General features: G+C 36.3%; 1 protein-coding gene across 2 annotated transcripts; it reads left to right on the forward strand.

Annotated features, from left to right (window-relative positions):
* Positions 1-569: 569 nt before the first annotated feature.
* On the forward strand, positions 570-57,497 carry GABRA1 (gamma-aminobutyric acid type A receptor subunit alpha1). 2 transcript variants are annotated; one of them, XM_020901352.2, is made up of 10 exons: positions 570-1,035; positions 3,357-3,445; positions 6,767-6,879; positions 19,555-19,622; positions 27,599-27,819; positions 29,908-29,990; positions 34,673-34,816; positions 45,538-45,690; positions 50,530-50,732; positions 54,603-57,497. In XM_020901352.2, exons 2-10 carry the CDS (start codon positions 3,372-3,374, stop codon positions 54,912-54,914), a joined length of 1,371 nt encoding a protein of 456 aa, XP_020757011.1. In that variant the 5' UTR covers positions 570-1,035; positions 3,357-3,371; the 3' UTR covers positions 54,915-57,497. The 2 variants fall into 2 exon arrangements, with proteins under 2 accessions (XP_020757011.1, XP_020757018.1); XM_020901359.2 differs by lacking the exon at positions 570-1,035 and adding an exon at positions 1,070-1,158.
* The last annotated feature ends 14,592 nt before the right edge of the window (positions 57,498-72,089 follow it).

Below are 72,089 nucleotides of genomic sequence, written 5' to 3' on the forward strand. Positions count from 1 at the left end.
CTAGGAAGCCAGCATAATTCATATTTAAAGGAGGTTATCTTTTCTCGATCATGACAGAAACAGTTTCCTCCAAAGATTGAAAAACCCTGTTCCAGAGCGCGTTCTTGCTATCCTCTAAACTGCGGACTGAGGAGAAGTGGAAAGCGCTGATAACCTGGGAAAGTGCAAAGACTCTCTCACGCCGGTGGCCAAGTCCCCACCGGCCAGAGCTCTTCCCTCCTAGCCCTCACCATTCGTGACTCTGCAAGACACAAGGACTCAGACGTGTGTGAGTGCGTGTGAGCGAGACAGGCGAGAGGAGAGTGCGCTTTCCACATGTGGAACCCTGCGCCTGCCTGTCTCATAGCTTGCATCCATTCATATGCATGCAGTGGTTAAATATTTGATCAAAGGTGGAATAGCTATACTGATCGGTTGTATTTTTTAATAGGCACACCTTAAAACAGAGGGTTCGTACATTGCAAGTGTGAAGAGATTCTGAGGATAGTCCCTGCGCCTCTAACCCTTTCTACTCTTCCCTCCCCCGTCTCTACTCCCCCCCAAAAAGGGAAAGCTTGCAGCAGATTGTAGAAGGATTTGAGTCTGCAGCTCAGAGAAGGGGATTAGGGCCAGAGCGGTGCAAGTTAAATTGTGCTGCAAATAAAAAATGGGCGGATTGGTCTCTAGATTCAGAGGCTGGTACCACCTTCCTTTCTAAAATAAAATCTCTCTGGCATGAAGTCACCGCCTATTTCACATCCGGTTTGCCCTGGGACGTATTACTACTGTCTTGGTAAAGAAAAATCTTTTGTTGTATAGCTGCAGATTGGAATATTGGGAAGCAAATTCGGGTGTGAAATCTTCAGCAGAGGAGCACGCAGAGTCCATGATGGCTCAGCCCGCTCAGACCGAGTGAGCGAGCGGCGGAGCGAGGACGCCCCTCCGCTGCCCGCGCGCCCGGACTCGCGGACTCGCGCCGGCTCCCAGCTCTCCACGATTTTCTCTCGCAGACTTTTCCCGGGTCTGGAGCGATCCTGTGCCCAGAGGGGGCCCGAGGTAAGTGCGGCTTCGGACCGCAGCACGCAGAGCTTTGAACGTGCCTTTTCCTTGCTGGAGAGACCAGAATGCAATAGGGAAAAGAGAAGGAGGGAACAGGACAAGAACCTGATCCCACAGCAGGTAGACACAACGAATGTTTTTCTATCAGGGTTAAAACCGCAGCGGTCTAGGAGCATTATCGTCATTATTATTATTTTCCCCGTCTTTCTTTTCTTTCCTTCCTTTGGCAGGCAGATTTGAATGTATTCCGCGGGGTGGGTGGTGACATGTTGTTTTGGTCTCTTTTTTTTTTGGCAAAAGGGAGCTGAGGTGAAGTGGGGAGGGGCGTTGGGTGGGGGGGCATCCTCTAAAGTTAAGACGCTGGTATAGAAAACATGTCTCAACGTTGCATATCTTAGGGAAGGCACTCTCCTTCTGGGTGCAAAAAAAAAAAAAAAAAAAAAAAAGCCTCTTTTCTTCTTTCCGGTGGACGCTGCTGAAATGCCCTCTGGTGTAGGGGTCTCTCCCATTCTGAACACGAAGAAAAAAAAAACTCAAGTTCTCATTTGATGTGGGTGGCATGGGATATGGGTGTTTGGAGTGTGTGTTTGATGAGGTGAGGTTGAAGGTGGGAAAGGGTTAGGAGACAGCTTAGCGTTTCTCTTAAACTATTATGTTTGTATTTGCAAGAAACTTTCTTACTCAACAACTCAAGTGCCATGATAGGTTTGTTTTCCTCTTTTTAAAATGTCAGAGGGGGACAGAAAGCAATGGTATCTTGCTTTGGGGTTTTGTTTTGTTTCATTTATTCCTTCGGGAATTACCCTTTTTTTATAAAGATCAACAAATATTAAGAGGGTAGGGGAAGTTGTTTTTCCTTCATAACAGATGTTGAAGATTAATAAAAGATTAATATAATTATGCAATTTAGATGCAATATTTTAACATGAGGATATTTATCCAATATTCCTCATTCTATTCAACTCTTCTGTGTTAAAAGCAGTCACTAATTTAGGGAAAAACTGTGAATCTCACAGTTCTTATCTCTAGATCTAGACTGTCCACTGTAAGCACCTTAATTATGTTTCATTGCTTACATTGCCATTTGGAATGATTTTTACTGATATAAATGATCCCAGAGAGTGCGGAAAGCATTTGTGTAGATGTATTTAAAGGCATACCACATTAAACTATAGAGTGTCTCATGAAAAATACGCTTTAAAAGACTTGCAGTCCATTAATCACTGACCTCCTGAAGGATTCAGGGAAGTGCTAACAAATTTTACCTTGAACATTTTCATAACTGGAATCAATTATAGCACATTCAAGTAAAGTGTTACCATATCTTCTCCTTCTCCAGGTAGTGTACTTATTTTTAAAAACTGCACAAATAGATAATTTTAAAAATTCTCTAAGCTTTCCAGACTCCTTCATCCCTCCAGCATCCCACTACCTAAGTCTAAATTCAACAATCAGATGGTGATTGATTGCACTTTACCTAAGAGGGAAAAAAGATCCCCTTATTCATGCAAAGCAAAGCACTCCAGTTTCCATCTGTTTGAGATGAAACATTTTCTAGCAGCAACCCGGCAGAATCCAAGAGGGCTTAAAAGATATGTGTAGGCATGTTTGTGTGCATTTCTGCGAGTGTGGTTTGTGTGTGAGAGACCAGCACATGGACTGACTATAAAGTGTGTCCTTTAGCCCCACAGAAGCATTAGTGAGCATATTTAACAAGGCAATCACAGGCAGAGAATTACAAGCACGACTTCAGGATTCAACAGCACATCTCATGATTTTTTTTTTTTAAGATAAATAGCAGTTGCTTCTGAAATCAAGGTGTATCCAGAACCCCAAGATGAATTCAGTTATCAAAGCATAATAACCTACCCCATCACAGCCCCCGAACAGGCTCTCTCCATTGTAGACACCAGCTGAAGATATTTAATGCACAGTGCAGTTGTGGGAACTCAAATCAGAAAGGTCAAATTTATCAGATGATAAACAAGAGGAGAGTAATTCAAACTATACTGGAAATATAAAGCCTAGAGAAAAAAACAACTCACAATTGTATGTTGAGCAATCTTATCACCTGAGAGCATTCAACTTGTATTCTTTTATGGGAGAAATTAAGACACTGATATTTCTGAATGGAGAAATGGAAGGGAAAGTGGAGAATGGATGGTCCAGGTTTCCATTGCTTCCAATGAGGTGTCATATCCCAGTGAGGTCATTTCCTGACTTCAAAGCATTTATCTGAACTGCCTCAGTCAGCCCTAGTGGTTATAACCTGATGTTTCTTGCAAGAGACATTGATCTCTACTTGTTCTACTTTTCAGCTGCACAAGCCCGCAATGAAGAAAAGTCCGGGTCTCTCTGACTACCTTTGGGCCTGGACCCTCTTTCTGACCACACTGACTGGAAGAAGGTGGGGACGCTTTATTTTAAATCTGCATGAGAATTTCTGTAACTTTTCATTTATTCTTTCTGAGTGAAGAAAATTAACCTTGGATAAATTCATGACTAAGGGGATTAAAAAAACTTAACTGCAATAAAATTCCCGCTAATAAAGTAGAACAGTATAAAAAAATAATCATCTTATTTGCATGTTAGTTAGACTACACTTAACACTCTTTTGTTAAGGAATGTGTTAATTCACCATTTAATTCTTAAATTGAACTTTTCACTGCTCAGTTGTAACCAAACAAAACATGCAGTTTCCTAATTCATAAAAAAGTTACCCCAATTAATATCTGCATACTATGTAAGTTGATTTTCCAACAAGAAAATTTCTCTAGTTGCAAAGATCATAGAGTAACTTCTGACTATGTGCAAGTAGAAACTTTAGAATAATATTTTTAATTTGAATGTTATAAGTTTTTATAAATGCATGTGCATTTTGTTTTGAAACTATTTATATAACTAATAGAAGTAGAGTATACGAGACACATTTAAGAACAGTAGATAAAACTGAACTTCTCTATTTAAGTTTACTCTGGAGACAAGTTATGAGAAAAGTGTAATAATGTGATTAACTATATTCAAAATATTAGTTAATGATCCCATCAAGCTTATAGATACATTATAATAGCAGAGATATAAATGACCAAGTATTTCAGATTCTCCTTTATCTGCTTTTATATTTCTAGTATAATCTATTCCTGTGGCCAAAGTCTTAGCCATACTATAAAAATCTAAGATTCTCCATAATGTAACGAAAAGTGAACCCTTACAAGTTAAGGCAAAGAGATGGAATAGTCTGGAAATATAAGGATTTAGGAGGATTTTTTTCAATTGAGAAGTTGTCCATTTTTAATGTTTGTTATTGTGCATAGTGAATAATGACTGCCAGATGAACAGGAAATGCATTATTGTCAGATACTCTTAATCTGAGGAGTAAAAGGTTCCTCACTGCTTTTGAAAAATTATATGAAGTGTTACTATTGTGATGACCTGTAGATGGAGTTAGTGCACAGTGTTTTATTATATAGTGGCTCATACGGAATCAAAATCAAGTACTGTAACTGACATTTCTCTACAACTTATAAATTATATATTCAGTTTAGGAGACATTACATTGGCATGAGTGTTTAATAGCAAATAAATAATCTTGATCTTTATCTTAGGCTTATTCTTTTACAATTAAATAGTAAATGAGAATTAAAGATGAAGCATAACCTGATTAAGAAAATCACATAAAAGAATGATTATCATTCCAGTTGGCAGAGCAGAAATGGTTTGCTGGGAGGGAGGGAAAAGACTCTTTTGGCATTTGTATTCCAGTGCAAACAACTGGTAAGAACAACATTTCTAAAATCAAACCAGGGGGAGAAAAGCCTTTCCTGAATTTGACATATGCTATAAAAACAAAGGAAATGCAGGTAAAGGTAATAGACCACTCCATTTTGGGGGAACCATATTCGCAATCTAATATGCTCTGTCATGTCACTTCATCTCATCATTTCCTCCTTCTTATTTTAGTGCTTCTTCCTCAGAATACTTGATCAGGCCCTATTTACAACTCAAAGTGTGCTAGCATTTCTTTTCCACCTTTATCAAGATGACCTTCTAGTATCCTTGAAAGATGCATGCATGGCAGTAGGTTTTGTGACAATGAGTTTTTAAAAATAATTGCCTTCAGAATACTATTTTTGCTTTACTGCTGTCATCTGCTAGTGAGACATCCTGGAAGACACAGAGCTTGTTGAAAATTTGATTTCAGAAACCAGGAAGATCTTTAATTCTGCCAAAAGAGAGTAAACCCTCAATCTGCATGGTATTAATATTGAATTTATGATACTGTAAAACTGTTTCAAAGAGGTACAATTAATATATTTCATATTCATGAATAGATTTTAGTTATAATAGCTTATTAAAATTTTATCAGAAAAGTTTTGCATTTTACCAATATAACATTAATTACCTAAACAATAGTGTTTGTTTTTTAATTGATACTTGATTATATTTCTTGCTTTTGTCAAATAAGTGAATCCTGGTTTCAACTGTTACTATTTTTTTTAGATTAATCAGTAATATAAACACACAAGTGAGAAGCCAAAAGCATATTACGTAGAAAGTATGAGAGTGATAATTTTATGTCAGTTTTTTAGTTTACACTCTAATATTCATTTTTTCTCAAGGTCAGAGCTATCAATGAAATGTCTCAGTAAGTGTGATCTATCCTAAAATAGAAGACAGTTCTCCCAAAGGATTTTGGAAGTGTCATCTTAATCATTACAGAAAATATGACTTAAGGAGCATAGATAATAATGTGATTGATATAATAAATATACAGTATTTGAACTGTGGTTATTACATGATCAAAATTCAAAGACTAGTAATGATAAGGGGTTAAAAACTAGATATTCATATAGAAAGAATTAAACAGGAATAATTACTCTGATATAGAAGAATGAAAATAATGTTTTAGACTAAAAGTTAAAGAAAACTGGATTCTAGTTCAAACTCTGCTCACAAATAGCTGTGCTTTCTTAAAACAGTAATCTTGCATTACCGCTTAGTAAAACCATAAATTTAGAATATTGGACCTTACCTTTTCCAGGGTATATTTTACTTCTAAGACCAACAAGGACAAAAATTCAATTAATTAGAGGTTTGAATAGACAAATTATAAAAATTTTTGGTTTATTGGTTCATAAACCTTGATGGAAATAGAAATTACACACTGATGTGAACAAATAATTATCAAAAGTAACAAGTTCTATCTATTTTTTTCATTTAAACACCTGAAAGAACATCAAAAACCACAAAAGAAACATAGGAAGTGGACGAAGGGAGGCATGTTGGTAGATGCAATTTTCGGATTATTCCATATATTAAATGAAAACAAAGATATTAACTACTTTGGTAGCTCATAAATACATTTTTTTAATTTGGAAAGAAGTTTCCCAGATTTTGGTTTTTCAGTAGTGTGCATTAATGTTCTTGCTTCACCAGAGAAAACATGCATTACAACTTTGTACACACACTGAGAATTATAAATGTAAAGAGACAACTCATGTCGTATAATTTTCCTTCCATAGTTAGAAATATTAGAATATAGAGCATATCATCTATGAGAACAAATATGAGAAAATGTTAAGAATTAAGCTTTTTTTTTTCACTTTATCAGAAGGAATTTTCAAATTAAGACTCAATAGAAAGGAATTTGAAAAAATTGCGGAAGGGTTTATTTGGAAGAAGGTTTTAGTCAAAATGTATAATTTAGCTATTGCCTCTGATATTTCAGCTATGGACAACCCTCACTACAAGATGAACTTAAAGACAACACCACTGTCTTCACCAGGATTTTGGACCGACTCCTAGACGGTTATGACAATCGCCTGAGACCGGGATTAGGAGGTGAGTAGCATTATTGTGTTTTATTTTAGAGAACAATATTAAGCCTTTACTATTAAAACATTGCTTCCCTCTACATGGTAAAGTAAGAAGAATGACAGCATGTAGTGTAATGACTCATCCTATTTTCAATAGATTGCCCAATGTTAATTCAATTTTCCATGGTCATCCCATGCACATACCCAAACGTGATAAAAGATAATTCAAACTTCTCATAATGTCATGAAAGTAATGTTACATTTACTTGACATTCATAATCGTTTGCAAGTATGATTTGATTTTACAAGGGAGAAAGGCAGGTAATATTCTTCCTTCCAGCCCAAAGACTGCATTGCTATTTCATTCCACATTGCTTTGTTTGCATTGGATTCAACTAGAATATCTCTGAATCCGTTGCTGTAAACATTTCTTGTGGAATATTACAGACTGATCCACTCTTTTGTGTTAGATTAACCCCATCTCTGGGACTAAAGGTGAATGAGATAGATGGTAGTATTCTTTATCTCGGTGCATTTAAACTTAAACTGTAATTTTCTGTAGTAAAAATGTATTTTTCTTTGTATACCAGTTAATTGGTTTACTAATGAATTTCTACTCAGGAAGAAGATAGCACTTAATAATACAATATTTATAACAATAAAAGCAAATAGTACAAGACATTGCACACTTATTTAAATAGCTTTGAATAAGATAACCAACCTATCTTATTTAGTTAAGCAAAGAATAATAAAGTCAAAACAAAATATTGATCTCAGAGTAAAACAAATGAGGCAAAGAAATGAATTATTATTCAAAGTCACATAAGAAACTAAGGTTAGAATCTATGACTCCAGACTATAATTTATGCTGTACTTTATCCAGAGCATTTGTTGAAACTATTTAATAGAAATATTTAAAATGGCAGTTTTAAGAAATTCATCTCTTCTCCATCTAGACAGCAAAGATATGCAAAGAATAAGAAGCTTAAGAATTCAATTTGTGATTTTAAAACAGAATGGTAACATGGATTTAGAATCTGTCATTCTAAATCCATGGATTTAGAATCTTCATTTTAACACTTTATGTAGTGTGATCACAAGGTCGTAGGTCTGCTTTGAGACCGCCAAATGCCACTAGTGTCTCAGAGGTTTAAGGGAAACTCCTTTGTCAAAGGTGCAATTCAGAAATATGTCAAAGGTCTTACCAGGTGTCCCTTCCTATCAATCTCAAACATTCATTCTAGGACATGCTATACAAATTCCTCCAGGTTTGTTGTATTCCACTTGGTTTCCCCTTACTAAGTTCTTTGAAAAAGTATTAAGGAATAAAATGTGTCGGTCACAAAATAGAGTGCATAAATGTGTGTGTGCTGTATTAATATAAAATCTGTGTATATCTAAACATCTAGAGCAGTTTCAGGAAAATTGTTCTTAGTTTATAAAATTTGAAATAAATTGCAAATACTACAGGTAGGGGAGGAGCAGACAAAAACAGTCAGAATAGTGATAATAACGTTTACAAATGGGCATGCATCTGATTTGTTTACTTATTCATCTTCCTTCTCCATATCAATCCATAGAAAATCTGCAGAATTTTATAATATATCTAGAAAATCTTATCTTCATTCTAGTTTAGGAAATTGCATTTAATACTTTAGCATGTGAATATGAGTATCCTCTTTTAAGTTCTGTGCATAGTTTTAAGTTTGTTAAACAATTTTATACACACACATACACCTTTAATAATCAGCTAAGTGGTCATATTGTTATTTGGAGTAGATAACACATCCATGACTGCTCATTTAAATTTAATTATATATAATAACTTTAATAAATGTATATGTCAATTCTTTAATTAAATATAATGTAAGCAGGAAGCATTTCACCTACTCCTCATATGCATACCTAAGTCTTGGAGAGTCACAAACCTTGAAGATACATAATACAGACTCAGAATGAGTTTAAAAGCTACTCTTTCAAGATCAGGATAATAGTGAATTTATTATACAGAAACAACTACATTAATTCAGGCAGCAATTTTCATGGAATCTAATATATTATCTACTTAACCCCCTCAGAATAACAAAGATAGTTATGTAAAGAACAGAGAGTAGTGGTAGGCTAAATATAGATAAGATATATTCTTTTTAATTGAAGTGAATATAATGTCCTCTACCATAGTAGAGGATTCAAGGGCTCAGGAAAAAGTTTTAAAATGGGTCTGCTTTATTCTTTTTAAAGAGGATTTTCTGATATTTGTGATTTCTGGAAATGGTGATTTTGAGGTTATGATAGACATGAAAACAAATTTTAAAGTAGCCTAAATAATTTCCTTTATTTCTACTTTATGTGTCATCCTAGAACATACTGCAATTAAATCTGATGGATTTGAGATTTATGAAAAAGTTTTAATACTATCTTAATTTTTGTCATTTTTTGGAGTGCCTTTTCAGTTTTAAGGGATATAATGGGATGTGTTTATTACCTATCTCATTTACCTGTTTAAGTACATTTTGAGAATGTTTATCTATCTTTAGAAAAATACAGCCTTAAATATTAAACACAGTTTTTAGATATTTTATAAACATAATGAGCTACAGAATTAGAGAAAAATGTTAAAATCATGCATGATTTTTGGATGTTATAAATTGAAATTATCTATTACATACATTTCTACAGAATTATTTAATTCTATGTCTTTACCATAGATTTCTGGTAAGCTAAGTTTAACATGCATTCTAGTAGCTCTCCATTATAAAAATCAAGTTTTTACATGATTCATTTGCTTTTCAATGCAAAAACTATGTAGAGGCAATACTTGAAAGATTATCATTAGCTTATAAAGGGGGTAAAAATTTCCTCATAGTGGGTTCATGATCACAGCTGGAATAATCTTTTCTTGCAAGAGAAAGGAGCTCACTGTCTTCTTTATTATGATAAAAGTCTGGTTTTATAAAAATAACAACATTGTGCAGAAGGCAGGGATATTTTGTTCTGAATGCCTTGATAAAATATAGAAATGTGATAAGCTAAGACTTGAGACTAATGTAAGAAACTGTAGTACGTGCAGTTTCATCATGACCTGTCTTTTAGAAACACACACAGCATCCAAAGGTGTAACATTACTCTTTGGAAATGTACACCCTAGATCCAAAAATTAAGAAACAAATTTAAGGACAACATAAAAAATTATATCCTGGAAGTCTATCTCAGTTTAAAAAAGATAACACTAAAAAGGATAGTGTGTGGAATTCCAGTAATATCCTCTATTCAGGGACATAAAGAGAAAAACATTTGGCAAATTCATATTTTAAGTACAAAATTAAGGAAGGAAGCTTTAAATAGACTTGAATTGAAATAATCTGTAGCCAGAAAATAGAAATCAAAATTTTCAGTGATTGTTGCGTTCATTCTCATCTAATATTGCCTTCCTTGAGGGCAAGGTGTAGAAGGCTCCTTCTTCCTTGCAACCAGGGACCAAAGAATGTTTTTGAAAGGCTCTTGCCTAAAGCATGGTTACCACAGAAGAATAAAATGGTTGAGGAAGGAGAGGAGGTAAAATCCAGAAAAAAAAAAAAAAAAAAAGGCAAGATAAGAAAGGAAAGGTTAGAGCAGAAAGGAGAGCAAGAGGGTATTGAAAGAGGGTATTGAAAATAAGGAGAAAGAATGGAGAAAAGTGAGAGAGCTGGAGAAGGCAGAGGCGAACAACTAGAGAAGCTGGCACAGGAGAGGCATCTGTGTTACGAGGCTGGCTAGGCTGAGGTGTTCCTTGATTAATCAAGATTCCTTTTTCATTTTAAATCAAGACAAACCAAATACCTTCTGAGGAAATCTGTTTTCTCAAGGTTTCTCCTTATTGGCTGTGAGTCTAAAACTAAAGAAGCCTAAATTTTCTCCAACTTTCTAAAACATTAAATGATGCTCTCCCCCAAATTACACCTATCTGAGTAAAATTTCAGCCACCATCGCATTGGCTTTCCCTGCACTCTAGGAGTAAGGGTAAGAACAATCCAGAAACAAAGATCCAAAACTGCATTCTGAAGAAAGTTTTCAGGTTTTTAAGGAGAAGCAGTGTCCTTCCAGTAACATCTTCCCTGCCCTCTCTGCCCCACCATTTAGACAGGCTGCGTCTCTCTTTGCAGTGAAAGAGTACCCGTGTGTACTCATCATGCGACAAACCCAGATGGATGGGAGAAGTAAATAGGTAGGCAGGAATGTAGGTAGAGAATTGACTTTATTCCTGATATTTTTTTTAATCACTGAGTCGTGTCTGACTCTTTTGCAACCCCATGGGCTGTCCATGGAATTTTCCAGGCAAGAATACTGAAGTGGGTTGCTATTTTCCATTCGAGGGGATCTTCCTGACCTAGGAATCAAACCTTAGGTTCCTGCCACATCTCCCGCATTACAGGCAGGTTCTTTATGACTGAACCACCGGTGAAACTACTTATTTATTCCTTCTATACACTTAACATATTTAGTTAAGATTTTCTTCTTTTTCCTGTGTTACAGAATTGGGTTGTTGTTGTTGTTGTTTTAGATTTTACTTAATTGAAGCTATCAGTTGGATGAGTATTTATAACTGGAATGTAGCTGGGATTTTCTCTCAAGGTATTTGAGCACTGACATACTATCTGATAAACAATCTATGCCTCAAAGCATACTCCTTATCTTCTTGATTTTCCCAATTTTGGATTTTTTTATGCCTGTATGAGAACTTTTAGATTTCCTTTAGCCTAATAACTGCAAGAGATCTCAGCTTTAAGATAACAAGTATCTCCCACCAGGCAAGGAGACTGGGCTGAATATGAGTGCTGCTGGCAAAGTGGTATTGGCTCCTTGGGGAATTAACTTGGCATCTTGGGTTATGTTTCTTTATGTCAAAATAATTCAAGGTGGAACACTAAAGAGTGCTCTGAGGAAAAAAAAAATCAGATTAACTTCTGTGAAATTTTGTGCAACTTTACAAACTTTAGGTAACTAGACTTTATCTCAAGATGAAATCTGATATTCATGTGATCTTTTTTATGTTTTTATATGCTGTTTGATGTTGAAATCAGAGGCAATCGTTTTATTTATGTTCACCTAATTTAAAGCACACATTTTGTATTTATATTAAAAAGCCAGAATTTCAAAAATTTAGAGGACAAGATATTATGTCACAATATATTCACTTTCAATAAAAAAAGATCCTGAATTACTGGCAGTATCCCAAAACAATTTAAAACATTAGACTTCTCCAATATTTGTTATTGCTGTTGATATATTTACTTTACAATTAATAGCTTGTCATATAAACTTTTGAAATTCTACTCTAGAATTCTTTTTGAATTTGCGATAGCTTTGTCTGGTGCTTTTAATGCAAGGTGTGGAGCAGATGCTCAGACTTTGGCTTAATGTAGTCTATTTCCACTGAAATACTATATCTAGACAGTTCATAATTCAATTGAATTTTAGAGGAAAAGCAGTTACCAAAGACACAAGAAGAACTGTTAAAATGAACAGAGAACATCTTTTAACCTTTACTGGCTAAGAGATCCAGTCAGCTCATGAAGCCAGCTTGTCTAGTGAATCCAAATGAGATGCCCAGAGGAATGTTTTAGCATGTTTAAAAACTTCCTGCTTCCATTTTTCCTTTTTGTGTATAGATCATTGTGCCAAGCACTTCCTAAAATAAAATGTAGCCTCTGACACTATGCTCAGGTTATAAAGGCTAAATTATTAGTAAACAACTGCAGTTTATATTTTGTGCAGTTACTTTTGACCTTTTTATATATTTAACATTTCCTCTCTTGATACTAGAACCAATGTGAACTACTAAATATATGTGTGTCTGTGTGTGTGTGTATGTGTGTGTATATAAATATATTCTTTAGATGGCCAGTGTTTTACAGCCAGAACTTGAGTTCTTGATTTGAAAAATCATGTTTGTAGTGTTTCTGAGTTAAGAATCTTATTGTTCATAGTCACAGACTCTGCCATTTTGAAAACTTGAAACCGAGTCCTAAGTGGATGGCATATCCCTCCAAGATTATTATTCTCATATAATCATTAAATTATTAAATCATTATATTTCATTAAAATTACATAATGGGAATAGAAAGTATGATGCCTCAAAGCTATTGCATATTGGGCAATTCTGATCAAGACTTATACAGACTGAAAGAAACCCATTTCTCCGATATAGCAATTATATCCTTTTCTAAAGCTTTGCCCTCTCCCAATAGAAATGCCATGATATAAGGAGTGAAGGAGGGACATTCTCAATGGAGTAGAGATGGGTATCTGCTGCAATATCTTTACCTTTTTTCCCTGGGAGATGCTTCTATCATCTGAGTTCTGGAAATCTGAAAACACAAAAGGACCAGGTATTGGCTAGACATCTCAAAATGTGATTTTCTACTCCATATCCAGATTTAGCAGTTGCATCACGAACTTTAAGTTGCTCTACTTTAGCAGGTAGGGGAAAATGGTAAAAAATTAAGGGAATGGAAATGAAGGACAAGGAGCAAAAATGCTGCTCCAGGCACATTGGCAGGGAGCTGAAACATTGTCTAATGCTGCTGCTGCTGCTAAGTCACTTCAGTCGTGTCCGACTCTGTGCGACCCCACAGATGGTAGGAGTATAAATTGATGGTTATGTAGTGAGCTCAAGATATTTTCAATTTCTAAACAGGACCATTTCAAAGTGGGGTTTTAAGAAATACTTTATTACAATGACTGATGCTAGCCAATTCAGACCCCATATAGTGACTGCCTCTGTGAATTAACAGCAGCAAAGTAGGTTCAGGAGGCAATAAACCTCCTTCATAAGTTACAAGCACCCAGAACTGTGCTCAGTGAATACTCTTCTGAGTTCCTATTATTCTGAGATCCTTAGTAGACAGCATTTCCATTGAAAATATGGCCAGTGCCATATTAAATTGTTGTAATAGGAATCCCTAACAAAATACCACCTACAATTCTTCACTACTGATTCCCTCTTCCATTTTTAAAAAACATTAGTCACTCTTACATTCCACTCTTTACAAAGAATCAGTTGTCTTCTTAAACCACAAGAAACATTATTTCACTTCATTACCTCAAAGCTTCCTATTACATTAGAACAAAGGTCACCTGCTTCTATAAAGAGCTCTTTAAATGTGGACCCTTTTACCTCTGCAGTTCAGTTCAGTTCAGTCACTCCAGTCATGTCCGACTCTTTGCAACCCCATGAATCGCAGCACGCCAGGCCTCCCTGTCCATCACCAACTCCCAGAGTTTACTCAAACTCATTTCCATCGTGTCGGTGATGCCATCCAGCCATCTCATCCTCTGTCATCCCCTTCTCCTCCTGCCCCCAATCCTTCCCAGCATCAGGGTCTCTTGCAGCGTCATCTTATACCATGATCATCAGCATCACCAAGTTCCAGATGTATGGGCTTTCTTAAACAAAGTGCATTTATTCTCATCTTTGCTTTATTCTTTCTTTTATGCTTTAGATCTTTGCTTTATTCTTTCCTCTCCTTGAAATGTCTTTGCCTGGATCTGTTCATCCTTGAATTTTTCTCACCTTTTAGGTCACAAGTCAAATGCCATCTCTTCTCTCAGAGCATTTATAATGATCTGACATTAACTAGTGTAATTCGTGGTTATGTGCTTATACACAACTATGTATATAATTCTATCTATCTACCTACCTGTTTACCTATCTTTCTAACCTATTTACCTAAAATATGTGTTACCTGAGACTATGAGATATGCTGCCGAAGAACAGGAACAATTGTACTTTTGTTAACCAATGTATTACTGTTATCTAGAAAAGTGCCTTCCTAGCACATAGAAAACTCTCAATAAACATTTGTTGACTAATATACCCAGAAAATACATCTATTTGACTCTCAATCCAATAGAATGGAGTTGATTGTGCAGGTATTATTTCTTCACTAAAGAAGTAATAAAATAGTCTAAGAGATATTAAAGAATTGTCCTAAAATCACATAGCTTGTTCTCTAGGAATATCGGAGTTAAAATCCAAGTGTTTTGACTCTTAATCCAATGTGCTTACTACTTACTATACTACACTGCTTTTCTGATTTTTGCCTCAAGCGCTAATCATCTTTTTGAATTATCACTTCAAAACATCTGTTACTTCAATACTTATCAGCAGGATATCAGCACTGTAGGAAATCCCTAGTAAAAACAGATCTACTGCTGTCTAGCTGTTACAGAGGTTATAATAGTGTATGTACATATGTGTATGCATATATGTATGTTTGTGAATATATGTGTGTGCACATGTATGTAATATAAATAATATGTATATGTTGTATGTGAAACATATCTTTAAGGGTGTGCTTGTTTAAAAAATAATTTTAATCATCATAAACTTAATTTACATTGATGTACTGTCTTAGATATCCTTAATCGCTGTAATAATAACCACCATCATAATTTCATTTTACATAACTCTATTCCATCTTTATCCTTTGAAAACTTTAACATGTGTATACAGTTATATTAATTCTAAAGAATCTTGATTATTTTACACTGGACAGAGGATTATTGTGACAAAAATATTGGATTGGAAAAAAAATTAATTGCTGATTAATCTAGTCTCTGAACATTTCTTCCAACCAAGTTATTTTAATTGATTTCCACTTGCAGACAGTTTCCTCATTATATAAGAGGTTAATTCATGTATAACTTTGGTTAGGTGTGTAATCTTCCTAGCTAAACTTCATTAGAAGTTCCTGCCTCATGTTGTATGCTCTCAAATAGAATATTTCAAAGCATAAAATTCTTTACTTTTCCCATGAGATCCATAGAAAGGCTTTGAATACTTTCTAGATATTTCTAATAACTTCAGAGTCTAATGCTAAGTCAAGAAAGTCTGGTATTAGAGCAAGTGATTTAAATTCTATTGTTCCTTAAATAATAAACTTTATATATATGTATAAATATAAAATTCTTGCTGGAGGGGAGAGGGGGGAAATGACAAAGTTTTTCTAGAATTGGGAAAAAGAAGGTTCCTCAACCATTGCCTTAGCTTTCAGCCAAACCACATGAGTATGAGTGCATTTTCCATTTAAGCCTGGTTGATCTGAAGAGGACTGGATTTCAAACCACCATTATTTTGTCAAAAAAGCAAGTTAACCATGGCACTATTTATAATCTGGCTGAAGTTCCTTCACAATGACCCTCTATCTTGAACCTTTGCAGTCCAGATTATAAAATGTTTATCTTAAAGCAGAATGACTTCACATGCCACTTAAGGGCACCCTGGTGAGCTGACGTGAAGGACACTTTTGGTCAAAGGATTCTCTTCTTTGCCAATGAAATTGTACTCAACTGAGTGAGAATGTGGTTTGAGGATAATCATTACGTATATATTTTAATAGAAAAAACTATGTAAGGGAATACACCAAGATTTAACAGTGGATTTATGTGGAAGGTGATATTTCAGGGAATTTAAATTTTTAAAATATTTTTCTGAAGCATCTCAACTTAAACTATGAACTTATATTTTTTATTAAAAAATTTTCTTTGTAAATGACATAATATGTTATATTGGGCTTATGCTTACTCAAAGCTTTTGTAATGTTTTAGAGTAGCATTCCCAAGTGATTTTCGGAAACACCGGGGTAGATGATGTTGACCACGTTCATTTAAAATATGGTTTCTTGGAGAAATGAGCATGGTAATGTCCAAGACATATCTTTCAGCAGCATACATAATAAGCAGTTTGACAGCAATGGTAACTTTTTTTTCCACTATATATTCACTGATGACAAATAAAACTACTTGAACATGTGACAAGGGAGCTATATTAGAAGGGAAAGTATAGAAAGTGAGTCTTCTGATTATCTTGCTTCCCCCAGGCTCAGATGGAATCATCTTCTAACAATCTAAAAACGGCAGAGAGAAATATTCCATATAATTGGCAAGTTCACTTCTTCAGAGCATTTTATGATAGATAGAACAGAGTTTTAGAAAAATTTTATTGGAGTATAGTTGATTTATAATGTTGTGTTAGTTTCCAATGTACAGCAAAGTGAATCAGTTGTGCATAGACATATACCACTCTGTTTGAGATTATTTTCTCATATAGGCCATTACAGACTATTTAGTAGAGTTCCCTATGCTATATAATACTTATCAGTTATCTTATTAGTTATCTATTTTATATATAGTAGTATGTATATGTCAATCCCAATCTCCCAACTCAGCCCATACCTCCTTACCCCCCTGGTAACCATGTTTATTTTCTACATCTGTAACTTTATTTCTGTTTTGTAGATAAGTTCATTTGTATTCTTTTTGTAGATTCCAATATAAGTGGTATCATATGATATTTGTCTTTCTCTGACTGACTGCACTCAGCATGATGATTTCTGGGTCCATTCATGTTGCTGTGAATGGCATTATTTTGTCCTTTTTATGGCTAATATTCCATTGTATATATGTACCACTTGTTTTCTATTCATTCCTCTGTTGATGAACATTTAGGTTGCTTCCATGTTCTGGCTATTGTACATAGTGCTACAATGAACATTGGGGTGCATATATCTTTTCAAATTATGATTTTCTCTGAATATATGCCCAAGAGTTGGATTGCTGGATCATATGGTAGCTCTATTTTTAGTTTTTTACAGAATATCCATACTGTTCTCCATAGTGGCTGCACTAACTTACGTTCCCACCAACAGTGTAGGAGGGTTCCCTTTTCTCCACATCCTCCTCAGCATTTAAGAAAAAAGCATATTGGTTGCCCCTAAAACATCTGGTAAGCCAAGCTTTGAAAAGCTAGCTACCTCGAGGAGTATTTTCTCCTCACACTACCAAAATAGATAATACTAACAAAGGAGTCTAAGAGAATTGTCCCATGCCACGAAGCATTTGCAAGTGTGAAAACAGGGACACTTATTTCCCCAAGTAAGTGTGCATTTAACGATAGGTCCCTGCCATAAAAATAAAAATGAAAGAAAGGACATAATCCTACTTCCATAAGTGTCACTCAAAGCCATAAAATATTCATCATAAACCTTATCTCTTGTAATCTGGAGAGAACCAAAACCCAACTTCAAGAACAAAATGAATTGTTTTACTTGATCTATAAAGGGAAATCTTGAAAGAGAAAGGACAAAAATGAGCTCAATGAATAGATGAATTCCAGCTTTTGTGACTAGATAGTGTGTTTTCATTGTATTATGATTTTTAATTGAAAGTCATTCTGACATTCTAATAAAGTGTGAGCTCTTGCTGGACTCTTAAGAAACAACAGATATACAAATATATATTTCCATATATGTATATATGGAAATAAAGTGTTCAGTAGATAGAGAGATGCATGTATTGGGGAATGACTGCTGGAAGAGGTGAGAAGAGGGACGTGGTATGAGAGGCAGGTGGTTAATACATTTGAGACTTAGTGCTGACAGCTATTCTCTTAAGCTCCGCAGTTGCTACAGGATGTTGGATGTTAAAGTTGAGGTTGGAAATGAGTTCTAAAAACACAACTCTATTCTCTTTGTCTCAAGCTATGTTCTTTATTTTGAAACACTGAACAGTAAATCCCACATAATTATTATGTCAGCAGGCTCATTTAAGCATTTTGGAGCCAATGAAATTGTTGGGGGTGGGGGACAAAACCTAAAAAATAATGGATTGTTTATGGAGGGGACTATCTCCACCTCAAAATTATTCTATCATTTGAGATACACATTATGTGTATAACATGACTTCCATGAGCCAAATTTATACTGAACATTTAACTCTTTACAAGTGAATTGCTAGGGGATAACATTTTTGATTTTCAAATGAATTCATTATTGCATGTATTGGGTCAACTTTTTAATATACTACACCAAAGATACAAATGTCATGGTCAATGAAATGAATTGTTTAAAATACTGGACTGTTATTTCTCAGAGCTAAAGTTGAAAATTACAAAGTCATCTTTTTCATTCTTACCTCTCAACAAAGGTTTCCTTTTATACAAGCAACATTTAAAAATATATATATATCTGTGTTGGATTGTCACCAAACTACATACGCTTTATTGGTTTATATATATGCCTCAGAGCCACTAACATAAAATTACATTGAGCTTGAAATGGAACCTATTAAATGAACTTTTGCTGTATCATATGTGCTTCTTGTCCTCAAAATTGAAGATACTTGCATAGGTTGTCAGATTTTTTTCCCAGGGAGAAATTTGGATAATCTACTTATGATTTAATGCCAGGAAGCAATCATTTATAAAACACACCCTTGAGTCCTTAAACAGTTAATAAAGCTTGCTACAGTGCACTATATATGTCCCAAGAGTAGCCTAAATACCTGGAGAATCTGGCAAGCTGTATAAGAATAGTTCAGCTTAAATCATACCCATATGCTAACATATTTTTTATTACAACATGAAATGGCTTGGTATCATTCAGGAAGTGTGTCCATTCTTACGGAATCCATTAAGAATCATCTGACCTCTCCATAAAATCTGTCTCCCAGAGTGGCATATTTAGGCTCCCATCTCCATTGAAAAATATTCACTGTGAAATTTCATGTGTAAGCAGTAAATTATCAGGACTACACAGTGGAGCAATTTTAGAAATAGCTAATCAAAGCCAATAAATTTCCCATTTGGGTGCGAGTATGTGGTGGTGAGATCTAATAAGGGCTGTTGATAGACATTCACTGTCCCAATTTCCTGCTTCATCAGAGCGTGTAACTGAAGTGAAGACTGACATCTTCGTCACCAGTTTCGGACCCGTTTCAGACCATGATATGGTAAGTGACTCTGCAAATTTGGTTTGCCTGGAGTATTTCCTAAATTTAACTTTTGAAAGGAAAAATATGGATTAGGTTTTTAGGAAGTAATTTGCAGTGCCCTGGCTATATCTTTGTGTTTCTCTGTGTGCATAATAAGTAATATATCATATATATGTGATACATGTATATATAATATTTACATAATGGAAAATACCCATTTACTTTTCAGGCCAGGCCTGTTTATAGTTATCAACCACTGCAGTCTTCTTTTGTTCCACCACTGAAATTATTCCTTTGCCTTGGTCTACGTTATATGATTCAAATAGTGTGAATTACCTTATATTTTAGTTAGGAGGACATATTGATTGAAGAATGTTCCCTTTCTGGATGGCTAGGACTGTTATAGAATAGCTGTAAACACCTCAATTTCTGAATTATTTTTGGTTAAAAAGGAGAAATATGTATAAAAGCTGAGCAAATACTTGACCAGAATTAGACTGAGAATGAAATAACACCTGTGGGAAAGGTTCAGCTTCACTGCAAAAGGCAATCATTAAATTATTACCAAGAGTGAGAATAAAATGAATACATACCTGTTCTCTCTTTTCCCATCCAAATGAACATGATTTTCTCTTCTATCTGATGGGAGTTGGTAAGTCTGTAAAGCTCTGCAGAGACTATATAATATTTCTGAACTCTTGACAGCCAAACTCCTATGGAAGCAAAAAATCATAAAGAGGCCATGAGACACATCATTACAGCTATTTTGAAGATACATTAATAAAATATTATTTTTGAAGTATCTTTTTGTTTACACGATCTTAAAAGTCTTCTGATTTCTTAATAGCTCAGATGATTCAGAGTAAATTTTAGAGAAAATAACAGTTTAGACCAACATTTTCCAAAGTGTAGAAATTCACAAGGCACTGAGATGGGCAGGGTTAGAGCTCTGACCAGTCCCGCCCAAGGTAAGGTAAACTGTTGAACTACACTTAATCTAGTGTGTTCCAATCATATTTGCCCCAAACCCTTTTCTTCAAGTGATGCTTGTTGACATTCTGTGACTCAAACATTGGGCAATGCTGACTTAGGATAATTAGATTTTGTTGTTTTTGTTTAGTCTCTGAGTCATGCCCAACTCTCTTGCTACTCCATAGACTGTAGACCACCAGGCCCATGTTGGTCCATTGGATTTCCCAAGCAAGAATACTGGAGTAGATTGCCATTTCCATCTCCAGGGGATCTTCCCAACCCAGGGATTGGATCCATGTCTCCAGCATTGACAAGTGGATTCTTTACCACTGATCCACCAGTGAAGCCCCAGGATAATTAGATACTTTACACCCAAGACAGGTTATGAATATAACCTGTACAGATTAGGGTCAGTGGAGCATAGGAGAGATAGCAGAGTGGTAGGTAAGAATACAAATTTCTGAACCAGAATGCTTGGGTTTATAATACCAGACCTTCTACTAGATAAGAGTATATCTGTCCTTGGGGAAATTACTTAATATGTCTCTGCCTCATCTTATTCATGTGTGAAATGGGGTAACAATGATAACTCATGGAGTTATCACAAGTATTAAATGAATTAATACGTGAAAAGCACTTAAAAATCATTGGCATATCCTAAGCACTCAATAAATGTCAACCACTATCACTATGTAAGAAAAAGAAATATTAAAGTTAGCCAAAATTGTGGATTTAGTCCTCTGGTAATTCATTTTGCCATTATGGTCAGTCTATAGGCCACTTTATTGAAATACTGTGCAATGTAATAATTTTTACAAACTTGATTGTGGTCTGAAAACTATTGTGATTCTCCCACATCGTGACTCAGTCTTCCCACAAAACTATTATTCTCTCATGCTGCTTTCTAATTAAGAAACTTTAATATATCCCAGTTCAGTTTAAGGTCAAATTTAAGCTCCTCTACCTGTATCCCATAATAACCATACATGTTTTTACCACTCGTCCTCACTTGTTCCCATTGACTGTTTATGATCTGCATAAGTATTACTTTCTGTGAGGCATACCCTTGGGGGCTAGAACGACTGACTCTAGGACTCAGCCTTGCTGAATTCAAATTCATCACTGGCAGCAGAGAGACCTTGGAGTGAATCAGTCTTTAAGGCTCAAAGCCTCTGAAGTTGATATATTATCACAGTTACCTGTCCTCGTAAGACTTCAACAACAGCATCCTTGTAGGACTGTTAGGAATTTTAAATGAGATACATAAATAAGGGTCTATAGATAGTGCTCAATAAATACTATTATTATTTTTGTCTCTGAACCCGTTATGATGGCATGCACCCTTTGTAGAAATTTCCTCTGATCTCTATCCATTTAAATTTTGTGTTTCCCCAAAAGTCCAAATCAAGACCCAAATGCTTGATGAAAACTTTTCTTTTATTCATCCAATAACAAATTAACTTTCCCTTTCTGCATTCAATCACATTTATTGCCTGTAAAATACAGTTTAACTTTTGGTCTCATATATAGCATTGTTTTGTTAAGTTACTTATATTAGTATCTTATTTTCCTAAAGTGATGCCAAATGACATAAAGGCAAGCTTGTTTCACATCTCTTATACTATCAATGCATTGCTGTTTTACAGTAAGTGTTTAATTTCTACTTACTTGGTAAAAGGTTTATGAGTGTACATTGACTTTTAAAAATTAAGGTCTTCGGGGACTCAGTAAATAACACCCTGTTTCCTACCTGAGTTCTGATTGTTTTGAGAAATAAGATAGCAGAGTAAAGGACATGAAAAAGGAGGATATCATCTTTATTACTAATAATGGTGGCATTCTGAAAGGTGGCTTATATCTGCAGACAAGTGGTTCCCAGAGAGTAAACACCAGGGTCAGCCAGTCACCCACCCCGTCAGCAGGCAGCATTGGCTTCCTTCTGCAAGAGTGGAGACTGTTCACATAAAACGTATAGCATGGAGGAACACAATAGCATTTGTGAGTCTAATGGACAGCCAGCATCAAAAATGGAGAAGACAAGAGGAAGCTGTTGAGATAGGCAAGATTAATTTCTCCTTCCACATTCTTCTGTCAAGTTAAATTACTTGTCCTCTCTCCCCTCTCTGAATAGAAGAGTGTGAGAGAAAGGAGAACTTTCAGAAGTTTTGCACTGGTGAAGCTTTCTTCTCATAGATGGACATACCATGAGAGGGGCTAAAGCATTACAGATAGTGCACACTGATAAAGATATTACGCCTCCTCCTAATAATAATAAGGCTCTGTGCTTAGGTGCTTAGTCGTGTCTGACTCTTGGTGACCTCATGGACTGTGGCTTACCAGGCTCCTCTGTCTCTGGGATTCTCCAGGCAAGAATACTGGAGTGGGTTGCCATGCCTTCCTCCAGAGGATCTTCCTGACCCAGGGATTGAACCCAGGTCTCCTGCATTGCAGGTGGATTCTTTACTGTTTGTGCCATCAAGGAAGCCCAATAATCATAATAAATGACTATTCTGTGTCTCTGGCACCTAGCATGATGTCTCATGAGTAGATGCTCAATAGAAATTATTGAGGGACAGTGCCCAAATAAAGCCATATGCAGTCAAACACTTTTCTCTTGAAAAATATTTTGCTTGAACAGTGATGTCTTTTCTCTTAAACAAAAGATTCTCACTAGGATTTTGGATACACTATTAACCCTAAGAGTACCATAAATTACTTTTGACACATGGGCCTTTAGTCAAATAATCAGTTAAGAAGGGAACAGAGTCTAAACCAGTGACACTGTTTTGCCTAAAACTCTTAAACAAGCCAACATTTGAACTGTTCTGTCAAAGAAGCAAATTAGCCATAAGTCTGCAACTGATTTCCTAAGTGACTAGTGGGAACTGTACCTAACCACTTTTGAGAAGATTAATATTTAAACTATATTATGGGAGAATGATCCATAAGAAAGAGTGGTATGATTTAGAGGGTATCAAAATTAAAAGGCAGAATGACAAAGCTATTTTTCAAGACAGGAAATGCAGTTTTTAAACTGAGTATTAATAAAGAACTAAATAATAATAACCATAACAACATTAAACACTATCGAATGCTTATGTTAGGCACCGTGCTGAGGGTTTTATAGATCATATATCTTTTAATTCCCATGCCAAAATTTTTGCTACATGTTATTATTATCCACATTTTCCAGAGTAGAAAAGTAACCCAGCTAGGTAGCAACTTGAACTCAGGCTGTCTGTCCTTAGAGATTCCACAGATCCCAAAGTATCTGACTTCATCTGGAATAGAAAACAAAATTAGGACAACTCCTTAACTTTATTTTAAAAACCATTAATTGGCAATCAAATTGCACATTCCCAGGGCACAAGGTTCTGACAAAAATATCTAGGCGGCACAATCAGAAAGCCCTGTTTTCCATAGTGCTTAAAATGTATTAAATCACAGCACACACAGATGGTAATAAGTTGTGCAAGTGGGAACACTTCAGTACAATATTTATTTAGGAACATAACGGATGTTGTGTCCCTGTCTTCAGAATAAGGCTCATATTCTCCAGGGACCTGCTCTATTGAAAAGGGGAACTGGGAGAGAATTTTCGCTTGAGTGGTGGAGGCTGGAACACTGAACCCTGAAGGAAGTATTCACCAACACTTCTTATTTGTCCAGACACTTTCTGTGGAGTCTCTCTTTTGCATTCTGTTTTTGTTTTACTTAGTTATGACCACTTTCTCACTTTCTTCATTTCCTGTCCTACCACCCTTCCAAAGAAATAGCACTTTTTCATTCCCTGACACCTTGAAATCTAATACAAATTTGTATTGATAAAAAAAAAACAAAATGGGAGACTAATAGTAACTTTTAACGTTTACTGAGAACTTCTGAGCTCTAGACCTTCTTGCAAGTTGTTCACTTGTGTTAGCTCACTTCTGACCACAGGCAAGTGGAATGAGTTTGCAATGATCCCTACTTTATTGGCAGCAAGAGCATTATTAGAGTAAATAAGAAAATGGCCTAAGGCCGTTCATCTGGAAGGACAATTCAGTTCTAGTTAGCAGATTTATAATTTACATTTGTAAGCTTTATGCTATGGCTCTGCCCTCTCCTTCTTGTTTTGACTTCCTAAAGAAGGAGCTCTGGCACATCTTGGTCTAGTGAATTTCAATCATGGGGAGAGGTCAGGCTACACAAGTAGCTACTTGGAGCTGCCTGCAGCTACATGGCAATATTGCAGGGGCCATTCCCAAAACATGGGAAACCAAATATTTCATTCTTGATTAGGTAAGAAGTGTTCATGATCAACTGCTTTTATATCAGTTTTTAATTTTTACTTCTAACAGAGGAAAACATAGAAATTAAAGCTTATTTAATTTTGCTCTTTGTGCATGTGTATGCATGTGCGTGCACATGCACACTTGTGTAACCAGAAGGATATTTGAAAAGAGAGTATCTTAAATAAATTTGGGATCTCATTGTCCACCATTAACACAGGGAAATAAAGCTAGCTCTAAATATGTTAAACTGTAAGCCTTAGGAGCTTGGCAAGTTTTGACATTTTTTTGGAATCTTAGCCTTTGGGTTACATCTTGTCAAAGACTTGATGATAAATATTTTTTATCTTATAGGTAACATTTATTTTATATTCAAAAACCTCCTTGGAGCAAGCAAACAAGTGAACAAATGTTTTAGATTCATGGTAATATGGTCAGCTTAGACATCCTGGAGCCTTGATTTACAAATGACCCTTGCCTCCACTGTTGACCAGGCTAAAGTTTTGCAGCCTAATAAAGTATAGAGCTTATGTGACTGACTCCTGAGTAATAGACATAGATAGCATCACTGTCATAGCCCTGACTGACAAGTTTGTCTGTTGTCCAGAGAAGAGAACACGCTCAGCTCAGACTAAACCCATCCATTCCGCTTCCCTGGCAAGCACTCCTACTCTGGATCCCTTCCTAATGCAATCCACAGGCACTCTCCTCATTTCTCTCCCCATGAAAAACACTATTCTAAGCCCATCCTACTCCTCCACAAGTTTCTCCTATAGCTTCCAAGTCTAAACAGTTTCTCCCTCTGTCAAATTTAACAGATGCTTAACACATGTTTCTAAGTAAATTCCTACGTCACATATCCCAGTGCCTCTCATCTGACACTTCCAGACAGAAAAAACAGTAACTTCTCTTGCCGGCAAAGATAAACTGGTGTCATGTTACACTTTTTATTTCTTATCTCAATCAGCATTTACCGCTATGCCTGGTGCACTATAGACTCTGTTGTTGTTCTTTAGTGGCTAAGTCATGTCCAACTCCTTCAGGACCACATAGACTGTAACTCACCAGACGCCTCTGTCCATGGGACTTTCCAGGCAAGAATACTCGAGTGGGTCACCATTTTCTTCTCTAGGGGATCTTCCTAACCCAGGGATCGAACCATATCTCCTGCATTGGCAGGTGGATTCTTTACCGCTGAACCACTAGGAAAGCCCCTCATTATAGACCAACCAATAATAATTTTTACTTGATCAGTAAGGGCTCAGCAATGCCAAACTAGTGCTCTGAAAATTTTCATTCAAGCTTTATCCAATTTTGCATTAACCCTCGGAAAGAAAGACATAGTAAAATTCATGCCCAAAAAGACTGAACATAGATACTGCTTATTTTACATGCCCTACAGACAACATGTATAAAATTAAAAAAAAAAAAAAAGAAAAAAAAAGCAGCTTTCTGATACATCAGGGTTAGGGGTTTAAGAAAATGGAGCATGATGTTTTTAAGTTAGCTTTCCTTCCAGTTTGGAGCATTCTAAGATTAATGGGGAATATGGTAGTCTTTATTTCAAACCACTGAGTTCCAATTTTAGTGTCAGTGTAGCAAGTCCTGCAAGAAAGATTGATATTATTACCCCTCTCAATTTTAGGAGCTGGTAAATCTCATTGCTTGTTTTCAGATTAGCAGACGTTTGTCTCTGGGTATTGCCATGAAGAATGGTGCATTTATTCAAATAAATAGATTCCCTGGCTATGAATCATGAGGAGCTTCACACCATTTCTCATGTGCCTCATACACCTCAGTTCAGTTCAGTTGCTCAGTCGTGTCTGACTCTTTGCGACCCCATGGACTACAGTAGGCCAGGCCTCCCTGTCCATCGCCAACTCCCGGAGTTTACTCAAATTCATGCCCATTGAGTTAGTGATGCCATCCAACCATCTCATCCTCTGTTGTCCCCTTCTCCTCCTGCCTTCAATCTTTTCCAGCATCAGGGGCTTTTCAGATGAGTCAGTTCTTCCCATCAGGTGGCCAAAGTATTGGAGTTTCAGCTGAAACTCATACACATATATACTCACAAAAACACACTCACATACCTACATACTCTGAATTCTCTTTTTTTTTTTTTGGAAAAGATGCAAATTACCATTGAAATGGATTTCTTGTTTTTATAATCTTCTTCATTGTGTAGAACTGAAAGTCTGTATACATTATTTGTGCAGGAAAATGTTTACTTAGCCAAAAAAAATGGTTACTTAGCCAAAAAGAAGATTATTTCAACATTAGCATCATAGATGTCTTGGGATTGGGGTTTTCAGAGACCATGAGAGGGTCCCTAGAATGTTATACTCTATTTTTAGAACTAAAATTGTCTAATTTAAACATTTTCATGTATGTAATAACCTGTAACATGAGTTCTGTTTTTATTTGCAATATATTCTGTCCCTTTGAGTACTGATATGATGGAGGTGGGATGGAAGTAAGGTACTAAGTTCCTTTCACATATCTGAGAAAATATTCAGCAGAATTTTTCTGACCAAATAATATTTGACATTTTAGATATTTTTAAAGTGATTATGCCAACCAAGGATTCACTTGACACCAATAGGTTCAGGCCACCACAAATTTACTTGTAGAAATATCATCCAGCTCATGTTTTGCTTCTAAAGTTTCAAAAAGGATGCACTGTCTTCATAAGACGTTTGCATTACAAAATACAGCAGAGTGAACTCTTTGCCATTTTCCCAAATTACCTAGGAATATACAATAGATGTATTTTTCCGTCAAAGCTGGAAGGATGAAAGGTTAAAATTTAAAGGACCTATGACAGTACTGCGATTAAATAACCTAATGGCAAGTAAAATCTGGACTCCGGATACCTTTTTCCACAATGGAAAGAAGTCAGTGGCGCACAACATGACCATGCCGAACAAGCTCCTGCGCATCACAGAGGACGGCACTCTGTTGTACACCATGAGGTACGGAAGACTGTGCTTTCCCCCGGGAAGTTTTCTAGACCTTCTCTTCCACGTGTAGATTAGCATCAAGCTGATGGGCCGTTGTAGTCCATCTGGCTTCCTGTTTTCCCTGTTTTTCAAGTTTAATACTTACTCTACTATGAAAACTAAACAGGCTGAGATATTATGCAAGTCAAAGTGTTAAGCAAAATGATTAGACAAAAATGAAGAAGATGTTTACAATGTATATTAACTAATGCAATTTATAGCTCCAGTATATTCTAATTCAATAGAGAAACTTCTCTCTACTATTACTTCATGGCTTCCTGCCTTACAGTAAGGTGTGGATTAAATTTCTAGAAGCTATTTCAAGGTATATATCTGAAAATGTTTCTATTTAAAAAGTGGGGAAAAAAATGGAAAATATAAAAAGTTCAAAATTTTTAAACATAAATTCATGTCGCAGTATACCTATTGAAGTGTATTAATTCACAATGATGCTGTTAATGAGAAAGAATATAAATATTACCAATTTTGCTTAAACTGAAGAGTGCATGTATATTTTTACTTTATAAATATTTCCCCCATTTTGAGATTACTGGACAGCTCAGCATCTGAACCAATCATTCATTTATGGTTAGATGAAAGAAGCATGAATCCAAAAAAAAGTTTTAAATATTTTTAGATTTTTTTTTATTTATGAGAAACTCATTGAGGACTCATAAATGAGGACCTATTCTTAAAGGCACCTGTTATTTCATATCCAAATGACTTGTTGAAATATTGCTTTTGTAGATCTGGCCAGTACTTGCTAATTTAGGCCATTCAGTTATTCCTTTGGTATGAAAAGGTAATGAAGGGAACTCCTAGACTTGGAGGAGTCTGTTTAGAATGAAAGTAGAGTGATATTTTGCCTTTAGAGAAAGCTTCCAAAATTTCTAGCTTTTTATACCCAAATATCCAAATAAGAAACAAAGAAAATATGCTTCAGGTGCCACTGGAGATAGATGTTGGACTCAACTAGTAAAAGTGTAATAGGACTGAAGGAATGAAAAATCCAGAAAAGAGAGAAAGAAAATAGAGGATCAGTGGAAAGGTATGTTGAGAACTTTCTCGATCTTCCAAGCAGGATCTGTTTATATTTGAAATTGGAAATATTTTTCCCTTATAAAATATCCTATACTTGTTTTTGAGCCTCAATCTAGCATGTATTTCTACTAGCTGGCAGTTAGCTGAGGAGGGATTTGTACATACTAAGAAGTTTATCTATTAAAGGTTCCTGATGTGTCTAATATTCTTTATCAGGAACTAACATAATCCCCTTCTCTGAAATGTCTCACAACCTTTGCTAATTTGTTACCACTTTCCTTAATAGTTTGACTTAAGGATATGAGTTTAGTTATTAATTTAAACATTTCATATCTACTTTAATTAATATTATAATGACCTCATGATTTTACTGGTTACAAAGACACCTTATCACATTTCTTGAGTTACCTAATAATATAGATAAAGATATTTTCTGAAACTTATGTGAGGAATTTAGGTACAAATTTTCCATAGTTCCACCAAATGAGATCAAATATATTTCAGTGAATTCCTTTCTTGACTACCCTTTTAAAACATAAATAGAATTCATGTTCCCAGAACATAGGGACTAAAAAGAAGTTCTGCAGAGTCCTGGCTTCCGTTAGGCAGTGGGTTTGTAAATAAAACTAAACAGTTGGAATAGAGTGAAATCACATATAAAGGAGTCTAAGTGACTCTCAGCTTCACAAAGTCTGAGGACAGCACCTCCCTCACCTATCCCTTTGTTGTTTAATGCATTTGGTGCTATTTTAGGGAATGACGTGGGGAACTAGATGGTCCCAGAGACCAGCACTGAAACACAGACATTACCATATGTGAAATATGTACGATGCAGGGAGCTCAAGCCCCAGTGCTCCATGTAATTCTTTTCAGATCCTTTGACTATTAACAACTCAGTATGACACTGCTGTTTGTGCTTTTCGTTCTTGCTTTCTTAATATATTTGCTATAGGTAATAACATCCCAATCAGATTTATCAGAAAGTATCTAATCTACCCTATATTCCTCTTAATTTCCAAGACTGACAGTGAGAGCCGAGTGTCCAATGCATTTGGAGGATTTCCCTATGGATGCACATGCCTGCCCACTAAAATTTGGAAGCTGTGAGTAAAGTTATTTTATTTTTGATTCTTATGAGAGTATGTCTTTAAGCAAGCAACCTCCAATTCATTATGAACGTTAGAGAGACAGATAAAGAGTATCAAGAAAACTTAAATAGTGATTTATTGCAAGTGCTTTCTATAAGTAACCATCTTTACTTCACTATTTAATATCATTTCAGGAAGGGGATTCCCTATCCTCTGGAGTAGAAAAAATGAATTTAACTATTTAGTAGAAAAATTCCATTTTCGTTCAAGTTGTATTCATAGAAAACCAAATGGAATATGGATATGTATGCCTCATAGATACCATCTTCTTTCCAAAAATGGAGGTCATTGTGTTTATTTTATATCATTACTGACATTTCTTTATTCTTAATAATTTGACTTGTTTATCAGATGGAAATATTGGTAGATGGCAAAGGACAATAATTAGGTTTTCTTAATAATGAAGCCTTAACCTAAAGATGATACCAGAAAAGAAGTTAATTATAGTCTTAAAACAGTTTTAGATCTGTTTGGATAGCTCATGAAATTTAGTTACATATTATTGCTGCTGAAGACATCTTAGATAAATTCACTTTGTAATAACTTTCAAGGTTTCTACATCTTTAAAATATGCAGGCACACATTAGAGAAGCTCAGAGAACAGTGGCCAGCAGGTTAGTCTCTCTGGTCCTCCCGTTTTTCTGCTTTTGATTAGCGTGCATGCATAAAGTGAGGAGGAATAATGTATTCCTGGTTTCCTGCAGGGGAGTTACATATAAGGACTGACTCAACTTCTGGACTAACCTAACCAGCTTTCTGTTCTCACTAGTCAGGCAATCTGAGCAACTATTTTGGTGAAGATATGATTCATAGAAGAAAAATAGTGGTAGTGTAGGAAGACAGCAAGCAAAGAAAATAGCAAAGGGCCTTCAGGCTCCTAACAGTACTAATCATGGAGAGACAACTTTCTCTATTTATAAATCTCATTCTATACTAAAACCCAAGGATAAACTACCTACTTCAAAAACTGTCAGCTATACAGGCCATTGGTGATAACTATCCCCTCTCAATCCTTTTCCCAATGTATGTTCTATGCCATGACCTATTACATTTCTTTTTTTTGATTACCAGTTCCATTTTTAATGATAATATTTTGTATTATGTGTTACTTATATGCCAGGAAGTGTATTAAATATTTGTATATGAATCAACTCAGCTAATCTACAAAATAACCTTATAGTTCAAGATATCATACAAAATCAATACTGTTTTTGCCTGAAATGGTACTGATTTATATCTAAAATCCTAATATAACTAATAGTATCCCCTTTTGTCTTCAGAGATATCTTGTTTTAAACATTTAACTATATGTTTAGTATATTAACCAGGAATACTTTTAAGCAGTGAGTATAGCTTAAAAAAAGGGGTCTAAATTTTCATACAAGATATATGAAGGCAAGTGATTATTGGTTAATTGCTGGTTAATTTAGCATCTTAACAAAGATGATGTTTTAAGATATTCTTAGAAGTTCTTCCTGATGACAGAATGTTTGCTGCTATTCCAGCCATTGCCTCCACTTTCAAAATAAAGAAAAATAGGCAGCAGAGAAGAAAGGCATAGTGCCTGTATCAAAAAAAAAAAAAACTTTCCCTAAAATCCTAACAGACATCTTCTCGCATCTCATTAATCAAAGCTGTGTCACATGACCAATGCTAAATGCAAAGGAGGCTGGAGAAACAAGGCACATTTAGCTAGGCACACTGCATCCTGAAGAAAATGGATGAGTGGAACACAAGTAGTGTCTTATATAAGAAAACTGAAATTTAAAGACAAACAAGTAAGCTGTTTTCTACCTCAGAGCCTTAGCATGTGCTCTTTGCTCTGTCGCAGTTACCTTTCCCTTGTTTCTTAGCATAGTTGGTTTTATTTATCCCTTACATCTCAGTGTAAACATTAGTTTCTAGGACCTTTCAAAATATGTATGTAGTCCCATCAGTCTTTTTGATCATAATACACATTTATTTTATACCATTTATCACCGAGATAATTGTTAGTTTTAACATTGTTATTATCTGGAGACTGTAAACTCTTTGAGAGCAAAATCTATTTTGTTCTGCATTTTCTAGCACAGAGCCTAATAAAATGTAGGCACTCAGGAAGTATTTATTGAATGGGTAAAGAATATAATCAGGTTTTAAATATCTGTTCAGTACTTAAGCCTCAGAAAAGAGCGTTTAGGGACTCTGGAGATTTAAACCTCAACAGAGAAGACATACATTGAATAGTGGGCTCAGATGGCACATGCTTGGTGGGAAAGAGGGCCAAGGTGAGCCGCTGTGCCTGCCCGTGCTGTGGGAAGTGGCAGTGGTTGGACACTTACCGTGTAGTCATTTCTCTAACCTGGCCTACCCAGCATATTTCAGAGATGAAGAAGTTAAGGCAAAGTGATCTGGAAATGTTTTGACTCAACTATTAAAGGAAACACCTTGCCAAAATCTCAGAGAAGAGAATAAGGAAGAGATAAGCAAGATAATTTTGTGATAATTTATTAAAGCACTATGTAGTAAAAGATTTTAAAGTACTTGAAGTAACTTCATGCACATGTTGATAAGAACCAAACTTGGAAAAGCAGATGACTTCCTTACCACTCTCCATGAGATTCTGAATGTCAGTGTTACATTACACTTTCTGCCTGTTAGGGATAACACCCTTTGTATAAGGCCAGATAACTCGAAGATAATATATGGAGGCAGCTGACATCTTTTAACTGATTTCTGAGGAATATACAGTATAAGGCTTTGATTCTAGAAAAAGTAAGATCTAGGCAAGTGCTAGATGTAGTAAGGATTTAATAAATGATCGTTTCCTGAGTGATTACCAAGCAGTGTCTTATAAACAAGAAGAGAGGGAAAGAATTATGAATAATAAATAACTTTAGAAATTATTTAGTGGACCTGCCTCATGCAAATGAAAAAACAAAGGCTCATAAAACCTGTGACAGTGTCAATTAGCAGGTGCCCTTTTGATACTGTCTATGCTGTCTTTGTTTTTTTTTTTTAGTTTATTTAGAAGTGTTTATTGAATTTGTTACAGCATTGCTTCTGTTTTTGTCATTGTTCAGTTGCTAAGTCATGTCTGCTTCTTTGCCACCCCGTGTACTGCAGCATGCAAGGCTTCCCTGTCCTTCACTATCTCCATGACTTTGCTCAAACTCATGTCCATTGAGTCAGTGATGCCATCCAACCATCTCATCCTCCTGCCCTCAATCCTTCCCAATATCAGGGTCTTTTCCAATGAGTCAGCTCTTCGCATTAGGCGACCGTAGTATTGGAGCTCCAGCTTCAGTACCAGGCCTTACAATTCTTCTGCACTCAGTCTTCTTTATGGCCCAGCTCTCACATCCATACATGACTACTGGAAAACCCATAACTTTTGTTTTACCTTTTGGTTTTTTGCCCTCGAGGCATGTAGAGTCTTAGCTCCCTGACCAGGGATCAAAGCCGCAACCCATGCATTGGAAGGCCAAGTCTGAACCACTGGACCCACCACGGTAGTCCCTTCTCCTATCATTTAAAATTTTTTTCTTATCTACTGATTTATTTGAAATGTGAGCTTAACATTTTTGACTAAGTGATTGAAGACTTTCTAACCTTTTCTCTAGGCTGAAAAGTGTCAAATCAAAAAAGTTTTTATAGGTCCTACTTCTCAGATACTGACACAAAGGAATAGTAAGATGTATCACCTATTGTGGAGCTTTAGGTTGAGGCTTTAGGTGTATCTGTCTTCTATATTTAAAACAAGAAATTTCATCATGTGAATTTACTCTACATTTTGGAAGATTTCTATTAAGAGATAAAGACAATGAGTAACCACCACTTTGACAACAATAGCATATTTGTGGTGGATTTCATACACAATGGAGTTTCTAAGAAACTGCAAGGAATGAGATACTGAATCATTTGATATAAGTTGATAGTAACATTTTTTGTTTCCCTCTACAACTATAGTAGCAGCCCATTGGCAACGCAAGACAAAGTATAAAAAGACAGATCTAGGCACTGTTGCTAATGACAGTGCAAAAAAGTCACAAGAGCTCTAATTTGTCAAGAAAGGACACCGGTCTAGAACAGGCTTCATCATTACTTACATGACCACCAGTTATCTTTGCTTAGCTTTTGAGAGTATAGTAGAGATTTTTTTCTCTAGAAAATTCTTGGCAGCAGTGGAGTAGAATGAATAGCATTCTATATTCTTATACTGGTTATCCTACTAAGTAACTGTGGTGGTGTAGTCTGGTTTTCCCACAAATTAACTGTGGTAGTGGTTGAGTCTCTTAAATTGTGTCCTACTCTGCAATCCCTTGGATGATAGCCCACCAGGCTCCTCTGTCCCTGGGATTTCCCAGGCAAGAATACTGGAGTGGGTTGCCATTTCCTTCTGCACAGGATCTTCCTGACCCAGGGATTGAACCCAAGTCTCCTGTGTCTCCTGCTTGGCAGGCAGATTCTTTATCACTGAGCCACTTAAACAAAAGGAGATAAACAATGTGACTCTAAAGTCCTTCCACATTAACATTCAGTGATTCCAGGTACCATAAGCCCAGTATGTCCTCTTTGGTGAGACCCTTCCATTTGACAAACAAGTTTGTCAAAAGAGTGGCAAAACATATGGACCATTTTCCATTCTTCCCTTTTAGATGCTTATACAAGAGCAGAAGTTGTTTATGAGTGGACCAGAGAGCCAGCACGCTCAGTAGTTGTAGCAGAAGATGGCTCACGCCTAAACCAGTACGATCTCCTTGGACAAACAGTAGATTCTGGAATTGTTCAGTCTAGTACAGGTAAGTGCTATTTGGTAACTTTAGATAGGGAAGAAGGAGCTGAAAAACTTTTTGTAGAAACTTGCAAATTCAGTTAAGTCCTTCAATAACAAAAGTAAGGAGAGTGAAAAATTACAGTAAACTGGGAACAGTTAGACTGGGAACTAGTTTAACCTCTATAGACCTGTGATTTTGAATTTGACATGTCATGCCGTTTGATCTCTGGTTTTTCATTTGTTTGTTTGTTTATTTACAAACCAAAGAATTGGTTCTCTGTGATCAGGGTAGCACTGTATTTAGATATGTGAACTCTTAGAGAAGAATATATGGGTTGAATACTTCTCCAAGTTGCCAGTTAATTGCGGTCACCTCATAGGGTTGTTGGAAGGAATAAATTATATCCATGAAGAGTAAACTATCACACTTTGGGCACATAAAAAAAAAAAAACTCTTGATAAATGTTAGCTATTAATATCATTTAGGACCCTTTTATTGTCACGATCAATAAATCTTGGTAAATTTGTAACAGTAGTCATTACACATAGGATGCCCAAACACCTTCCCCATCTCACTTCCTCCACACCTAACTTCATTTGTAACTCTAGCCAGGAACCTTCCACAGCTAAAACCTACACTGATCACTCTACTTTGGAATTAAAAGTGGATGGACCGCCATCTCTCCTGGTGTTGTAACTGTTTTACCAATGAAATACTCAGAATTAGATCAGATTTTCTATCAAGCAGTCAAATCCAAAATTTTAAACTTTTGAAGTTGTTTCAAGAAATAAGATGAGTTTAGTTATTCAGGTATCCCTTTTGTGACTAACTGATGTGATCATAGGGCCAGATAATTACAGATAAAATTTGTGTCCTAAATATTAGGAAAACTTACTCCCTCAATCCCAATATTTTTAATTATGTTCAATTACTGAAAGCTTAGCAAGGGTCAACAATTTTGCAACTGTCTTTTAATTTTGAAATTCATTCATTAACTTTGATTTGTAATTTCTAAAAAAAAAAGAAAGAAAAGAAAGAAAGTTAAATGATAAGTAAGGGCAGAATTGCTCTTTATCTCAGAAAATTTTCTCCCTTAAATTTCAAACTTTATATTAGGACCATGGTCATAATCTGATCATTCTAAATTCAAGTGATAGGTCAATATATCTTACTCTGATTATTGGATAACCACTGCTTAACAGGACTTACCATTTGCTCACTTTATAGCATCCTTGGTTACTCTAGAAGTTGAAACGTTTATGTGTCTTGTTTTGAAAAATGAAATTATTGTTCTCTATTGTGCTTTATCTACCTTAGAAATGCACATGGCATACTGGGAATGTGATAGGCTTTGCAGTGAGAAAGATGTGCGCTCAAGTCCTAGTCCTGCCACTCAGAAGCCTGGTGACATTGAGACGTTCACTTATCTAATTAGAAACTGTTCTCTTCTAAGAATGGGGAGCCTCTAATTTTGTATTAAAGATAAGATAATATCAAATGTTAATCAGAGTGTTATACAGTAGGTGCTCAAAATGGTATGTTATAGCTGTTGTTATTGTCCTAAAGATATCCCAGGACATGCAAAATACTGAAAATTTTTCTTTTCTCACGAAGTTATATTGGAAAAGATACTAAAATAAGCAGTGTTTACTTTTAAAAACTGAATGCTGTAATTGACTTGATATTGTGACAGGCACTACAGTCAATGAGAGACAAGACACATATCCTGCTTTCATAAAATCTGAAGTCTAAGGGAAGACAAACACGTAAACTATAATTATCAAAATGGGTGATAAGTGCTGTGATTAACATTTTTGGGACGGCAAGTCCTTCCTGTCTTCTGTGTCCCTATGATTTACTATAGTATCTGAAACAGAAGAGGCATCGAGTAAATATTTTTGAATTAATGAATAAAAAATTAGTGAATCCAGCCTGGGATAATCAAGGAAGGACTGCTTCAGGGGCTGACTTTCATTTTGTTAATATGCATTTGTTGAGTCAAATAATTGCTATTCTAGTCCAAGGCATTCAGAATAATAGACCTAGAACTTCCCCTCAAGAAATTCTCTCCCTACTATCATTAGAATGGAGGTTGGATGATGTTCAGGAAACTGTATTTCAAGTGCAGTAGCAATAGGACAAGTATATATGAAGGTTGTTGGGAGGAAGGGATGCTTCCACTCTATTCTAGTGCCAATCACCTTGATACGGCACAGGATCCCTCTTTATGTTCTAGTTCCTATGTCTGCAAAATAAGTGGCTTAGTCTGATGAACTTGGAGGCCTTTTCCCTTCTGGTTTTCTAAGCCAGCCTACCTACATTCTTGTTACTCAGAAAAGATAAAGAGTCATAAAAGGACACCAGGTGAGAAAGAAGGGTCCAATTCACCACCACCAAGCTGGCTGGACCTCATAAGTTAGGTTCATTAAAAGTCATCATTCTGTGTTGGAGCAGCAAGTTTATCTGTACAAAATAAGAGTGTGTCCTTGTCATTTCTATAGAATATGGAGGGAGGAGGAGGAGAATAATGAGCACATTCTCAAATGTAGGAACTCAGTTTGATGTGGTTTTCCACTCCACAATAAAACCCTGAACTACACTTCCTTTGGTTCTACATTTGCGCCTCAAAAACCCACCTTAAAAGATTTCCGTGGGAAGAAACAAAGATCTTTTGTAAGGCCTTCAACCCCATATTCACATCTCCTATGAGGCAGCTTATGGCTTTGAGTTTGGTACCATAAAACATGGGTGACAGCGCACTCAGAGAGGTCTGTATGGGCCCTCACGTCCTTCTAACAGGAGACCAGATATAGTCACACACACACACAGTGGAAGTGGGTTAAACACACAGTTCCCTGGATATGATCAGCTATGCACTTGAAGCCTAGAGAATGCAAAGATCATGACAAACCAAAGGCACAGATAATCTAGCAGCTTAGCTTCTCCCCACTAGTCCTTTTCATAATTGACCATATTTAGCAAAATGGACCAATTTGAATGTCCATTAATAAAAGTGTCATTAGGGCAGCAGTCAGTTTTTTACTAAGAGAAAGAGCAGGGAGCTGATACTTGCCATGTTGCACACAGCTATGAATTTGCATCCTTGATGTTATTTCAGTTTTTGCCACAATATCCACTGCTACTGGGCTTCTCAGGTGACTCAGTGGTAAAGACTCCACCAAGCCAGCGCAGGAGACATGGGTTCAGGCCCTGAGTTGGGACAATCCCCTGGAGAAGGAGATGGCAGCCCACTCTAGTATCCTTGCCTGGGAAATCCCGTAGACAGAGGAGCCTGGCGGGCTACAGTCCATGGGGTCACAAAAAGTCAGACACGACTGAGCAACTAAACCACAACATGGAGCCTTGACAACATCAAGCTAAAAGACAGTGAGTGTTATCATCTCCCTGTTTCTGCCAAAAGATTAGGAAGGGTGACAGATAAGTGCACATACATTGAGAATCATTAAGTAAAGAGCAGCATTTGCTGCCTTAAAATTCTCTGTGAGGAGAGAAGCAGTTCAGGCCACCTTCTAGAACGTGTTGGCCTGCAACCAGCACATGCATGAACACACACTCACAACACCACCACTGACCCCTTTCATGTCAGATACCTCTAGATCACTTCAGTGCCATAGGAGGGAAAATATGAGGCTCAATCTAGTATTTGTACTTGTTTCAGTGCAAACATATTAGAAAGACAGTCCATTCATTGGAATCTGCCATCAATCTGTGGGGGGAAATGAGTCAAAGACTTAGTCTGAAGTGCACTCATTCACCTGGCAGGACAAAACTTGTTTCAAGGACACAGAAGGATGAGTCCAGTCAACTTTCAAATCTGATGCAGTTCTCTGTTATCCACTCATTTGTTCCCTTCAACAATTTTCTCCTTTACTGTGTCTAACACTGTGAATGACCTAGAGAAAAGAGATGAGGGACACACACTTCCTGCTCTCAAGAAGCTCACGGTTGGGACTTCTTTGATGGTCAAGTGGATAAGAATCCACCTGCCAGTGCAGGGAACACAGGTTTAATCCCTGGTCCAGGAAGATCCTACATGCCTTGGGGCAACTAACCCCTGTCCACAGCTGCTGAGCCTGTGTGCTAAAGCCTGTGCTCCACAGCTAGGGAAGCCACCACAACTAGAGAATAGCCCCTGCTCTCCACAGCTAAAGGAAGCCTGTGCATAGCTACAGAGACCCAGCACAGCCAAATTAATAAATAGATGAGTAAATAAATAAATAATTGGGGAAAAAAATGAAGCTCAGGGTTGAGTGATTTAAGTACCTAACACTCATTGAATTGGTCTAATCCTCACAACAGTCCTAGGATGCTTGTATTATCATTTTCTCCATTTTGAAGATGGTATATAATTGAGGTCCAGAGAGGTTTCATAATTTTTCCAGGGTCACACAGCCAGGCAGTGGCAGAACTGGGATTTGAACTCGGGAAATCTCACTATAGCATGTATGTTCTCAACCATATGAAACACTAGTAACAGGCAGGATAGACAAGTGTAAAAATGCAACAATATGGTATGTCTTGGAGCATAAAAGACGGATTCTGGAGTATATTGGGAGGTTTTGATTGCTGGTTTTACAATGAATTAACTGCATGACCTTTGTTCATCTTTTCTCTTGTACTTTGGAGATAATCAGAGGATCTACTTCTTTGGGGTACTGTGAGATTGAAATGAGAAAAATGCATGTAAACTGATTAGCAGAGTTTCTGACATGCACAAATCATGTAATAAATATTAGCTATTACTATTAATAATGATGAAGTTAATATGTAAAGTCTATATGATGACACTTAAGAACTCATTTCTGCTTGAAATATCAGGGAAGCTAGTTTGAAACTAGATCCCATGCATGGCCCCCTATCTCATTCTACTACACCATGTTTTGCTTCCTAAGTAATTCTTTAAGGAAAGCCCACATAAAAATTATAATTGTAATTAAAGGGCATGGCAATGTAACTTATATAGAGCAGCAAAATTGTTAAATTAGTCATTAGGTATAAGAATAATATCACAGCTATAAAATAAGAAGATGTAATAAAAATGCTTTTTCAAAATGGAACAATGATGACTAGAAAGTCATATTTACCTAAGTCAATAGATACTATTGTGATTAAAGGAAACATAGGTGAGATTTGCCTAATAAGAATGTCTCTTCTTTGTGAATGACTATTATTTATCCTTAGAACAGATGACTAAGAGAAATTGTAGGATCGTATTTCCTAGAGACAGTCTTCACTGGATGAGTTAAGGATGCCTCAGCAGGGTCAAAATGAATGAGGAAAGCAACTGTTTTCACTGACCAGGGAGCAAAAGTGGTGATGGACTTTCTTCAAAGGGGCCTCAGGGCCCCTATTTTTGCAGCTTAGTACATAATCTCCAGAGAAATAATATAACTATAAAATGTGAGAACAAATTCATAGAAGGGAAGATACAGAGGGAGAAGACCTATACAGTCGTCTGGTCAACCTAAACATATTTCAGATGAGGAAACAGGTCTAGAGATGTAAGTGGCCTAGGACTATAACCATTGTTTCATTATTGCTATTTAAGTATTCTCTGAAGCAGATAGTTTAATATCCATGAGCCCCTCCCTCAATGATATTTTTGATTCCTCATCCCTTTGAAAAAGGTAGCATCTTTGGAAAACACAAAAGTTTAGAACACTTGAAAAGCTTTACAAGGAATCAGTGTCCACTACAATTTTGTTAAAGAAATGAATGGTGGATTTCTTCAGCTAGAGAGAGAATATATTTCTATCTGATTTACCTTTACACTATAAATCTGCCTGTGACTCAGAATTTTTTAGAATAATTTTCACATCTGTTATTTCATATCATCCTCAGAGAATCCCATGAAACAACAAGCACACTATCATTTCTATTCAACAAGTGAGAAACTAAAGTCAAATAAAGTTAAGCAAGGGATCTACTCTAAGGAACTAACATTTGGGAAAATAAAAGTTGGAAGCCAGATATAAAGAAATCTGCAGTGTTGCTTTACAGAATTATATTCCTGCTTCTTTTCTTCTCTCTCCTTAATTTCATATTGTAATGCATCAAAAATGTTGTCTCATCTAATTTACAAGCTTCCCTTGGGGTTACATGATGTGCAAGGATATTTGAATTACAATTCTTCTTGACTGTTGAATCAGAGGGAAATAATTTGACATGCTTAGTGCACAAGTACTTGATGTCTAGAGATACTCTTTCAATCCAATTTAGGTGACTTTTTTGTTGCAATTTTCTTTCATTTTTAAACTGTTACAGTGTGATTCTGATTTTGTCACTTTTCCTTTTCTTATTTAAATGTTACTGATGGAAATAATAAATAACAATCTACAATAGAGATAGAGAAGAGTTTATTTGAACCAAACCATGGACTATAGCCTGGGAGACACAGACCCAAGAAGTACTTGAATTGTGTTCTGCCAGGCTGCAAAATGGGGGATGCTTATAAAGACCAGAACCACAGTATTACATAAGTTGTTTTCAAAAATTATAATTGGAGCTGGCAAGAAGTAAGGGTGCTTGTTAAGTTAGTGTTGGTTAGGGTCTGAAATATTACATGGGGAGAACTTGAAGCTATAATGTTGCAGCTGGCCACTGCTGGTAGATATTGTTTTGAGAATAGCAAGGTGGCGTCCTTAAGTCTGATAGAGTTCAGAAAAGTCGGGTTCTCAGTGATATGAGAATGTATGTAAAACCACATCCACAGTAGCCAACCAGATCCATTTTGGTTGTATGAACCTCAGTTATTCCATTTAAATTTTTAAATGTATTCTTTTCTTTAATGGTTAAAGTAGATATGCAATGTATGTTTGATAGGCCACAAGGCAGGCTGTTCTAGTTAGCATCATGTATAAACCAAATCATGTATAAGCCAGAATGACTTCCCCATACCTCAATATGTAAAAATTTCTTCCATCATTTTATACCCTAACTTCTTAAATTTTATTTAATTTAGGAAGGTTATTTCAATAGATTTGAAGTTTTCCTCTACTTTCGCTAGTTTGTTAGAGAGGAAGTGGTTTATAAAATAAACACGAAGTCAAATAACAGCTCAGCCAAAAAATATTCTTTGCAGAATCTTCCCAAAATGTCACACTGTGAACAACAAAAGATGATAATGGAATATATATAGACACTCATTTTTATGGCATTACATGAGAGATGGATTTTTTTCCTTTGAGCTGGTGACATTTTTCAGGCTACAACTGAATGAATGATTAGGAATAATAACGCCTACTCCTAGGAGGTGAGGTGTAACCTGTGTCTACCCAAGACTACATTTTAGCAGTCTCAGGAAAAAATTTTTTTTGGTTTGTTTTTTTTTTTTGCTCTTTTTTTTTAAAATTTGAATCACTTATTTCTTTCAGATGACCTTGGAGACATTATCCAAGTTATCTACAGAAAAATAGGAATAAATTAGATAGCGTTTTATTTACCTTTCAAAAAAGGGATGCTAGTAGGTGTTAACTAGAGTGAGTGTTCTTAAATCTCATGCATCCCTTTTCATCACAGGCAAGTACTGAACATTTAGGATATATAAAGCCATGCCATAAGGACCTCCCTGGTGGCCTAGTGGCTAAGACTCTGTGCTCCCCATGCAGGGGACCTGCCTTTGATCCCTGGTCAGGAAACTAGATCCCACATGCCACAGCTCAGAGTTCACATGACACAACTAAGATCTACTTTTCCAAATAAATAAATATTTTTTTTAAAGCCCATGCTATATGTAAAGAACTGTCTCTCTTCTTAACTATCTTTAAGTTTGGTGGAAGGGTATAAGCATATAAGTAGCTAAAATAAAATGCATACAATATAAATGTAAACAGAAGCTGTAAATAAATTTGAAGTTACTTAATATTAATCAGTAAATGGCAGGTGTTATCCTTAATAACAATCATGAAAGCACAAATGAACGCAGAGATGATTTCCTGCTATAGAGAATATAGGGAGCATTTCTTCTACCAATACTGCCACCAATTCCAACTGGAGAAATGGGGGGAAAAAAATGGAGAAAGGAACTCAAAGTGTTTTAAAACTCTAATGTAGCATGATCTTCATGAGAGCCCTCATTCTTTATCCCGCAATATACTTATCACTATCTTTATAAACAGAGAAATTGAGAATCAGAGAGTTTAAGGCTGCACAACAGGAAAGTAGTATAGCTGGGTTTTGAACCCAAATTCATTTGCTTCCAAAGCTAACAAACTCTCCTCTACAGTAACTTTCTTCCTATTCTACTATGGACTGAATCCCACCCATAGATAAAGGAAATATTCAGCTATAGAAGAGGTCAAAATGAGAAATTTTTAGGTCCAAATACTGAGATATAAAAATGTGTGGTGAGACACAAGATGGAATACTGAAATGCGACCAGAGCTAGGTGTGGAGAGTCTTGAATGCTGGTTAGGGAGGTGCTTGTTAGTGCGTGGCACTGGAGACATTGATTGTCACAGGGAGGGGAGAGAGAACTGTAACGGCATCTAGGGGCTAAGAGGCAAGGTAGGTGACGACCTGTCCTACTTTACACAAGACAGTGCCCACAGGATATCGTTAGCACTTCTGAAATGTTCTGGAAAGAGCTGAGGTTGAGAAACCTGATATAGATAGTGGGAATCCATTATGGTATTTTAAGATATGTATATATACTTTAAAATGATCATTCTGACCCCAGAACTTACAGAAAGTTGGAGTTAGGACAGGACTGGACACCAACAAGGCAGTTCACAGATGATTGCAGATTTACCTTGTAAATCTCTAAAGATGTAAGTGTTGACCATGAGATAAGAGAGAGACTGAGAGATACTGCACAGGTGAAATTAAAATTGTGATGAGCAGTTGATTTGTTTCTCTCTCTTTTGGAAGCCTTACTTAACACCCAAATTCCAGGTTTTTAGACTGAGTGGATAGACAGATGAGTGTGCCATGAATTTAGAAATGGATGCTCAGTGGAAAAGAAGCCCTGCTATATGCCAGTCATTATTTTTTATGAAAAGGTTTAAATACTATCACTTATGAACATATTTAGTTGGTGATAACAATGAAAAATCACTATCTATGAGTTATCCAGTAGATATTTAGAAATGCAGTGATTTTGAAAGCAGTGTAACTTAGAGACATAGATTCCCACAGCCATCTGGATAAAAATGATATTAGGAGCAGGGGTGAGGAAGAAAGTTTCTTATCAGAGGTAAGAAAAAGACGGAAATGACAGCTGAAGACAGAACTATACCAGGAACTTCTGCATTTGCTTTGCAGAAAGATGAAGACCAGTGCCAGAGAGACAGGAAGAACTTAGTACTCTATGGCTGAAATAACCAGTGAGTTAGCAAAAGAAACTGAAAATGAGAGAGAAAAGGAGAATGTGACTCTACAGAGTAATATCAAGATGGTAGGCGCATTCAGCATTGCTCAATTTTTAATCCTCAAAGAAGGTGGTGGTGGACTTGAAGACTGAGATCTCCTTTCAGATTGAGATGTTCAGTTATGGATACTAAGATCGTGGGCAGTTTTAACCATATTATAGCAGCTGAAGCTGGATGGTCATGAGCTGAGACATAAATCATAGGATGAAGAGAGAAAAGTTTTGAGTTGAAGAGAAGGAGGGAAATAGAAAGATGTGAATACTAAAGAAATGTTTTCTTAGTAAGAATATACCTAGTTCTCTCCTACCTATACATAGATAACTGAGTATACATTTAGAGTGAATAAAACTAAAAACTTCAAAGATTTGTAATTAAGGAACTATAGCATCAACTTAGAAAAAAGCACCTCCTACAATTTGAGTTGTGTGTTCATTTTTTTGGGCCTCTAATCAAATCAGACTTTTCAAAAGCTAATGACAAATATGGGTTTTACTGCCTCCACCATAAAGGATGATTTGTGTATTTAGGTGGGACCTGAAGAATTGCATGTTTCAAAACCTTTCCAGGTGATTCTGGTGAAGATATTCCTTAAAACAAATTTTGAGAATTCTGTCCCACAGTCCTCATTTCAGAGATCAGACTAAGCCGAATTCAAGGTCAGACAGCTAAGGAAAGAAAGGGCTGGAGCTGGAATTCAGCTCCCCCAACTTGAACACCAAAGTTCCTTCATTAGATAACCTGACTCTTTCCTGCAGTGGACATACTGGCGATCTGGTGTCTTCTGATGCATTGGTGTCTGTCATCAAGATCTAATTCATTACCTTCAAGGTTACGAGTGCCAATCTGTAAATATATGCTCAGATTTGTCTCTTCAATGTATTAGTCACCAGGATTATGACATAATATCAGTGAGACATCAGGCACCTCAGTCTCATTCTCAATGCCTTTTTGGTGTGTTTTATTTTTAAACTAGAATTTTTTTTTTTAATTAAGTTTTTTTTTTTTTGATGTGGACCATTGTTACGGTTTTTACTGAATTTATTACAATATTGCTTCTGTTTTACATTTTGGTTTTTTGACCTCCAGGCATGTAGAATCTTAGCACGTAGACCAGGGATTGAACCCACAAGCTCTGCAGTAGAAGGCAAAGTCTTAACCACTGGACCACCATGGAAACCCCAGTGTGTCTTGCAAATGTCTTTTTTCTTTCCTGGATAACAGCTATTCTCTCCAGGAACCCGATGTTATGTGGAGAAAGGCTATGTCTAACCTCCAGGTTCTTGCTACTGACAGAAAAACTGAGAGATTTCTTTTCAAGGTCAAATTGCTCACCTTATTGTCTGTTTTACCCTCTAGGAGAGTATGTTGTTATGACCACTCATTTCCACCTGAAGAGAAAGATTGGATATTTTGTTATTCAAACATACCTGCCGTGCATAATGACAGTTATTCTTTCCCAAGTCTCATTCTGGCTCAACAGAGAGTCTGTACCAGCGAGGACTGTCTTTGGTAAGCGCCAATCAAGAAACACATGCAAGGGTCACTTGCAAGGGCAAGTTTTTTCATACCTGTGACATTGCAGATAGAATGAAAAAAATAATTATACACTAAATCTGAAGTTAGTACAACAGAAAGGTTCAAGGTATTGTCATTTTCATTATGGCATGATAGTAAAAAATTCTTTTTTAAAATAGCAAGCTGTTTTAGTGCATGTTAGTTGATGGGATTAATGAACACTTGATTTGCTGTTTTAAGAGAGAAATGTAATGAAGCAGGCATAAAATGCTTTGTGATAGATTAAAATATACACATAGGAACACTTATACCTAAACCATACATTTAGAATACACAATCAAATGTCAGTATATTTTTTGAGAATCTGAGAAAATATCAGCAGAACTACTTCCTTAATATATGAAAGCAGGGATTCTTTATATAGAAATAACTTAGTGATTATACCAGTAAAGGAACATCTCAGTTTTACTAATTTGTGTACTTCTGAAGAGTTACAAATATTTCTATGAAAATATTCTAAATGCCTTAGATACTTTGAGTTAAATCTAATGCAAAATTATTTAAAGGGTAATAACTTTTTACTAATAGGAAAACTCATGCCTAATTCATTGTTTTAGAAGTGTGTATTTCATATAAAGAGCTCCTGCCTGTATTATAGTACACTGTCTTAGGTATACTTTTCAGAATAATAAACACAAGATTTCATTAACAAAAACTTGATGATTCATTCACTAATTTAGTCATTGACTTTTTTTTTGAAACCTATCATGAGGTTCTACTGTGTTCTAATGTAGCTGTCACCATAACATTATCCGCTCCTCTCATAAATTTGGGAGTTTAAAATTTGAATAGCAGTAAAATCTTGCAAAATACTTACTGTTTTAATATCACTCTCTGTTCTATGATATAATTCTCTACTCTCTTATTTAACACTAGAAAAATTCTCTGTAATATTACTCCTGTGTTTTAGACAAGAAAGCTAAGGGACACGATATTAAGTACGGGTTGGCCAAAATGTTCATAAAGCTTGAATGAACTTTTTGGCCAACCCAATAACTTGCCTGAGGTCAGAAGCTATGAGGTGAATGAATCTGGAATAAGATTCAGCCTCTTAGCTTTAAAGCCTGTGCACTTAATGATGATGAGGTACCATCCCCATGTACTTCCTGTTCCTTGACAAGGCGTGGAATGGGGTTGTTGTAGGCAGCATAATTCATTTGGAAATAACAACCACATATTCAATTGGTGAAAGGTACGGGTTCATTCCAGAAACATCAAGGTTCATTCCAAGGTTCATTCAAATATATAATAGGCACATGCTATGTTTACAACCCTTTACTACAAAACAAAAGGCTTCAGATGCTTACAGTCTATACTGAGGATTGTTCTTGTGCAAAGACATGGTATCATGGCTTTATCCCAGGAAAACAGCAAGCCTCTGCTACCAGGGCCCAGAAAAGAATCTGGGCAAGTTGTTTCTGGGTTGGGAACCACCAAATCTTTGTTGTGACACCAGCCTAAGAGCCCTAATCAGCTAAATCAAGACCCAAAATGATTCCAGCCACCAGGCGGAAGAATAGTTCATTTAAAACTCTCTTTTTCCCTTATCACAATTTGTAAATATTAACTAGTTAGAACTGAAGATTGAACTCTTGTCAGATGCTCACGTCTATATGTGTATGTAGTTTGAACCCTTTATTCATTTGAATGTTTTAATTAGAACAAATGAGATATTTCCTTTATGTTTTATGTTTATTTTTATAGAATGAGCCCAGCACTATAATAAAAATTATTTTTTTAAAGGCTCACTTTCCGCCCCCTCTGTCCCCAAGAAATCCTACTCTTCCTTTTTGGAAATCCTATAAAGCACTTCAGAATGTTTTATAAGTCAAAAATCTTGCTCTTAATAGTTTCAACAGTCTGCTCTCCTAGCCAACTCATGCCCTTTTGGTGAACATAACTACATATTTGTAAATGCAACCGTGGCAAGTATTTCTGTGTATCAAGTTATATATTTCCAATGTTTTAAGCTCAATAAAATCACAAGTGCAATTTTCCAAGACCTTTAGCCTTTTACAATTTATTTAATACACATGTCTCTATTCTTTTTAGTTTGCACCCAGCACATTCCTCTGAGCTGTGGGGGATGACTGAGAGGATCACAGGTATTTGAAGAAAAAATATCAAAAGGAAAAGGAAACCAAAAGCTATACTTTGCAACAGTTTATTAAATGGCATCCAGAATGCAACAAAGCTGAAGCCATTTTATGTCTTAAAACATCATCTTTTTGACCCTTCCTGCTCTTTCTTATTTGAAGACAGTGTGGTCATGTGATTTTGATTCCAGAGACACCCACATTTTTGGCTCAATCTTGTCTTTTAAGTATTAGTTACTTATAAAATGAGAGTGTAATTAAAATAAAACAGTGCCATTTAAAAGATTAGGTGAGAAAAATAAAATAAAATTTGTATATTGCCAGCATCAGTACTTGGAACTTAACAGATGCTCAACACATTTTAATTTTTTTTCCCCTTCTCTATAGCCAGAATTGTAAGATGACAACACACACACACAGACACACATACACACACACAGCATGCCTTTCTTTATGCTATTCTTAACTGTTTTTAATTTATGGATACATAAACCACATAACCCAAAATTAAAAAAAAAAATGGAATTCACTTTAGCAGGGATGTATCCAAAAGGAGTGAAGCTGTCAATAATAAGTTATTAACTTTGCCCTTAGTAAGTATCAGGCTCAATACTTTATTACATTATTTTATTTAATACTCACAATAGCCCTCTGAGTTTGACTTATTCAAATTAAATTACAAGGGAATAATTACAAAAAAACCTCCAGAAGTTCAGACTTGTGAGACAATCTTCTCAAGGTTACTCAGCAATTACAGAGCTGAGGTTTGAAACTGGGTTGCTCTGTTCCCCAAATACTGACATTGAATTACTTTGCTCTTTGCTCAAGTTAATATGTAAATTTGGGGGCTTTTTCCCAGCTAATAGTCCTTCAACCAGTTGTTGGTTATGTAATATGGATAATGCCCCAAAATGTCCTGCAATACCTCCAGAACTCATAGTGAGTCTATTCCCTACAGCTGTGACCGTGTATCAATATGACTTACTGAAAATCTCAGTGTTCTTAATCCTATCACTTCCTAATAGAGTTGCAAAGATAAATTACCTTGAAATTCATGGAAAACTGAGAATATTGGATGGTTTAAAGTACCTTAGAAAATTTAGCCGCCTACCAGCTGCATGACCCTATGATTCTCTAAAATTAATCAAAATAGGAATCATAGGTATGAGTTTTAGACAGATGCGATGACAATATCTTCTGTGGCAATAATTGACTTATCTTTAAAATGCTTCTACATATTATTATATTTAATCCTCTAATCGTATGAATGTATAAAAGTTTTCCTTTCTTAGAATTTCAACAATGATGTATACCAATCAAGGGAATGAAGTGTAAGTCACCACATTTACAGTTATGGAAACTGAGGTCCCTAGGAGCTAACTCACTTGCTCAAGGCTATAGAGTTAATAAATAATGAGGGAGTAGCTACTGGAAGAGGTTAAGATTTTTTCCACACCATGCAGCCTAAGTTATTGGGTTCCTGTGATTTTTTTTTCCATAAATTTTCAAATGGCTTAAAAGGAGACTTATAGTATTCTAACTCATAGATTGCATCACATATAGTAGGTTGAAAATATTAACTTGTTAAATGGATATTATTGAATGTCATCACCCAATACAAACTCCTATAATTGGACTCAGTGGTAAAAGAATCTGCCTGCAATGCAGGAGATGCAAGAGACATGGGTTTGATGCCTGGGTTGGGAAGATCCCAAGGAAGAGGGCATGGAAACCCACTCCAGCATGCTTGCCTAAAAAATGTAATAGAGGAGTCTGGCGGGTTACAATTCACAGGGTCACAGAGTCAGACAGGACTGAAGCGACTGAGCACACAAGCAAACTGAAAGCAACTGACTTGAAAACTGCTTTGAATAGAGGTGATTTTAATCTGCTGGGATAGATTCATAGATTAGGGAAGATATATAGCAGCATTAGCAGAAAGAGTAAGACTTTGGACATTTGATCAGATGAATGTATTCAAATTTGGTTTTGCCATTTCTGTGCTATGTGACCTCAAACAAGTCACCTGCGACTTATTTCAGTAATTTCTTCAAAAGAGCAGCTATTTCAAGAATCAGAAAAAATAGTATAAAAGACAAAGAGTTAATAACATAACCAAACATTATCCTAAGATAATTTAGTTATCTGTCAATGATCAATGATCAAAAAGTTATTGGTTTTATGGTTTATATATTCAAGAGTTGTTCAGTCACTCAGTAGTGTCTGACCCTTTGCGACCCCATGGACTGCAGCACGCAGGCTTCCCTGTCCTTCGCTATCTCTGTAGAATATTAAACAGAGCTGAGGATCCAGTGATTACTTAGGGATCCTGGACAGAGACAATCTCTGCTTTCTTTTTCCTAGAGCTGGGGACAGTGAAGGAATATTATTTCCTTTCCTACCCAGGGCACTGTGTTCAAAATGCCTATTTAAGGGAGTTCACTGTCTTATTCACAGCTTCTCAACAGCAGAGCAGTGTATCCCTCCAAGAACTGCCCTTCAGTACTGCCATACCATGAACTACAAACTACACTGGGATTAAATTAAAACTCATCCATCCCAAACCAAACGGGATGAACTTGAAAACATACTCTGTGTTTCATTTTACACAAGTCGGGTGACTTCAGTGATGAGAGTTTGTAGTATGAACCTAAAAATTCACTTTCTTTCTTTGCAGGAGTCACAACTGTGCTCACCATGACAACTTTGAGTATCAGTGCCAGAAATTCCCTCCCTAAGGTGGCTTATGCAACTGCCATGGACTGGTTTATTGCAGTGTGCTATGCCTTTGTATTCTCAGCTCTGATCGAGTTTGCCACAGTAAACTATTTCACCAAGAGAGGTTATGCATGGGATGGGAAAAGTGTGGTTCCAGAAAAGGTAAATGCTTTAATATCTCCTGTGATATAGCACCATTATGTCTTTTAAACCTGTAAGATGGAATGTGTGAGCTTGGGGGAATGGCTGAAGGATGCAGAGAGAGGGTAAAGAAGATTGTTTTTTTTCTTATGTCATAAATGATTAAGTGCTGTGAGAATTTCCTCACTGCTAAGAAAGAAGCTTTTTCCGTGGATAGGTGTGCAGAGTGAAGGGAAGGAAATAAAGGAGAAACACAAAGGTAAACATTTCTATTCAAATATGGTTTCCTATGGTCCCCATTAAGAACAGTTAGTGAGAACAGTTTTAACAAACTTGATATTGGGAGCAATTACATCATTATAATTTTTGTGACTTGAAAATCATAGTCTTTTGGGTGTTTTCTGAACCTAATAACTTTGGTCCTAAATGTTATTACTTTAATGACTCAACTAAATTGAGCTTGCAAAATGCATTATCTCTAATTTTCACTAAGGTAAAGGTCAGGAAACATACTTTCTTTTTCCAAAAGAGAGGTTTGCTTTAAGAATCACAACACAGAATTCACAAAATTTCTTCATTGTAGAAAATTATCAAGTCAAGGATATCACTGTTCTTCTCAGTTAGAACCTATTTTGGAGTGACTTTTAAAGCACAGTAGGGGAGGATATTTCTAATTCTGGGCTTTGAAAGAAAAATATGTCAAAAGGCAAGAAAGTCTTGGGATGGTGGAAAGAAAGGCAAAGTCAGAGTCTCAGAGGTTCTAAGACATCTAGGAGTAATCTAGGAGGAATTTCCTACAGCAAATGAAGAGTACTAATGTCCTGAATTGGTCTCTAAAAATACAGTTATATTGCCAAATACACTTGAAGAAGTCTGAAAACTGTCACAGAGTCACAGTATATTAGACAGACTGAGAGGGTCTACAGTAAAGAAATTCATTTAATGATGTTTTTCTCACAGCTTCATGGATATACTAGAAAAGAGGGTCCTTTGTAGAAACATCTACTGCATTTGATAGAATCTATAGTGTTACCGATTCTAAGATGTACCAGTAATTTATGTGTACATAAGAAAGAAAATATGCTGCCAAGTAAAAACTCTTTGAGATTTAACATTCAGCCACAGGTGGATCTATTGAATACTCCAGTGATCTCCTACACAACTCAAAGCAAAGGAAGTTCTATATGGGGTATGCTATAGCAACCAAAATGGACCAGATCCAGGTCCTCAAAATTCACCTTGCCTTGACACATCCTCACTTAGTATAAGAAACATATCTAAATTTCCAAACCAAGAATCTTGTCTCAGGATCAGAAGAGAGGAAACAAGACAAAAGAAACTGCAGTTACCAGATGGAGAAAGACGTGAGAGAGTGGAGACAGTTTTTGTCCAATACTTACTTTAGCCATTGATGGTCTCCATATGTCCTAGAACAGAAGGGCAACCCCAAAGGAAAGAGCACTGAACCTGAAGATGTGTGATCATAAGACACTACAAATTGTGAGACACAGCCCCAAATTATAGCTGTGGACATTTTTAAAATCCACATCTTAGAACTACTGGTACACTCTACCAAAGTTCTTCAGAATTAATTATACACAAACAGTGATATGCAACTGAAAAATGAAATGCAAACACTGGGAAAAGTTGCTTTTCTATCCTAATCCTTTCTTTACATGCTGCAAGAAGCCAGTGTCTTTCTGACTGTGGCTTGTCAGTTGCAGTTGTTAATGAATTGTTAGATTAATTGAAGTTGATCAGGAAAGCATAGAATTTGGGTTGAGGTATTGATGATCTCATAATTGAGTTTAGATTTCTTTCTGACTGTGTACTAGTCTTTAAGTGCTGTCTCAAATAAAATATTTCAATCTCTATCAATTCACAGTTCACATTATTCAGTGTACATATATAGATATAGACATATGTACACAGACATCTACATATACATAAACAATACATTTATTCCCATATCTGGCATCTTATTAAGAAACAGAATATTTTCTATAATGTATTTTTGTCTCTGTAAAAATCTTCCCCAGGGTTTTGCCAGTTTGATTTGCTTAAAACAGGAAATGTGAACACAATGTGATCCAGATCTCTCTCTGACATTTAGAGAGGATACATTTTTTTTTTTTTTTTCGGTAACTAGGTAGTGTTTTCAGGAGAGTTAAAGTTTTGATCTCTGACATGGTATAACTTGAAAATAAAAAGAAAATCCCAATAGGGCATCATATTTTCAAGTGAATATATAGTGGCCTTCTTAAGATCCACCCTCATATGGTTAACTGCTAAATTAAATACTAACTTCTTAGAGAATATGCAACTATATCAGACCACATAGCTCTGAACAATTACCTACTTTATTTTTGAGAAGTGTCTATGTGACAGCAACTAAGAAAACCTGCAGTTATCAATTACCACACAGATAACATCAGTGAGCAGGTAACATTGAGCAAAAATCGAATCCAGGATATCCTGACTAACCCTGCTTTGTCATTTGTGCACTGGAAGCCTGAGGAGAAGGAGCAAATAATAACTGGCTCATCAATTTTTTATCACTGCAAAACAAACTGCCCCAAAACTTAGTGACCTAAAGCAATAACCAAGCATTTTGGGCTGGGAAAAACCTGATACTATTTCTGTTAGTTGAACATGGGCTCACTGACATAGTTCCCGCACCAGGGCAAGAAAATCTACAATGGCCTTTCTCCCGTATATGGAGCCTGATGCTGGCTGGATCTCTCACTGGACATAGTCTCTGGTCCCTCAGTGTCTAATCCAGGCTTCATGTTTCTGTGGCATGCTTCCAGAGAGTAAAGAGTGAGGTTGCAAAGCTTCCTGAGGATAGGGTCCTAAGCTGGCACAGCATCACTCTGCCAGAGTCACAAGTATAGATGTAATAAGTGGGGAAATATTTCTATTTCCATTTTTTTATTGGAAAGCCTGGAAAATATTTATCTGCATTTTTCTCTAGCCTTATTGAAAGATAACTGACACATAGCATTGTGTAAGATTAAGGTGTACAATGTAATTAATTAGATATATTGTATATGATTAATTGGTTACCACCACAGTATTAGCTACCACCTCTAACTGGTCACATAGCCCTTTTTGTGGTGAAAACATTTAAGATTTAGTCTCAGCAATATTAAAGTATATGATACAGTATTGTTATCTATAGTCATCATGGTTTAGTACATTAGGTGCTGTCCAAAATGTCCATAAGGCATTTGGACCATGGAAACCAACCCCAAATATTCATTGGGAGGACTGATGCTGAAGCTGATGCTCCAATACTTTGACCACCTGATGTGAAGAGATGACTCATTGGAAAAAGACCCTGATGTTGGAAAAGATTGGATGCAGGAGGAGAATGGGGTGACAGAGGATGAGATGGTTGGATGGCATCACTGACTCAATAGACATGAGTTTGAGCAAACTCTAGGAGATAGTGAACAACAGGGAAGCCTGGCATGCTGCAGTTCATGGGGTCGCAAAGAGTTGGACACAATTTAGCAACTGAACAACAACAACAAAGGACTTTGATATTTGGTCCTGTCCAAAACATTTGTCATGGATCCAGTATGCTCATATACATTTTGGATAGGACCAAATTGCAAGGACCATTGGTGTAAACCAAATGTCTTACAGACCAACTGCCTTATGGACATTTTGGACCAAATATCCTATCAGGTCACTTGTCAATCTTAAAATTAGACCTTAGTGTCTGCGTTTTTCATTTATTCCCAAAATGCTGTCATAAATTCCATTCCTTAGATATTAAATAAAGCATGTGTTTGACTTCTAAAGTAAAGGTCACTTTGCTCAAGAACTTATAAACTTGCTTCCCACAATTTACTAAACAAAATACTTTAACTCTTTCCTTTACAGCCAAAGAAAGTGAAGGACCCTCTCATTAAGAAAAACAACACCTATGCTCCAACAGCAACCAGCTACACCCCTAATCTGGCCAGGGGTGACCCCGGCTTAGCCACCATTGCTAAAAGTGCAACCATAGAACCAAAAGAAGTCAAGCCGGAAACAAAACCACCAGAACCGAAGAAAACCTTTAACAGTGTCAGCAAAATTGACCGACTGTCAAGAATAGCCTTCCCACTGTTATTTGGAATCTTTAACTTGGTCTATTGGGCAACATATTTAAACAGAGAGCCTCAGCTAAAAGCCCCCACCCCCCATCAATAGGTCCTGTCATTCACATTCTGTTGCTCAGTCCTTTGCACTGGGAATTGCTTTCTGTTCTCAACGTGGTAATTCCCATCTGCTTTATTGCCTCTGTCTTAGAGAATTTGAAAGTTTCCTTATTTCCATAATTCATATAAGAACAACAGACCCCTGTCTGGCTGTCCAGAGCAGAACAGAGCATACAGCTGAGAGACAGGATTCTGATAGAGGGAGCAAGAGAGCAAAATCATGACAGAAGGAGACAGAAGGGAAGAGAGAGAAAAGGAGGGGGAAGTAGATCCAAAGATAGGAGGAAAAGTAGAAGAAAAATCCAACTTAACTCCAGGTCATTTGTAGATAATATATTTCCAAATATTCTAGGAAAAAAAAGATACTGTATATGTCAAAAATATTTTTATGTGAAGGTGTTTAAAAGAATATAAATGTTTAATGAAGAAACATTTTAAAAAATCTATGTCTTTATTGCACAGATGACGATGTGTTTCTCACATTTCTGTTTTGTTTTTTAAACCTACGTATAGCTTTAAAAATTTGTTTCCAAAGCTCAAGATCCCCATTCTTTCTCTTTTAAGAAATGCCTAGGGCATTATTTTGTTGTTAAATGCTATTTTAAAATTCATGGAAATTGCATAGGCAAAGGTGCAGTGTCTCACCGTAAGAACACATTTAATCCAATGGAGACAAATGCTTTAAATAGGCTGCTTTGCTGTCATCTGAGCTTTTACCAGTAGACTCAATGAGGAATCATTCTAACAGATATATACACTCAATAAAACTAAAAAAGAAAATAATAATAAATTTAGATAGGACAATTTTAAAAGATTTATTTTCTACCCTCTCTATATCCAGATAACACATGCATCCAGTAATCACTTGATTTTCATTCTGAAGATGTTTTTAGAGGGGCAAAAATATTTTGCAAGCTCTAGAATTGTTGAATGTATTATTTTATATAACAGTACATTAAAAGCTTTAGATTGAAATTTATGACTAATAAACAAATATAGAATATATAAATTATATATGTAAATATGCAGCATGAGATTGTACATTTTTTTACTTTTTTAAAAGTTGTGTTCTTAAAATACTGTGTAGGACTCACCGCTCTTAGCTGTTAGAATGTTGTTAAATGCTATGGAAATACTTTTAGAGCCTGCATTTAAGACCAGAACAGTCTGAAGGAATCAGATGGAATTTACCATATGTGGGTATAAAATCTACTTATGTAGGGAAAGCTTGTAATTCAAACTGTTGTCCCGTGTACAGTAGTGAATCAGTTGTTATCCACTCTAGTCATCCCACTTTTCCCTATTTTAGGCTCTTATAATACAGAAAGAAAATGGAAAAGCATTAGTGGGAGCTAGAAAATCAACTGTATATTACTGCTATCTTTGCTGATACCAACTATTTCAATAAGTGTTGTACCATATGTAGCATTAAATATAAAAATAAATGAAAGAATGTACAGGAACTAGCTTTTATTAAGTAATATTACATTTCATTTATACTGTAGCAATATATTTGTAGGCATACTACGTAAGGGCTTTAATGACAAGAGGTCCACTCATACTCCCTATGAAAATTCTAGTCTCTTTCATTACTTCCCAGATATTTTAGAGATAAATATTTATGAAGAAGGTATTTTTGAAGTCTCCTTTTGTCTGACAGAATTTCAAAGATATTTAAAATTAGCATACAGAATCCACAGGTCATGGGCTAATCACATTTAGAATACTATGACATAAACCTGTTGTCATAATTACCAAATAAGACAGTTGGGATCCATACCCAAGTTTTGAGCAATGTTTGTCTCAAAAAGCTGCTATCCAGTAATGCAGGAAAATACACTTTGTGTTTTCCTAAACAAACTCTGGTATTTTTAAATGTGCTTTATTGTTTGATTTGGTCCTGCCTAAATTCAATGAGCTAGGCCAATAAAGGCTGAACCAAGGATATTTCATTCTTTGGTATCATGTGTAGATATCATGTATAGAAAATAAAGTAAAATATGGCTCTAATTTCTGTGTTGCTGTTACTCTTGGTTTTTCTTTTTTCTTTTTTTCTTTTTAGCGTTAATCTAAGTGTTTATTAAGAGTATTTTATCTTCCAGACTCCTCATGACTAACATTTGGTCTGTATTTTGCTCATTAGATGTGTATATTTCTTATTAGTCTGCTTTATGCTATGCAATGACTGCATTTCTATTGTTTTTTAGTTCGTTAGTATGTATGGACAGTATTCTATTGTATAAATTGATTGCACAACTTATCAAAGACAAATGATTCTATGTAGCTTTTCTACAGTGCTTTGCTAAACCATGTAACACTAGTTAAGTCTTCCTTGAAAATAAAGATACACTCTTATAGAGGACAGTTCCTGTTAACTCCCAGGAAAAAATTTTAAAAGATGACACTGAATGTTTATGGCACCTTAGTGCAGTGAAGTGGCAATAAAACCTAACATGAATCGAGGTTGTTTATGGCAGATGCATGTATTGCTTTACAGAGTTTAGCAAAAGCTCTTAATTTTATGTCATACTGTATTCTATTATAATAATAAAGTTAACATTATTCAATAACAAAATGGAATGCTTGACTCTCTTTTCCTATTATCAGTACCATTACCTGTTTCAAAACATTTTCAAGTAGGAGCACCTAAAAGTGCCAAGTGCTAACATGAATCTAGGCTACTCAGAAGATTTTTGAAGAGGTGTCAACAGTATGATCCTAAACTATGATTTTAAATGAATCACTTTCAGAAAGAGAAATTCTTAAAAACCTAATATCTGTTGTCATCAGTAGCACCAAAACTCAAAATTTATAAAACACAGATAGAAAAGAATCAACATACTGAATCAATAGTAGTTTGTTCATATCTATTGTTAATACAGTAGATTTGTCTTCTGACCTACTCCTGGGAGACTGGTTTAATAGTTTTAGGGAAGAATCTGAGCATTATATTTTTAAAAGCTCCTCCAGAGCTATTATGTCCCTTAATGCTTCTATAAGCAAAAAGTTAACAAAATACAATCACTTGAATAACAATGGAGAAATCATTTCAACAATAGGCATAAAACTGCACCTGGTTCCTACAGACAAGATCATGTGAGGCAAAATCTTTCTGTGTCTTTTTTTATATTTCTACAAATGGAACATGTATCTTCTTAAAAAAACGATTCAGGACTTAGAAAAATTAATACTTTAAAATCGTTCAATGAAATGACTTACTCAAGTCAAATAAAGTTGCCCATGAAAACTAGGTGAACAATCACACTCATTGATTTCTTGGCTCTCATAAAAATGAATGTAGTGAATGATGATTATTTTGGCTATCAAACTACATCCATGTCAAGGCTCACCAAAGTAATTATCTAAGGAATCAAAATAAGAATGGACTTGGCATTATGACTAACCATCTGTTTGAATTTAATTATACCTGTTCATTAAGACCTTCTGTTCGAGTTTTCTAACAGAAAACTTGTTGTGACCAACAAGAACAATCAGCACAGCCATGATTTATTCAAATAAATTAGCTCTGAATGTTAATTTAACTAAATTCTACTAACATTTGCTGAGTCTCTACCCTGTGTTAAGTATTGTGCTAACTGATGGGGATGTAGAGATAAACATCTCATGTTCTTTATCCTTAAGGAAATAAAAGCTATGATAGGGGAAGAGAACAAAGAATTAGGCAAAAATAATAATAAAAATATTATAAGAAAAGTAAAGAATGCTATGAAACATAGGACAGGGGTATCTTGCCACTCTTCATAAGGTTAGCTCATTGACTCTATAGGAACTAATAATGTCTAAGATGAAACTTGAAATATAAGAGGAATTGAAGTGGTCCTGCATTACAAGACAGTGGCCTTGGACTTAATACCAACCTGTGAGTTGTTAACCACTTAACCACTGACTAAACAGTTGGGACACCCTAGAATCCCTCAGTTACTATGGTGGGTACTGAGATTATAGAGATGAAGATAATCGTATGCTCTTGGAAAGCTCATCATTTAATAGAGAATGCAAGTGAACCGCAAGTTATAACACTAAAAAAGATGTACAATTACCAATAAATGGGCCCAGTAGAGGGAGTTTACACTTGGGTAGTGGTATAAGGAAGGTCTTCAGATGAAATGTTATCTGAGCTATATTTTGAAGATAATTCAACATTTATCAGGCACTTTAGTCTCGCCCTGGTGGCTCAAGACGGTAAAGCGTCTGCCTGCAATGCAGGATACCTGGGTTCGATCCCTGGGTTGGCAAGATCCCCTGGAGAAGGAAATGACAATCCACTCTAGTACTCTTGCCTGGAAGATTCCATGGATGGAGGAGCCTAGTAGGCTACCGTCCATGTGGTTGCAAAGAGTTGGACATGACTGAGCAACTTCACTTTCTTTCACTTTAGTCTTGGGGAGGCTGCCTATGATAAGGGACATATTTTTTATTCAATGATGATAACACATTAAAACTTAGTCACAAAGCTTACTGCCAGGGAGCTAATATGTATGTGTAAAGTAGAACATCACATTAAGGGAAGCAATAGGAACTATGGAAAACAGCTCACGTCCAGTTTCTTTAGCCTCAGCTCCAGATATTCAGTGCCTTGTGGGGAAAGGAGCCTCACATTGCTATGCATTCCAATACAACAACAAAAAGTCAAACATTTGATTTTGAATTTCCTTTCAATTCTGATTCTGAAACTACTGCTTGTCACATGTCAATGTGTCAGCCAGTCGAATTTGTAATTCAGCTGAATAGTGAGCTCTTTTTCTCAGAGTATCTGTACAAATCCACACACTCATTTGGTAATCATTACTTAAGTGGCTATACTATGTTTGGTGTTAAGATTTCACAGAGAAATGGAAGCCTGTCCTTCTCTGTATTAGTTGTTGTTGTTCAGTCACTAAGTTGTGTCCGACTCTTTGTGACCTCATGGACTGCAGCAAGCCAGGATTCCCTGTCCTTCACTATCTCCCAGGGCTTGCTGAAACTCATTTCCATTGAGTTGGTGATTGCATCCAACCATCTCATCCTCTGTCACTCTCTTCTCCTCCTGCCCTCAATCTTTCCCAGCATCAGGGTCTTGGCATCAATGAGTTGGCTCTTTGCATCAGGGGGCCGAAGTGTTGGAGCCTCAGCTCCAGCATCAGTCCTTCCAATGAATATTCAAGGTTGATTTCCTTTGGGATTGACTAGTTTGATCTCCTACCTGTGCAAGGGAATCTTCTCAAGAGTCCTGTATTAGTTAGCAAATGTCAAAACTCTATGTGAAAGAATGCTGATGTGCTACATTTTCAAAAGACACATTATTTTTCAATAAAACATTTATAGTTTAAAAAGAGGTCAAAGTTTCCATGGGATTGTAAAATATAAAGATTCTTTTTGTTCTGATTGATAACTTACCTGCCTTTCTCTATAACATGTAGTATGTGTTATTATAGAAAAGATGATGTCCTAATTAATAGTCCATCAAAATATAACTTATGCATATTACCTTCTTTGATCTTACCATAGGCTAGTTATAAAAGAAGAAATTCGTGTAAGTCAATTGATTTGTTTAAAACACTGTGTAAGTGATTTTGTCAGATTAAAAAAGTAATTTGAACTTGATCTTAAAGATAATTTCAAAACTCATCTTTTAAAAAACTTACATTGGATCTCCTCATCTAGTAGTCTATGTTTTATTTGAAAAGTTAATCATCATATAAAGAAAAACAACATGAAAAAAACTGGCCTTTCAGGTCAAAGGAAAAGTCATCTGAAAAAAGTTAGAGGTGAAGAGTGTGGTCAGCACACTCTTTGTTATCCACTGTAACAGAAAAAGCATGGCCACTGGGGTCAGGAGTCCCACTGTAAATACTGACTTGACCCATTGCACAGTTCCTTCTGAGCTTCATTTATGAAGAAAACAGGATTAACAGTAGTCAATGTGGACATTTCTAGAGTGACACAGTAAGGATCTGAGCAGTTCCACTCCTCAAAATCAATAGTAAAACTTGATAAATTTTCTGAAGCAATAATTTCAAGATTCTAGAAATGAACAACAAAGTAAGGAGTATTTATTTAAAAAAAAAAAACTACTGAAGCTTTGGTAAGAATGTTTATATGTAATGTTTCAAAATCTGCAATTGCGCTCATGGCCTCTTTAGCTCCATTTTCCTAATAACGTTACCAGTGAAGGACAAGCTGTGTATATAAGCATTGTCGCCACTGGGGCAGGGGTGGGGTGAGTGTCTTACTTAAATTGGAGCAAAGTATGCAAAAGTTGTATACCCATGAAATCAGTAGTAATCTGTAGGCAAATGAACAGGAAGGCCAATACTGAGGGTAACCAGAAGTTACAATCCTTATTAAAGCAAACAAATAACTGGCAGAAGAGCCAGAAAAGAAAATTTAACAAGGGAAAAAGACCATTTATAGTGGGCTGATTTCAAATCAGTATAAAAATGCATTAAAAGATGAAAAACGTGGTGTTCAAATAATAAAGAAAATTACCATAACAGTGATATATTAAGTACAGAATCTCTGACTTCCCTTGTGGTGTAGTATATAGAAAGCTACCTGCCAAGGCACAGGACATGGGTTTGATCCCTGGTCTGGGAAGGTTTCCTGTGTCACAGGGCAACTAAGCTGGTGCGCCGCAACCACTGAGGCCACACACCCTAGAGCCTGCGCTCTGCAACAAGAGTAAGCCACCACAATGAGGAGCCTCGAGGAGGAATAGTCCCTGCTCACCACAGCTAGAGAGAGCTCGAGCGCATCAGCAAAGACCCAGTGCAACCAAAATAAATACACTTTAAAAAAAAAATTCCATTAAATACGGACTCTCAGCAGAGAGATAGATATCATTAGAAAAGTAAATCTAAAGGAAAAATCTGGATTTGGAAATAAGAATAATTGAAGTGAGTAAGTTTTACTAGAGGAGCTCAAAAGCAGATTTGAGATTTCATTTAGTTATTTGCATAAGGTTTCAACATTACCCACATCCTATGTTTATGGACTCATTGGTTTTATTTCAGAAACTGAAGTAACAATACTGTGAGTGAGAAAGGAGGGAAGACTGGAGATATAAACAGTAAGCTATAGCAATTACTAGGGAAAGGCTATACACTTTACTGACAATGATAAGGAGTTCAAAGTTTCATTAAAATAAATCTTGGAGATTTTCTCTCATTCTGTATAAAACCAGTAACTATAATAAATTTCCCACATAAAAGGAAGAGTGAGTACAAATTCAATGAAAAAATAAAATTCAATGAACCTGTTAAATCAGAGGGTTTTTCATTTATGTAAAACTCAAATATTTTGGAAAGTTAAATTGCTTTGTCCTTTAAAGAGGGAACTCAATTTCAGACATCATAAATGAGACTATACTCTCCCCCTACAATATAGCACAGCAATTTGTAGGTCAAGCAGAAACATTCATTCCTGCTATTTGTAGCTGTCTTGACTTTGGCCACCAGCTCTAGTTTTCCAACTGATAGAAGAGCAGGGAAAAACTCTGTGGATATTATAACTATTATAAATTTGTATAATCTTGAAAGATGAAGTATAGTTTCTGCTCAGAATGGTCTAGTTTTAGAGCTGGCATGCAATAACAAAAACACTGCCTAGACATTTATAACACTGATGGCTACAAAACTACATTGTTGAATATAATTTGGATTTCTGGCATCACAATTATCTCAAGGTGAGGGGTGCATTAGGGTCTTTTACTCAAAATATTGTTGAGTACTCATTAGGGTCTGGTACTCAGGCTATTGTTGAGTATTTCTCTTTAACAAAGATATTCAACTATTAAAAGGTATGCATTTAAAATTGTTCTTGTTAATACTGGTGAGTCTCTGCTCCTCATAAACCCCATTTCTGCACAGACCACCACTGGGAGCTGGTATATTAGCCATGTGGAAACTGAACCCACATATCTGTATGTCAGTCGTCCACATAAATTCAGCTTTATTTTTTCATGGCCACCACTAAAACAGAAAGAAACAGTTTTTAAGTTTAAGGCCAAAGTAGTGCTCTTTAAAGAAGTATTCTCAAGAACATTTGTGATTCAAAAACTTTTTCTTAATTAAAGAATTATTCAAAAGTAAGATTAACGTGCTATGTGATCCAAAGAAAAGGGATTTTTCTCCCCAACAAATTTTGGGTGGTGTGCCCCTAAAAAGTTAAATCTTGATATTCATTCACATCTGTGTATTCTGTGGATCCTAAAGAAAACTTTCCATGGGAAAAAAAAACTAATTTATAGCTCCCAATAATGTATTGCTGACAGATAAATAGAAGATGTGGAACATAAACACAATGGAATATAACTCAGTCATTAAAAGGAACGAAACTGGGTCATTTGTAGTGATGTGGATAAACCTAGAGTCTGTCATACAGAATGAAGCTAAGTTAGAAGGAGAAAAAAAAATATTGTATATCAATGAGTATATATGGGATCTAGAAAAATGGTACTGATGAACCTTTGCGCAGGGCAAGAATAAAGACACAGATGTAGAGAATGAACTTACAGACACAGTGAGTGAGGAGAAGGAGAAGGTGGGCTGAATTGAAAGAGTATCACTGACATATATACACCACCATGTATACAACAGATAGCCAGTGAGAAGCTGCCTCCTGGCACAGCAAACTCAGTAGAGTGTTCTGTGATGACCTAGAGGGGAGGGATGGGGGAGGTGGGAGGGAGGCTTGTGAGGGAGGGGACTGTGCGTACATATAGCTGATTCATGCTGTACAGCTGAAAGTAACACAACATGTAAAGCAATTATACTCTAACTAGAAAAATTAAGAAATACTGTACTGCTGTCATTGTGACAAGAATTACACTATATCATTTTCACATATTATTTTATTTAATTCTCATATCTCTATGATGTTGTAATGAAAATCCCATTTTACAGATGAGAAAGCTGAGGTTCTAAAACACGAATGAACTAACCCACTGCTGTGTAGCTATAATATGCCAAGTGAGTGAGTGAAGTCGCTCAGTCGTGTCCGACTCTTTGTGACCCCATGGACTGTAGCCCACCAGGCTCCTCTGCCCGTGGGGTTTTCCAGGCTAGAATACTGGAGTGGGTTGCCATTTCCTTCTCCAGGGGATCTTCCTGACCCAGGGATCAAACCCAGGTCTCCCGCGTGGTAGGCAGATGCTTTTACCGTCTGAGCCACCAGGGAAGTCCATATAATATGCCAAACCAAGATTCAAAACAGGAATGGAACTAGGTCACTTTTTATGAACTTGAAGGACTTAAAAGGTTATATAAATTAATTATTTTACTTTATAAATAATAAATAGTGAAAGTCATAATGGATAAACTCCCTGCTAAAGGTAGATTCAAGATTATAGTGCACATTTTTTTAATGACACCTTGAAAAAAACAAAACAAGCCTATTTTTCCAGTTTGAAAAACTCAACAATGAGATTATTGTGTCTGACTATGAAATCTAATTTTTCCTGGAACAATAACTTAACCAGTATGTCTTCTGTTTAGGTATGTTTTACCATGTGAATTTTATTTACTTCCTATTGGTTGTCTAATGTCAGGAGATGGGTGTAAGTGGTGAGGAGGGAAATGGATATATGGAAAATAGTAGGTACAGACTATAATTTGTTATAAACTTAGTCTTTCTTAGAAAAAGACTGCCAACAGTGAATTAGGAAGGGCCAGTGGTGGAAGTGAGATCAAGATGATGGACTAGAAAACCCTGAGCTTACCTTGCCCCACAAACATATCAAAACCACAATCACACATGGAGCCACTTTCTCTGAGAACAAAACAGCTCTTTCAAAACAGCTCTTCTGCAACCAAAGTTATAAAGAAAGAACCACAGAGAGCCTGGTAGGAGAAAAGAAGCAATCTAGTCTAGACCCACCTCCTTGTTGGGTGATCCAGAAGAGAAGGAGCATACCACAGGTTAAGGAATCCTGCCTAAAAGGCAAGGAGGTCAAGTTCCATATTGGGTGCACCATCCTTGGGGTCTGGCACTGAGAAGATGAGCCGGTTGGTTTGAAAACCAGTGGGGCTTACCAGAGGGTTGTAGGAAATTGAGACTCAGCTTCATTCATTGAGATTATCTTTCTCAACTTTACAGGCACTTGGGGGCCCATGGACTATAAAACTCCACATTTCAATGGAAACAGCTGTTAGACTTTTTCATGCAGTGCCCTCTTCAATTACCTAGGATTTTTAACTTCCTTGTTCTCACATTTTGGGGAAATAATACGTATGTATGTGTACTTGTACATGTGTCATGCAGTGTGTGTGTCTATTTGTATTTCTCCCTCTCTTTCCATTTGTAGCCAGATAAATACAGAAGGAGAGAGATAAAAAGAGATGCACACACAAATACATATACATATGTAGTTATTACCTCCCCAAATATTTCCTCCTATTTGCAGAATTTGGTGAAGAGAGGGCAAAAAGTATAAAGAAGATGGTGATCACATGCTGGTTTATTTTTTTTAATCTAGAAATATAGCAACCCCATAGGTGATCTAGATTCTAAATGAACTTTCTCAAGAGCTAATGACTTCGTGTGGTACAATGACACCTGCATTTTTTAAAATAAAGAGCAAACTCTCTACATTGGCATCCTTGGTTTTCAGATACCTGTTTGCTTTTGTTGTTGCCAAAAGGTTATTGGGACAAAGCAGAAATGACAGATTGTCTGGAGACCATAAGGCTGCTAGCAGCCTGTGGCGGTCCAGGCAGCACCAGGCAGCAGCCTTCCACAGACTGCCAGGCCCTGTGCTCTTTAATCAGGACTGCTAAATGATGCAGGTGGTGTGGAGATTGGGGCATCCTAGTATAACACGGGGGAAGTAAGTGAATATTCCCTTTCCACCTGTTCCATTTGGCCTTTTTTCATTCCATACAAATGTCCCCAGGAGCAAAGGGGACCTGCTTTTAAGGACAAGTCAAATACTTCCTTTTTTTCTTTATTTGTAAGAATAGGGCTTCTCAGCTGGCCCAATGGTAAAGAATCCACCTGCCAATGCAGGAGATGTGGGTTCAATCTCTGGGTTGGGAAGATCCCCTGGAGTAGGAAATGGCTACCCACTCCAGTTTTCTTGCCTGGAAAATTCCATGGACAGAGAAAGCTGGTAGGCTACATAGTCCATGGGGTCGCAAAGAGTTGGATACCGCTGAGGGACTGAGCACGTATGTATTTGCAAGAAAAAAATAAATAAATACAAGCCTAAAAGGGAAAATTAAACAAAACAACAAAAAGAGCCTGTTTGTCAGAAGCTAAAAAGGACAGAGAATCACAAGGTCAAAGATTTTCTACAGCTCTTACAAATAGAATGTGTGGTTTTCACTCATTTTCCTGCCCTGGAGAGGACTGCCTCCTGCATGGGCTTCGTTAAGTCTCTGGACTGAACTAAACCTTCCCATGAGTATCTGAATTAAAGGTTACACTTCAACTGCCCGAAATTCTTCCTCAACCTCTGTGGCAGGGATTTTGTTTTAGAAAGATTTCTAACTCTTACTTCGTCCCATGTAATTGCAAGTTTGTCTTTCACTTTCCTCCTTCTTCTCTTTGCTGACAACCCAGCCTTCATGTGCCTTGCCAGCACCCACAGCCTCACTACCTGCTCACTCCACCCATCCCAGGATCTTGGGACTGTTCCTGTCCCAGCAACTCCCCAGGGAGGGATCCAACATGAAAAGGGATCCAACATTAACCGAAAGACCAAGCTAGTGTGCTTTGAGTCAATGACAAACTCAACTCCCATTTACCCAAAGACTCCGCTCTTATCCTCAACAGAATTTCACTAAAACCACAAGGACTAAATAGAAGAGACAAAATGCACTGTGAGATCAGACGTAAGCAGAGCCCTTTGAGCTCAAAACATCAGGGAAGAATGTTCCTTCTTCTCAAGTGGCTAGGTTAGGTTTGAATAAGTAAATCAGAAGTAACAAGTATCACAAAAAGGACTGCACAGGCACAAATGTACCAAGTTAGAAACAGCTGGGGCATATTATGAGAACATTGAGAAAAATGGGAGAGCAAGAGTGAAACCTACATTGTGAGACCATGTTCTAAAGTCATGTGTCTTGATGTCTGTATTATTTCCATTCATGAAGGGCACAGTAAAACAAAATGCTTATGGGTACAGACTCTACATTAGAGAAACCAAAATTCAAATGTCCTCTGGCACTAACTACCTGTGTGAACACTGGTAAACTCCGTATCTGCTCTAGGCCTAGGTTTTCTGATTTAAGGTGGATCTAGTATTTAAATTCCAGGTTGACTAGAAAAATTGAATGAGGTAATATATGGAAAAATTAAGTACACTGCCCAGCACATAGAATTATTCAGGAATTATTGTTAATTTTTTAGTTATGTAATACATTTTTGGAGAATCTATTAGGCTCTCTTTGATGTGCTGTGCACTAGGGAGAGAAGTAGAATGAAACAACAACTTAAAGAATGGGAGTAAATGTTTGCAAATGATGTGACCAACAAGAGATTAATTTCCAAAATATATAAACAGCTCATACAACTCAATATAAAAAAAAACTCAATCGAAAAATGGGCAGATATAAATAGACATTACTCCAAAAGGTGGATGAAAAGATGCTCAACATTGCTAAATATTAAAAAATGCAAATGAAAACCACAATGAGGTATGACCTCACACTGCTCAGAGTGACCATGATTAAAAAGTCTATGAACAATAAATGCTAGAGAGGGTATGGAGAAGAAGGAATGCTCCTACACTGATGGTGGGAATGTAAATTGGTACAGCCACTCTATATCAAGAAGAACCATATCAAGGTTTCTTAAAACACTAAAAATAGAGCTACCATATGATTGTGCAATCCCACTCCTGGGAAAATAACTGAAGAAAACCATAATTCAGAAAGATGCATGCACCCCAATGATCATTGCAGCACTATCTACAATAGACACAACTATTGCAGTTGGACATTTAGGTTGTTCATCCATTTAGATGAATGGATAAAGAAGAAGTATATATATCTATATATATATGTATATGCACATACTTACACATAATGGAATATTATTCATCCATGAAAAAGAATGAAATAACGCCCTTTGCAGGAACATACATGGACCTACAGATTATCATACTAAGAGAAGTAAACTAGATAAATACAAATACATGATATTGCTTATATGTGGAAACTAAGATAAATGATACAAAGGAAACATATACAAAACAGAAATATATCCACAGACATAGTAAGCTAACTTATGGTTATCAAAAGGTAAAGGCTGGGGGGAGGGATAAATTTGGAGTTTGAGATTAACATATACACACTACTATACATAAAATACTTATATAACCAACAAGACCTACTGTATATTACAGGTGATTGTATTCAATAATTTATAATAATCTACAAGGGAAAGTATCTAAAAAAAGTTTATGTATGTCTCAATCATTTTTCTATACACACAAAACTAACACAATACAGTAAATCAATTATACTTCAATTTTTAAAAAGCAGAATAAGATTGATTCCTGTTCTCATTTCATTACCTATGGAAGAAAGTGGGAAGTTAGGCAACAAATTCAAAACCCTTTCACACAGAATGTGACTAAGGTTAAGTACAAAGGCCCTGGATCTGTCAGGTGGAGTGAGCAGCCCCTGGGGCTGAGGTGTTGAACAGCTTACCTGATTCATACCTGGGAGGTCAGGTAAGCTTTCCAAAATAAAGAAATAACAAGAGGGCAAGATGGAGGAGGGATCTTCCCAGCAGAAGGAACAGCAGGTGCCAAGGCTCCACATGGTTCATAGCAGCCCAGCCAACTGATGTACCTGGAGCACACCCAGTCAGGACAGGAGCTGAGACTGGAGGGTTTCCCAAGGATCTGCCTTTTGTTCCACCCTGATTACTGTGCGGATGGTGCACTCAGACATTACCTTCTGTCTGCAAATCATAAAGAGAAAGAAGAGGGAGGTACGGGGCTTGATTCAGTCTGCTGTGATGGTTCAAAGTGTGGACTTTGGAGACACAAAGCTTCTATATTTTTACACTTGGTTGTTGCAAGTTAACTGTGGCAAATTTAATTTTACTTATCCATAAAATGGATACCATATTTCTCATAGAGTTACTGTGGTATATTTAACTAAAATAATATAAATAAACATTAGGTCAGTGCCTGAACTATACCCAGGACTCTCTGTTGCCGAACTCTGTTAATCACTATTTTCCTAAGGATAATAACTTTGGCTTCAGACTCCTGGGCAGAGTTTCAAAGCCATGCCTGCTATTGTCGCCACCTCTGCTTTCACAAATGAAAGTGTAATAATCCATAAAATTTATATTCAGAAAAGGAAAACTTAACCTTGAAGGTAGAACACCAGATTACAAGAGAGATGAAATTAGAGAAAACCTGGCTTACAATATCATACATGGCACCCTGGTCTCTCCATAGTTTCTCTTTCTATAGACATTCTATCCCTCAGTTTTCCTTCCCACTTTCCCCTTTATAACCCAAGTCCCAGCTACACTTTCTTAGACTGTCTTCATCACTGCACTTTATGAAGTAAAGGAAAGATTTCATAAGGAAGTCACAGTGGAATGCAGAGCCCTTTACAACATGAGGTCCTACTCCTTAAACACAGTTGATTTTATCAAGGCTTGAAAACTGATACCACGTTCTTTCAAGAAATGTGGAAGTTGAATCACTTAAATATGTTTGAACTGAAATATCACAATGAAAATATCAGCTAGTAATTAATTTCTTACACTGTGCCACATATTAATGCCACTAATAACTATCCATATAATATGATATGATCCAGTTGCTGATAAATTAGTAACTTATTTAAACATAGAGGGGCTAAGACAAATTGGACAGATCACAAGTAATAAGTTACTTTTATTAATTGAGTCTTTGATTTTTTTGTATTTTACTTTATTTTTAAAAATTGAAGTATATTTGATTTACAGTATTGTGTTAGTGTCGGAAGCAGACATAGTGATTCAAGACTTTTATAGAATTTTTAATTTAAAAAGGAAGTTTAAGTTGAATTATGTAACCTGAAAACTCCAAACCAAGAAATATAAAAAATAATTTTCTTGCTGATGGGCATTTTGGAGCAAGTTCTCTTATTCTCTCAAAATCTTGACTTCCAAATTTGTAAAGTGAATAGATAGGTTCAAGACATCTTAACAGTTTTATGTTTCCATAATTTTTATATAAGCCCTCAACACATTTCTCAAACTAGTATTTTCTATATCTCCCTGGGAAATTTCTGGAACCTTTTAATTCAAAAAGGCACCTAGATGGATAATACCACCCTTGAATGAAAAACGCCTATCACTCCTGTTCAAACCACCTCATTCCTCTTCCAAGAGACCTGTTGCTACTCAATCACCACACTCATTCATGCCAAGACTGGATGAGGACTCACTATCTCACTAAAAGTCAGAAGTGATACATGAGATAAAACTTACTCACCAACACATCTACAAAGTGATGAAAGGCTACCCTAGAAAACTGCTGCACATTTCACAAGCACCAATTTGAAGCATCAGGTCTGCAATGCTGGGTCAAATGTTCTCATTTTTTGCAACTCCTTGGACCTTTCCTGTCTTCATGGACCAAATAAAGCCTTGTGTGATTCCTGCATCCTTCCTTAGTAACCTGACCAGCAATGATTTCTTCCTTCCTTCCTTCCTAACTTCCTCCCTCCTTTCGTTTTATTTCTTGCTTGCTTGCCAGAAGGCTCATTGCCTGGCCTTTGATTATACTTAATTTGGATCATGATTATACAATGTTTTTATAGAATTAAATGAGGTTTTTTTAGGCTCATTAATTTACTTATTATTCAACAAATATTTTCAAATTTGTTTTTACATACTAGACACTGAGCTAGGTACTAAGAATAAAGACACAGATTCTACACTTAGGAAACTCCATATTTTACAGCAGATTAGCAACAACTGAAAAACATAATAAATGAGACTCAGAACCACATAGTAGAAGCATCTAGAACATGAAAGAAGTCTTAACTGCAGCAAGTAAAGTTGAATTCTAGAGGATACATAGCAGTTAGAGAAGTACAGATACAAGGAATGAGATTTCTTTGGAGAGGAGGCTTAAGGAGATAAAATCCAGAATCAGATAACCACTGTGGTATTTATGAGAATAAGAACATGAATCTGGTGAATTAACAAAGAACCCTAAATTCAATAAGTCTCAGATGCAAGGTGGGGGGATGTTAAGAGATAAAGGTTGAAGATCTATGGACAGGTCTACTAATAAATGTCCTTGGAAGCCATCAAAATCAACTATGTATAACTTTTTAGAAATGAAAGAACTCACTGAACTGGTTAAATCACAAAATTGCTAGAAAAGCTATATAGCCCAAAGTATAGGAACTAAGACATTCTCAAAGAACTCAGTAGCAGAAATTTATGACATTTTCTTTAAGACACTATGATTGCACTGATTCAGCTCCAACCACCTTGGTTCCTTTTTGGCACTCTACTCCGGATTAAATTCTTAGAAGATTTTGATTGGTCCAGTTTGGATCAGGTACTCACTCCTTGGAGAGACAGCTGGTGGTGGTTCTAACAGAGCACTATGAAATGGAAGGGGTAGCTTACCCCAAAACAAACATGCATGGGGAGGAGTGTCATATTGGCAAGAGGAGATGTAAGGAATAAAGAACAACAAACTCAAGAGACACTGACTATATCACGATGAAAAATTTGAATGCTAAACTGAGGGCAATGGATTGACACTCTACAGGAGTATGCTCCGAGCAGGTCTGTATGTAAGGAAATTTACAAGGAAGGAGGCTTGGGGTGGGCCATTCTGGGGGTTTGAGGACATACAGGTATAAGATGATGAATGGAGATCTGTACAAAAGAAGTCATAGAAGGGACAGACAAGAGCAAATTGTTTAAGAGATATTAGTCCTGTAGAATGAAAAAGGCAAGACAATGCTATATTCATAGTAGCCAGCATATTTCCAGAAACAAAGCAGGAGATGAGTAAAAACCTATTGATATGACTTAAATGCAGGACTCTGGCTTAGAAGGTGCTTAGTACAGTTTCATATTTGTGCAACATAATATCCAAGACTTTTCAACTTCTTCCTTTTTCATATCATTTATTATAATGACTTTTAATACCACAATTTTATAGTTGCATTGCCTAATTATAGGTAGTATG

This window comes from Odocoileus virginianus, chromosome 3 (genome assembly GCF_023699985.2).
Source record: "Odocoileus virginianus isolate 20LAN1187 ecotype Illinois chromosome 3, Ovbor_1.2, whole genome shotgun sequence".
Classification (NCBI taxonomy): Eukaryota; Metazoa; Chordata; class Mammalia; order Artiodactyla; family Cervidae; genus Odocoileus; species Odocoileus virginianus.

What these genes read in the sequence shown, in the direction of transcription:
- GABRA1 (XM_020901352.2), top strand. Translation starts at nt 3,372, where the DNA reads ATGAAGAAAAGTCCGGGTCTCTCTGACTACCTTTGGGCCTGGACCCTC. An exon ending in CCGTTTCAGACCATGATATG is followed by an intron (nt 19,623 to 27,598) that starts GTAAGTGACTCT and finishes CAAATTACCTAG; the next exon opens with GAATATACAATAGATGTATT. An exon ending in CCCACTAAAATTTGGAAGCT is followed by an intron (nt 29,991 to 34,672) that starts GTGAGTAAAGTT and finishes CTTCCCTTTTAG; the next exon opens with ATGCTTATACAAGAGCAGAA.